Source organism: Adiantum capillus-veneris, chromosome 2, assembly GCF_014529385.1.
Source record: "Adiantum capillus-veneris isolate H3 chromosome 2, ASM1452938v2, whole genome shotgun sequence".
NCBI classification, from domain to species: Eukaryota; Viridiplantae; Streptophyta; class Polypodiopsida; order Polypodiales; family Pteridaceae; genus Adiantum; species Adiantum capillus-veneris.
In genome coordinates, this window is record NC_140932.1 from 71,844,228 (window position 1) to 71,916,316 (window position 72,089).

General features: G+C 42.3%; 1 protein-coding gene across 2 annotated transcripts; it reads right to left on the reverse strand.

Annotated features, from left to right (window-relative positions):
• Positions 1 to 19,346: 19,346 nt before the first annotated feature.
• On the reverse strand, positions 19,347 to 36,998 carry LOC147462963 (uncharacterized). 2 transcript variants are annotated; one of them, XM_086486384.1, is made up of 10 exons: positions 36,733 to 36,998; positions 36,530 to 36,634; positions 23,296 to 23,366; positions 23,148 to 23,216; positions 22,794 to 22,925; positions 20,842 to 20,888; positions 20,532 to 20,696; positions 20,262 to 20,310; positions 19,947 to 20,037; positions 19,347 to 19,876 (listed from the first exon to the last, which is right to left on the reverse strand). In XM_086486384.1, the coding sequence occupies exons 1-10, from the start codon at positions 36,857 to 36,859 to the stop codon at positions 19,698 to 19,700; spliced, it is 1,035 nt and encodes a 344-aa protein (XP_086342510.1). In that variant the 5' UTR covers positions 36,860 to 36,998; the 3' UTR covers positions 19,347 to 19,697. The 2 variants fall into 2 exon arrangements, with proteins under 2 accessions (XP_086342510.1, XP_086342517.1); XM_086486391.1 differs by having other exon boundaries at positions 23,296 to 23,370; positions 36,733 to 36,990.
• Between the last annotated feature and the right edge of the window lie 35,091 nt (positions 36,999 to 72,089).

The following is a 72,089-nucleotide window of genomic DNA, read 5'->3' on the forward strand; positions in this document are numbered from 1 at the left end:
AGGCTCGATGGGCTGCCGAAGTACTGAACCACAATAAAAAGAAGGGGCCAGGTCCAAGCCAAACCGGCGAGGGAAGGGCTAAAAACTGAAAACACTAGGGGTGATCTACGGTGATGCACAGTGCTAGGACTGATCTAATGATGCAGGGCAAAAGCGTTAGGGCTGAATTGTGTTGCTGAAAACGCCAGGCCTATTTGACCAAAAACGCCAAGGGGCTACTCCAAAAAATGCTAGCTAATCTAGAGGAAAACACTAGGGTTGATCTGCTCCTCCACCTGGTGCTACGAATCTTACGAAGATCGATGGATGCTAGGGTCTCCTTTATAGGGCTGAATTTTAACAACGTTGGAGCATGGACGCTATCTGTAATTTGTGGAATAGCTAGGTCGGGGTCTCAATTATAGGCAAGTTTTCCAGTTACAAACCCCTTAAGGCATAGGTAGGGCAAAATTGGAAGACAAAGCTATTAAATAAATCATTAAAATGACTTATTAAATAAACTTCACTTCCGCTAAGTTCCGAGTGAAACTGACGCACATCTATGTACCCGAGAATCCAATCGATGTGGAGAATAGCTTGTTGGATTCTTCTAACCTAAAACTACAAGCACAGGATGCCAGATACCCATCGGAGTGTAACAACATCTATCGAAACGCTTGTACAAACCATTTGTGGAAGAGGGTTCCAAACTAGAAAACTGGCTCTAGAAGTCGATGAAGCATGTCCATGTGGCACATAGAGTCGTGCACATGACATTCCCTCCTATTTAAGGTGAGGTATAGGTACCAAACTCCATGCACTCCATAAGATGGTCTTGGATGAAGTTCCGTCTGGATGATTTCCTCCATGGAGATTGAGAGAGCCTTCCCTAGGTGATGTGGAAATGTTTAAAACTCAAGGATAATGATGATGCATCTACTCATAAACAATAGACTCTCTTGAATCAACGATGCCATTGTTGGTTATCGGCAAACAATAACCTTTTGCCTCAGTTCAGGTGGTGTGAACCAAACTGAAAACCAGATGGATGCACGTAGAGCGCATGGTTGGATATGCAAATGTCGATATTCACGAATTAATAAGATTCACAGAGAGACACCCAAGTCTACTCAACCACCAGTTGGTGATCTACCTGTCAATAAGCCACCTACTTTCAAAGAAGAACCACCCAGTAAACTTCATGTAGAATCTACCAAAAAACCGGCTAGTGATCTTCCAATTAACAAAGCTACTCAACAGCACCTACTTACCAAGAATGAACAAAACAAAGACAATACCGATGTTTCTTTTGACAATGCGGTTGGAGAGCCTTATGCAGAAAACATAACATGAATGTCTAGAAGAGCATCATCACTAAACAGATGATTGGCCTCAGCATTAAAAAAAGTTTAGTTTGGATATTCGGGTTCTAGGAGAGCTATCCGCAATGTTAATTATATGACTCACACCATATCAAAGAATGCTTTCTTTTTCTTGTCGTCCTAATGCCTGAACATCCAAACTGAACTTTTTTGTCATCATTATTGTGCTCACTTCAACTAATTGAAACATTCCACTAAGAAAGTGTTACCATATACATGTGGTAGTGATGTGTGTGAACACACTAGGACCGTCGGGGCATTTTTTACCTCTTTAGGAGGTTTTTTCCCCCGTGCATTGTATATATGCCCATCACTCTAGGGCTATCTATCTTTCCATTGCACACTAAGTAACATACTCTCAATTGTGTGCCTTGAGCTTCCTTCGTCTTCTCCAAGCTGTGTGTGTTTCTCTGCAACCCTAATTCCAAAAATTGGTATCAGAGCAGGTCACGTCCTCCCGGGCTTAGTCGCCAGCTGCTCCAGCACACGCCTGCTCACTTTCTCCGATTTCAGTGAGCTTTGGCGAGCGTTCTCAAGTCGACAAATATTTTGGGTAAGCTCAAAGAGCTTGGTCTGCTCAGAATTTTGATTTGGGCTCATGCCTTCGTTTCCACTACAGGCAGTACTGCACAGGCTATTTCGTCATTTTGTGCAGAATTTCTGTCAGTGCCGTTTTCTGCATAACAGGTGCCTTATAGTCTTCTACAGTTTGTGCTATATAGCACAGGTTGTTCCCGCTCCGTTTCTCCTATTTTCGGGCAGTTTTCACATCAGGTGCAGCATTTACCATGGCTGACAACAACAACACAGATGTGTTCAAGATGTTTGCTGTTGAGGACAGGTTGGATGGGGACAACTACCCTATGTGGGCTTATATGATGCAACATGTTCTTGTGTCAAAGGGTGTCTGGAACATTGTGCAGGGCATTGATGTACGTCCTGGTTCTGAGGATGTAGGCGATGTTGAGGATGTTGCAGGTCTTGCTGCAAGGATTGCAGCTATTAGAGTTGTTTTGCCTACGGCAGAACAAGCTCATTGGGATGTTAAGGATGCGCAGGCTCATGCATTGATTGCGTTGTCTGTGAAGCGCACCATTGTTCCTCATCCGTTCAGCAAAATCTGCAAAACAGGCTTGGGATATTTTAGCAGGTCTTTATGCAAGCCGCAATGAGGCTAAAATTGCTTTGCTGCGTAAAGAGCTGGAGTCAAAGATTATGCATGAGGAAGATGATATGGACACTTTCCTTGCTAGTGTCAAGGATATCAATGAGCAGCTTATTTCTGCAGGTGAAGTCATTTCAGACAGTTCCCTTGTGCAGACTGTTCTTGATGCCTTACCAAATTCCTACCAGACTTTTGCTAGTCCTTGGAGACTGATGACCCAAGGAAATCCTGAAGTTGTCAAGTTTGATGCATTATGCACATTGCTATTGCAAGAGTCACTTTCCAGAAAAAACAGGACTAGGCAGCGTGCAGTTGAACAGGCTTTTATTGCTTCTCAAAGAAAGGGTGGTAACAATAATGTAGCCACTTCTTATGGTTCTGCTGCGAGTGGCAAAAATTTTGTTCCTAATGCTTCTGCTGGCAGTACTTCGTCTGGCAATTCTGGTGACAAGGGCAAAAAGAAGATGCGTTGTCATAATTGTAAAGCTAATGATCACTTGATCAAGTCGTGTCCTAAGTTGAAGGCCAAAGAGCCTAAGAAGAAAGAGAGTGGTTCCACTGCAAATGCTGGTTCCACTACAAATGCAGCCATTGTTGAGTCTTCTGTGAAAGGAGACTATGTTGCTGATGTTGATGCAGAATGGGCTTTTAGCGCAGAGTGCACTTACAATCCTGCTGTCCATGATGCATGCTTGTCAGTTGCTGCAGATTCACATGTGTGGTATTTCGACAGTGGTGCTACAAAGCACATTACCTCGCATCGTGAATTGTTTACCTCTCTTGAGTCTGTCCCTCATGGGAATTCAGTCACTTGTGCCAAGAACGCCTCTTATCCAGTTCAGGGAGTTGGAAGATTGTGCTCACTGCTGCTAATGGCAGTTCCTTCACACTTGTTGATGCACTTTATGTACCTGGGATCAAGAAGAATCTCTTGTCTGTATCCGCACTTACTAGACTTGGACTTGTAGTCAAATTTGTGGATGACAGATGTACAGTTCATGATCTCAGTTTTGGTGATAAAATTGTTGTATCTGGCCTTTTGTGCCGTGGGCTGTATAAGCTCACTTTGTATGACAAGTGTGGACAAAACTTTGCAAATGCTGTTGCAGATTCAAGGTCTATTTCAGATGCAAAACTTTGGCATGCACGTTTTGGTCATCTGAATTTTGCCAGTTTGCTACGTTTGCAGAAATCTGATATGGTTGCTTCTTTGCTGCCTCTTGAAGCACCTGTCAAACATGTTTATGAAGGCTATATTTTGGGTAAGATGCAGCATTCTAAGTTTCCAAAGGATGGTTCAGTTCGGGCCACATGCAGGTTGCAACTTGTGCATAGTGATGTTTGTGGGCCCATGCAAACTCCGTCCTTGGGCAATTACCTGTACTTCGTGACTTTCATTGATGATTACTCCAGGCATGCATGGGTATTTCCGCTTAAAGCGAAGTCCGAAGTTTTTATGTGCTTCAAACAATTTCTGGCTATGGCTGAAAATGTCTCGAAATGTACTATGGGCACCCTCCGTTCCGATTGAGGGGGGGAGTATATGTCTCATGAATTTAATGCATTTCTAGCTAGTCGTGGGATAAAACACCAATGTACAGTGCCTTATACACCTCAGCAAAATGGTGTTGCTGAGAGGAAAAACAGGTCACTGACGGAAATGGCACGATGTATGGTCAAAAGTCAAGCTTTGCCGCATTCTTTTTGGCTTGAGGCCACCATGTGTGCCACTTATGTACTTAACAAGTGTCCTACGAAAGCTTTGCAGTCTATTACTCCATATGAAGCATGGCATGATAGAAAACCTTCTATTGAGCACATGCATGTTTTTGGCTGTTTGGCATATGCTTTGGTGCCACAAGTGCAGCGCAGAAAATTGGATGATAAGGCTGTCAAATGTATTTTTGTTGGTTATAGTTCTGAAAGCAAAGGTTACAGGTTGTATCATCCGCAAACAAAACGTATTCTGGTTTCTCGGGATGTAGTGTTTGTGGAAGATTCTGTTCAGCCCTTGTTGTCATGTACTAGAGACTGTAATGTAAGCTCACATGACATTTATGACACTTTGTTGCCTCTTTTCAGTGGTGGAAATACGAATGTAAGTTCCAATGAGGCAAATGTACAGCCTATGGGGGTTTCTGAAAATGTTCTAGATCAGCCTATTACTGATGTAGATGTACATGATGTACTTGATGAGGAAAGGGCTGAAAATGAGCAAGCTAGAGGTATGCCAAAATGGCTGGTGCACACTTTGCGTGACAGTAAATTGGATGCACCTTTGTCTAGTCGTACTCGTTCAGGCTCTCGCCATGCATCTTATGCATCAGATTGTTATGCTTTGGCTATGTTTAGCTTACATGATGTTGAGGAGCCTCTGACTTTTGATGAAGCACAAAATTCAGAAAATTGGATGGCTGCCATGCAATCAGAATATGATGCACTTATAGAAAATGACACATGGACTTTATGTGATTTGCCTCCTAGCAAAAAGGCCATTGGTACGAAGTGGGTTTACAAGTTGAAACGCAAGCCGGATTGTGAGATCGATCGCCATAAGGCTCGACTTGTTGCAAAGGGTTACGCACAACAAAAAGGCATAGATTATGAAGAGACTTTTGCTGCCACTTGTCGTATGACTACTGTGCGTTTTCTATGTGCATTGGCAGTTCATTTTAGTTGGGATGTACATCAATCAGAAATTGTTACTGCTTTCTTGAATGGTGACATATTTGAGGAAGTTTATGTAACGCAGCCTCGCGGTTTTGTCATAAAAGGACAAGAGGACAAAGTGTGCAAATGTAACAAGGCTTTGTATGGGTTGAAGCAGTCTCCTCGTGCTTGGTATGAGAAAGCTGACACTCATTTGGTCAAACAAGGCTTTCGTAATAGTCCAACAAAAAGCACATTGTATGTAAAGTTTGAGGGTGATGTACTTCTCATTGTGGTTCTTTATGTTGATGATTTGCTGATCACTGGACCAAATGAGAGACATATTGCTGAATTTAAGGCTGATTTGAATGCTACTTTCAAGATGAAAGATTTGGGGCTGTTGCATCATTATTTGGGTATACAGTTTAAGTAGTGTGATGGTGGTATTGCCTTGTGTCAGAAAAGTTACATAGAGACATTGCTATGTAAGTTTGGACTTGAGGATTGTAAACCTATTGCCACTCCCATGGAAATAGGTTTGAAGTTGAGTCTACATGATGCTGGTGATCCTGCTGATGTCACTTTTTACCAAACTACTATTGACTGCCTCATTTATGTATGCAACACGAGGCCGGATATTCAGTTTGCAGTCTCACAGGTCAGCAAATTTATGCATAGCCCAGGGTCTAAGCATTGGCAGGCTAACAAGAGGATTTTCCGCTACCTTAGTGGCACTTTACATCTTGGCTTGTTTTATCCCAAGGGGGGATCATTGCTGCCAGACTTACATGCTTTTTCGGACTCAGATTGGGCTGGTTGTTTTGACACGCGAGTGTCCATGAGTGGTTTTTGTTTCATGCTTGGCAGTTCATGTATATCATGGTTGAGCAAGAAGCAACCTACTGTGGCCACTTCGAGTTGTGAGGTTGAGTACAGGGCAGTCTTCACAGCTACGGTTGAGTGTGTATGGCTCAGACGCCTTATGGCTGATTTGGGTGTTGGACAGGACACTGCCAACACTATCTACACTGACAGTCAGAGCGCATTGGCAGTTGCGAGGAACCCAGTTTTTCATGCTCACACAAAGCACATTGAGGTGCATTACCACTATGTCAGGGAGAGGCTCTCAGCAGGAGAGATAGCTTGGCTTATGTGCCAACACAGGACAACCTTGCAGATCTTTTCACAAAGGCATTGTCTCGTGAGAAGCTTGAAGCTTTCCGCAAAGCTTTGGGCTTACTCCCCTTTGTGGACTGATCCTGTCCTCAGGGCATGGCACTTCCCTTTACTCATGTGCCAGCTCTCGTTCACCGCATCACTCCAGGGGGGATTTGTTACCATATACATGTGGTAGTGATGTGTGTGAACACACTAGGACCGTCGGGGCATTTTTTCCCTCTTTAGGAGGTTTTTTCCCCCGTGCATTGTATATACGCCCATCACTCTAGGGCTATCTATCTTTCCATTGCACACTAAGTAACATACTCTCAATTGTGTGCCTTGAGCTTCCTTCGTCTTCTCCAAGCTGTGTGTGTTTCTCTGCAACCCTAATTCCAACAGAAAGGCAACTCCTGTCAAAAAAGTTCCACCAAAAAGAGCATCTAGGAGAAATCTGTTTTCTTGCATGGGAAATTTATGTGGACGGTCAACCATAATTTTGTACCTAACCTTCAACTACCTTTTTTCATAATATTCAATGGACACAAGACAAATTACTCAGGGAAATATTACAGTAGAACGTGATATATTGTATATTGATGCTCATGAATTATTGATATACCCTTCAAGGGATACTATACGTGCAAAAAAAGCCTTGAATATGAATCAAAAGCTTGGAACCTGCTCAATCGTGATCTTTAGGATTTGGAAGCAAGATGCATTTCGACTCAACTTTACTTGTGAGTCGCAGTATTTATTTTATGAGCATTTTGGAAAAATCATTGCCAATAATCCCTTGGGTTTGAATATAAGATTTTATCATAATTATAAACCAAGATGCGTATGCGACAATGCTCGAATATCAGAAGCAATGGTTGACCAAGATTCTATTTTTTTCATGGACCGTCTCACAAAAAGACAAGCTCACGTCAATAAGATGTACCGCCTTCCACTCTTTAATACTACCAATACTGAAGAATGGTATGAGAAGCATGATAGGCTAACGGATGCACAGTTAAGCGTACGAAAATTAAGTGATTTTGTACGCAAATTTCAGAATATGAAGCCCATAGCTAGCTGCAAAAATTGGGTAGCTTCTCCTTATCCTATATTTCTTCCTTGCTAAAAGTTACCTTTCACGGTCCTCTCAAATATGTATCTATATATATTTTTTTTATTATTATTATTTTATTATTATTTTTTATTATTATTTTTATTTTATTTTATTTTGTTTGTAGTGCTTTGCTTTTTATTGAGTAATAGTGGTATAGTCAACTTTACTTGTGCGTCGCAGTATTTATTTCATGAGCATCATTGCCAATAATCCCTTGGGTTTGAATATAAGATTTGATCATTATTATAAACCAAGATGCGTATGCGACAATGCTAGAATATCAGAAGCAATGGTTGACCAAGATTCTATTTTTTTCATGGACCGTCTCACAAAAAGACAAGCTCACATCAATAAGATGTATCGCCTTCCACTCTTTAATACTACCAATACTGAAGAATGGTATGAGAAGCATGATAGGCTAACGGATGCATAGTTAAGCGTACAAAAATTAAGTGATTTTGTACGCAGATTTCAGAATATGAAGCCCATAGCTAGCTGCAAAAATTGGGGAGCTTCTCCTTATCCTATATTTCTTCCTTGCTAAATGTTTCCTTTCACAATCATCTCAAATATATATATATATATATATATATATATATATATATATATATATATATATATATATATATATATATATATATATATATATATATATATATATATATATATATATATATGTATGTATGTATACATATATATATATACATACATATATATATACATATATATATATATATATATATCTGAAAGGTTTGAAGTGACTTTTAAATTTTTTTGTTTGCAGTGCTTTGCTTTTTATTGAGTAATAGTGGTATAGTTTGTGTAATGCTATATACTTCCAAATTGTATGCATAGAGAGAGAGAGAGAGAGAGAGAGAGAGAGAGAGAGAGAGAGAGAGAAGAAGAAGAAGAGAAGTTCTTAACGTCATAGGAACAATCCCAAAAGACCTTAAAGACCTATCTGAGGCTCTAGACTAATCCGCAATAATAGAACATTTTATAATAGAGGCACACCATCTTGTTTTGATCCAGCCGACACGAGCCTCTTGCTTCACTTGTACTTCAACACTTATAGATTTATTTGTATAGCCGCTTGTCCTTATAAGCCGCAAGATGTCCATATGATGCATCACATGGCAAATGGACAAGAGGACCAACACTTTTATTTTGTATATAAATGTAGCACAACATAGTTGTATTCTAAAACGATAAAAAGAAAATTTATTTGATAGAAAAAAAGATGTTTAGCAAAGTGCACCAATAAAAAAACAAAGCTAGATTATAATAATCCAAGAATTTGTTTTGAACTGTAAGCTAGGAAAGCATGGTGATAGATACATTATCAATGAATTAATCAGTATTACTTCAAATTACTATAAGATAACGAGGTAAATAATACTATGAACCTAATATAGTTAATATATATTTAATGTATTTTATTTAATCTGAGTAATATACGTTTAATAGTATGTATTCTAAATATTACATAAACTATAAAAATAATAAATTTTTCTACAAACAATTACAATTTTCAAAGTAACTTTCTACAATTTGTCTATAGACGTCTTTATTGCATTGTATTTTGTCCAGTGACTTATGTCTATACTACCAATTTCTCCTACATATATATCACATATATAGATTCAACCCATTGCTAACTACAAAAATTGGGAAGCTTTTCCTTACATTGTGTTTCTTCCTTCCTGACGGTTTCCTTTCATAACCATCTTGAATATGTATCTAAACAGTTTGAAGTAAAACTTCCAAATTCTCTTATTTATAGTACTTTACTTTTTATTGAGTAATAGTGGTATAGTTTGCATAATGTTAAATGTCTTCAAAATGTGAGCACAATAGAGAGAGAGAGAGAGAGAGAGAGAGAGGGGGGGGGGGGGGGGGGGGGGGGGGGGGGCATAAGAAGAAGAAAACAAATTCGTAACGTCATAGAAACAATCCAAGAGATCCGAGGTTTAAACTCTAGATTAATCCGTAGCAATAGAACATTATATAGTGGGGTCAAATCAATGCAGGTTCTTTCTTCACTTGTACTTCAATACTCATGGATTTGTTTCTATATCCTCTTAATCTTATAAGCCACAAGATGGACAAGAAACCAACACTTTTATTTTGTATATAAATGTAGCACAACATAGTTGTCTTCTAAACCGGTAAATACAGAATTCACGTGATAGAGAAGAAAATATATAATAGAATACATCAGTAAAAAGATAAAACTAAGTCATAATAATCCAAGAATTCGTTTTGAGCTACAATCTAGAAAAACATAGTCTACTGGCATTTTGATTGCCTTGTATTGTGTCCAATGACTTATGTCTATGCTATCAATTCCTCCCACATATATATCACATATATAGATTCATTATATTGTATTTATGTACATCAAGATGTATATATTTTCCTAGCTTATGAGCTTTATACTTGACCAATATAAATTTACGATAAATTATTAATAATAACCAAATTGTTACATTTTAGAATATATATCTTTTTTTGCAAAAATATCCGTAAAGGCTTAATTTCTTAAATGTTAGTCGTATTTAATTTTCCTACATACTTGGTTCTACTATATATAGCAATTAAATAACTATTCAAAAAAGAAATAATTATTTATATTTTTATGCATGGATTGATACACAATTAACATCCAACTAAAATATTATGCTAACAATACATATAATTGCAATAAGTATAAACGCAGCTCTTATTTTAAACGTATACAAAAAACTCCAAATTATGTTTTGGAACTACTCTTTCAACATATGAGTGGTATAATATGTGCTTTATAGAATTATATGCAAGACATAAGTTATTTGAATATATTGGTTATACTTAACTATTATGTATATTTACAAGAAAAAAAGAAAAAACTTTATTACACAGATACTATGTTCAATACCGTACTTAAGAAAATAATATGGTCCTCTTACACTCTTTATAATCAGCAAAACAGAATGTACTGTGCTATAAAAATATATATGTACGTATATTATTTTTTGATTTAGTTTTTTGCATAGTAAGAATTAATACTTACCTCATTGTTTAATTGCAAATACTTTTACATTGATAATTAGCACTTATGTTGTCTTCTTCCTTTGCTTGACTCGCAAATTTTTCAAAAAAAAGTAGTACTTATTTTTTTCTCTTCTTCTTTCGCTTCGCTCACAGATTTCGTAAAAAAATAGTTCACCATGGACTTAGTCAGTGCCGAGCAAGTATGAATTAACATTAAAAAAAAGTTTTATCTTTTTATACAATAAATTTTGCATTTAATTATTAAATCATTTAAAACAAAGCTCAAATAATAAACATTGTAATTATTTATTTATATATATATATGTGTGTGTGTGTGTGTGTGTGTGTGTGTGTGTGTGTGTGTGTGTGTGTGTGTGTGTGTGTGTGTATACATACATACATATATATGTATGTATATGTATATATATATATTATACTAAGTTAAAAAATAGTATATTACTTAAAGAAAATGCTTAGACTAATTAATAACGTAAAAATAGTATAGAGTATAAATTCATGTAGTGTATACAAATAATTTATTTTGATAAATAAATAGTACCAATTTGAATTTTCCTTTCCCTTTGGACTCATCTGCTCAACCTCCTTCGCAAATAGAACGTTGTTGTTAACACAGTTATAATCAAGGTCAACGATTTCTCTAAATAAATGAGGTCTGGTAAAGTCTTTGAAGGGCTCATTCTTAATAGATATTGAACATACGACCAAGCTTCTTCCACGAATATGACCTTGTTCTTGCAAGTAGATCTTGTCGATGAAGAAGGATTCACAACAGTTACACTGTAAATTAATAAATCTCAGATAAGAAAATTTGAGTCCATTATTCAGAAGCGAACATGGATTAGGATAGAACCTTTTTTTATCCAACTAAAAAAACTTCCATACAACAAAGGCGATGCTCCAGTAATTATCGTCTCTGACAACAATACAGTATTACAGAAACTCCCAGCTAAGAACATAGAAATTATGTTCTTCTTGAATGCAAAAATTGTTGAATTGACTCATATTTCAAAGCATGTTGAGAAGGAAGATACAGGCTCTGCAGTAGTAATCTAAGATGGAGGATCGGAAGTTAATGGCAAGGATAAAACCATCTGCCATATACAATTGGCAGACGCTTACATTCTCTCATGATGCCCAATTATTGAATATGGTATTTTTGTCAATCAATTCGCTATAATGCTTTTTGGCAATGTCTTTTTGTTCATATCATTTGAGAAATAATTATTGGCAAGGTATAGTAATTGATTGTTTAGTTTGTATTTTGAACTCTTTTGATGGAAACTTTATGTAACTAGTATGATGGTCCGATGTTACGATTTGACTATGTCAGAGGCTGTGCACGTCTAATTTCCCACAGTATTGGAGGTACACGTATCTTACGCCACATATTCTACGAAGTACAGCTTTCATACACCAACAGATACCGTGCTTGTAATATACTCAGCCTATAGTTGTCCTCCAATACCTCCTTAGTATTCACAAATATTGGTTCATATCTTTTAATACTTTCTCTCTTGCGCCACACTTTTCAATAAGTTACTAATGTAAATCACATATTTTGTTGAAGAATACCCATCAAATCTTTGTTTTATACCATGCATGAGCTAGCACATTGTGATGATATCTCAAAAGCAATATATGCATCATGCTATAATCGAAGCTCAAAGAATTACATTACTTCTCAAACTTGACAAAATGCAACGATAATATTGGTATGCAATGACAAGCATTTCATGATATCAACAACACTTGTCCAGTGCTGCATGCTATCTCAACATAGGCATTTTACTAACCCCTATTGCAACCATGTATATTCGAGATCAATCAGACCAAAATGTTGCAGTCATTTTGTCTATCAATTCCTGCACTCAAAAGAAGTCAAGAACAAATCAGTATCATTATCAAGAATTCCATTTCATAAAGTCATCCAACAGAATATTGTCAGCTCTCAGTATCCCTAAAGCTCAAAGAGACATCAGTGACTTTAGTATCAAAATCAAGGCATCTGTTGACAAAGGAGCGGAGTAACTCCCCTCTTGTGCATCCCACTGCACCAGATCTTCGGCCAAGCTGAATTTCCAGGTTCCGTTTAGAGTAGACTATGCTAAACCAAAGCATCGAGGTAAAGTTTCACAATCCGAGGAGTATATGCTAGGTCCTCCTACTCCATCCACTTCGCATCAAATGCAGGAAAGTTCTTGAACTTAACCAAGAACTGCCTTCGGACTTTACCTTTCTTTGTATCCCTATGTGCCAAAATTTGTTCAGGAACAAGGGTCTCCTCGTTTTCTTCCACTTTGGGTTGCTCATCAGGCTCCCCATCATCAGGCACATCACCTTTAAAAGGTTTCAAGAGACTCAAATGGAATGCATTGTGAATCCTCCAAGTATCTGGCAGTTCTAATCGAAAGGAGACATCGTCTATCTTTTCAGTGATCTGGAAAGGTCCGAGTATCACATACTAAGCTAAGGAAAAAGCCTCTCCTTTCCCTTTTTCTTTCGTAGGCGTGCCTTCTCAAAACGTAAGAGCACCCAATCATCCTCCTTCAGTTTCAAGTCGCGACAATGGCGATCCACTGCCTTTTTCTGTCATTCTTGAGACTTCTGCAAAGTCCCGCGAACCTTGGCAAAATCCGTATCCAAATCTCGCGAATATTCATCCGCTTCAAATATCTAATCTTTCGTGCATAGGAAGGATGGAACCGCAGCACTTTCAACAATCTCAAATGGCGTCTTTCCCGTCGAAGAGTGTATCTTGTTATTTTAGGCAAATTCCACCAAAGTTAAGTTCTTTTTCCATTGAGTCTTCTGATCCGAGATACAAGACTTCAATAAATCTAAAACCACTGAATTGGCAATCTCAGATTGCCCGTCAGTCTGCAAGTGGAACGATGAAACGAGAACTGCAACCGCGTACCAATGTTCTCCCAAATTGCCTTCCAAAACAAACTCATAAATCTGGGGTCTTTGTCGGAGACAATCGTCTCAAACATGCCATGTAATCGGAAAATCATCGTGATCATTCTGTGTTCTCGGGAAATCAAAAATGAAATCCATTGCAATACTTTCCCAGGGGCGGGTGGGTATGGGTAAAGGCTGTAACAATCTCTGTGCCTTATGCCTGTCAAACTTGACCTTCTGGCATACTAAGCAATTGCGCACAAACTCTTCCACATCCTTTTTGAGTCTCGACCAAAAGAAGTATCTCTTTGTCCCCTTCATGGCGGTAGCAATGCCGCGATAACCCGTAAAAGGTGGACAGTGGCATTCAGTCATAACCTTTTCCCTCAACGGCTATGTAACGCACAACATAGTCTTTTTCATCAAGTAGTCTTCTCGAAGGGAGTATCCAGCTATTGTCTCCCCATCCCGTATCCGTGTGAAAATATCTGCAAAATCTGTATCTGTGGCATACTGATCGACCATATCCTCAAATCTCCTATGATGTATCGCGGAAATAGCCAGAACCAACGGCTTCCGAGACAAATCATCTGCCACCACATTCGTCTGTCCCTGCACATGGACAATCTGGAAGTGAAACTGTGACAAGATGTTCGCCCACCGCATCTGCTTTTTCGAAAGCTACTTCTGTGACAAGAAGTAGCGCAAAATCTGATGGTCTGTAAAGACAATAAAATCCGCTCCGAGTAGGTAATGCCACCACTAAGTAAGAGTATAGATAACCGCCAAAAGCTCTTTTTTATAAATCTGTGTTGTCATCTCCGGCCCAGAGAACAATCGGCTCTCGTAAGCAATGACATGGCCTTCTTGCATCAAGACCGCACCCAGACTACGACCACAAGCATCACAATATACTTCAAATGACTTCTGCAAGTCCGGCAAAGTCAAATCTGGTCTTGTAGTCAAATTCTTGTTCAATGTCTGAAAGGCAATCACCTCTGTGGATCCCCACGAGAAAGGGACTCCTTTCTGTATCAAGATATGCAAAGGGGAAGCAACCTCTGCAAACTTTCGTATGAACCGCCTGTAGTACGAACACGTTCTTCAAATCGGGCCAATCACGTATAGTCTCTATCTTGGCCGAATCCACTTGCACTCCTGCTGCTGAGACAAAGTGTCCCAAAAAGTCTCTGAAGCAAATGATCTCTGTGTTCTGCCTCATTCTTGGAGAAACAATGATATCATCAAAGAAAGTGCCAACAAATAGCCTGTACTTTCAAAAAATCCCGTTCATCATCCGGTTAAATGTCGCAGGAGCATTGGTTAAGCCAAAAGGCATCACCAAAAACTCAAATAATCCAAAAAGTAGTCAGGAAGGCTGTCTTGTAGACGTCTCCCGTCGTGATTCAGATCTAATGATATCCACTCTTCATATCAATCCTGCTAAAGCACGAGGATCCCTGTAACATGTCGATTATATCATCGATCCTAGGAATTGAAAATCTGTTCTTGATGGTGATTTTGTTGAGAGCTTTATAATCGATGCACATTCTCCAAGATCCGTCTTTCTTCAAATCCAACAACAGTGGAGAGAAATACGGTGAAGTACTATGCTGGACAAGACCCTTTTCCAAGAGGTCTTTCACTGGGATCATAATCTTTTCATTCTGTACTCGGCTCACACGGTAAGATGGCCGGTTCGGTGGCGTGCTTCCAGGTATCAAGTCAATGGTCTGATCTTCAGGCCCTCTAAAAAGCAATCGGCATGAGTGTGGAGAAAAATCTTGGCGTTCTTTTGATCAGGTCAAAACATATTCAACCTTTACACTTATCTCCCAAAAGAATGAGTAAAGAAACTGAAGTTCACCAAGTACAATTCTCTAAGCCCTTCATTTATCAAAGTCGCTTTCTCAACCCGGTAGTCAACCACAGCGTAGTTCTTGTGGTACCAAGGGATCCTGAGTAGAACGTCACTCGCGTGCCTTGAACACCCTTGTCATTGCAAACAAGTTTTCCAATGCTCAATGTAATGGCAACATCCCATCCGGGTGCCAGTCGAACTACCTCCGCCTGTGATGTCAATCTGTCGGGCGTACTTCCAAATCGAGCTGCCAATTCCAAGTGAAAAGAAGTTGTCCTTGGCTCCTTCAAAAGAGCTTCCTGATCCTTCACTTTGTCCCAAAAGCAGCAAAGTTTGTACTTTCATTCATTAGATTCGGTGCAGGTCTCACACCATGTGGTACCAGTTCTGCATTTCTATTTGCCTTTTCTGCCACGTTCCTCAGCTGCTCTCGAAGTCTCAGGCATGTCGTCGTCTTTATCATTCTGTTCTTTCTGTGACTTTTTAGGGCACTTCGCGGAGATATGTCCATGTTCCCCGCATCCAAAGCACTTCCCCTCTCTGATGAAGCGAGCTCTCTCCTCAGGAGTAAGCTTGGGTCGTGCATCCTTTTTCTCTGGGTTGCTCTTTTTCTTTCTACTTTTATTCCCAGAAGTCTGTTCAGCTCGTTGTGTCATGGCCTCACCTGTGGGGTAGGTCAGACTGCTAGAGTGAATGGCAAAACCCCGCTTCGCATGACTCATCATCTCTTGAATAGAAGCTGACTTCTGCTCCAAGCAGTGATCTCGGATCTCTGCAGGTAGACCCCAGGTAAACCGCTCAATCTGTTCTTTGAACGCTTGAATGAAGAGGCGGGTAGAAAAGAGCTCCAGAACCTTTCACAGTAAGCATTGATCGTATCGTTCTTGGTCATCCGAAGATGATTCCAAGCAGCTCCTATATCTCGTTCATATTCTTGCGTCAACCATGAAGAAATAAAAAGCTTCTTAAATTTTAGTCATTTAATTGGCGCAGTCTTGTTTAAAAGAAGCGTGGACCACCAAGTACGAGCATTCCCCTTAAAGTAAGAGGCAACTCTCTGAATCTTGGAGTGCTCTTAATAGCGTCCTCCCGCGAAAGCGATAAACTGTTGTATAAAAGACAAAGCCTTCGAAGCATTTGAGTATCCTGAAAAAGTATAAAACTTGATCGAGTGGACACCTTCCTTAAACTCTCGGACTTTCTTGCTTTTATCTTCGAGAAAGTCACACTGGTTAGCTTTGTAAAAAATCTTCTTGTTCGCATAAAAGTTTCCGCAATCGGAATCAGAGCTGTCTGTATAGACGAGTCCTCAGTAGAATTGTTAGTCTCTGTGCAGATTTAGTCTTCTTTGCCTTTTTCTTGCCCTTTCCGAAGCTTTGTTTCTTGCTTCGCTTTTTACCTTTTCTGTCTTCTTCGCTCGAATCTGAAGAGCTAGAAGAACTGTCAGAAGAAGAAGAAGAAGAAGAAGAAGAAGAAGAACTGGGTACTCCTTCAAATCGAACACGCTTCTTCTGTTTCTTTGCCTTGTCAAAAGTCGACTGATGACCCAAATATCCCGGGAAGTCAGTGCTTTTCTTTTGCTTTTTGCTGTGCTTTTTGGCTTTCTTTTGCGCGTCAAAAAGCTAAGCAATCTGTGCATCAACCACCTCTTGTAATTCCTTCTCTGAATAAAGTTTTTGGTCAGAATGTTTGAAGGTTTCTTGAGAGCGAGTTTCAGGGGTGGTGTAGTGGTTTTCTGCCAGTGCGCATGTACTTCTTGAAAAGAAGTCTCGCTCATATATTTGCCAATTTCGGATCCTTCACAAAATTGAGCATCATCTTTGTTGCATCGCCGATCAATTGACGATGCTTCATCTCTCTTTGCTTCGCCTGAGTAGGCCGAGGCGGGCCATACTCTCTGCCGGAATCTTCAATGGGATCCCTGCCCACATCTCCAAATGCAGAGGGAGTTGATTGATCCTTGCGCGAAGCCATAGGTGCCGCGGAAAAAAAATTGGGGATCGGATTTCCCGTAGAAGAGAAATCGGTCGTGCTCTGATACCACTGTAACAGACTTGGACACTCCAAGTCAAGAATCAATCGCAACAGCACCAAATAACCACTTCAAAACAATTCACAGATCGCAATAGATTTACACTGGCCCAGACAGTTCCGTGCCGAGAGATATTGGCCCCAAAGACTGGTGCCCCTTTCAATATTTCTTTATGTATTAATCAATGTCAAAGTACAAGAGCGGTTAGGGTTTCACTCTCAGACTCTGCATCCAGATGCTCTGCAGAGTGAGCCCTAAACTGTGTATATAAATACAAGGGATGCCCAAAAGCAGAGCCCCAAAAGCTTGAAAGCAAAAGCAGATTCTCTCTCTCTCTCTCTCTCTCTCTCTCTCTCTCTCTCTCTCTCTCTCTCTCAATGAGAGCAACAAAAAGAAATTGTCTTTCTCTCTCAAAAAGGCTGAGATTTGCGTTGCTCAAAAAAAACCCCAAAGAAAAAAAAAATCACCTACGCGATTTTCGGAAATTAGGGTTTCTGGCAAAAATTAGGGTTTGCATGAATTTTAGGGTTTTTGGCAGAAATTAGGGTTTTTGCTATCGGTGGCCATGTCATCAATTTGTGACACACATGCATACATACTTGAAGTCATGTGATGCTTGTTGCACTCTTCTTGACATTTTTGGAAAATGCCACATGCATACATATGTGCACATGTGCGATGCTTGCTTGCCTACCTTGATGGTGGTGCACCATCCATCTAGGGAAATACATTATCATTTACAAGCACAGCCCTTAGCATTAGGGCCAATACAACTAGTTCAACTAAAGGGGATGCCAACATATGATAAAACTATTTTAAATGGAGCAATCATTCATAAAGGGGGAGAGCACATCAAGAGCAATTAGCCATCCTTACTTGTCTCTCCCTTTTGTATAGGCATTGATTGCAAAGACAAAAAAACAATTATGTAACATCTCTCTAGCTCTCCACAATTACCTTGTGACCTTGTGCAACCTGTAGAACCACTCTAGGTTTTCAATCATTTTCAAACTTGTTTTCATGAATATCACACATGATTGCAAAGGTTTTGAAAGAAAATGTTAAGAAATGTGAAAGTTGGATTACGTCTATCATCAATGCTAACAATCTAAAAGTCTCGAAAACTTTATATCCCTTATGCACTTCGGCAATTTTACAAGAGAATCAAGGACTTTGACATGATATTTACAAATAATGTATCCATTGCATGAAGTGGTTACTACTTGCACTTAAACAAGTCCTAAAGGATCATTAGATGGCTAATGTATATAAGATCTAACTAATGTATATAACAATTAGATGTATGGTTGATGATTTTACTGTATTGAATTTAATTGATACAACACCCACCTGCCATCGAAACTGCAATGGAGTCCCTATCTTAGAAGACCTCTTCTTGTTTGATATAAGTTAATGGCATAATAATTTTTGTATGTCCCTGGTGGTAGAATGTTTTTAATTCTAGTCTCAGTCGATAAAATTCAACAAATTGCAACATTGAACAAAGCTTTTCACACCATGTCCTCTCTGTCAGTGTAATATATGTTGCAGGAATTTATCCAATAACAACATTTCAGGAGAAAGGCGTACAAATTTTGGATTGGCTTTATTTAGGTTTTTAAATGGGTCTGACCATTTAAAGACCTCATGACTCCTCAACTTTTTGTTTTGATTATGCCAATGTGAGCCTTCACCTTGCTGTTTTAGTGACTTGGCGAAGGCATGTGCATAAAACTTCCTGCAAGGGTTTGTGCATCAAATAGTGAAATCTCAATTGGTAAGGTGCTTGAATAGTCTCCTCAACATCTAGGGTTCAAATACAACACATGCATACTGCCCTGAATAGACCGACAAAAAATCTCTTTCTAGCAAAGTAAATTTATATGTGATGACCTTCTCTATCGTTCTAGTTCTTGATTTGCAACTTGGATTAAATTTCACCTACTTGGCAATTTGATATGCAAGAACAACACTTGTAACATTGATTTATCAGGTGTAGATCTGTTTTGTTCGTTTGCTTGGAAATATATCAAATGCCAAAGGAGTGCAAATCATTTTAATGTGGCCAGGACTCGATATCTCAAATTTTCTGGTGCTTGGTACACAGAAATGTAATTGTTTGTTGCATGATGGCTTCACCAGCCTAACATATTCATTTAACCTAACTCTTTCTTACTTCACCCTACCCTTTGCTTAGGTCCTTCGAGTCTTTTCGTTGGAAAAAGACATTTGCCTGTTGGTACCAAGAAAACTTTTGGAGAATAGGAGCTTTGAAACACAGGTTGATTAAAAGTCTCCTGAACTCGCACCAGCGCACACCACTATCGCAAGGTTCACACAACAGCTTCCTTGATGTCCCCTCTGCATTTTACAATTTTCTTTACACCCAAAAACAAGGGCTTTCATGTGGGCAATAAGGGCTTTGCCACTAGCAAGGGTATAGGAGTCAAGATAGGTGCTGGAGTGAGGATAGGAGCTGGTGTCACAATCGGTGGAGGCGGTACATTGCTCTCCACGCCAACCAAAGAAATCTCACCAGAAAAGAAATGCAAAAATGCCTCCCATGTTACCACCCCTAGACCTGCATTTGCAACAGAAGAAATCAATCAATTTGCATTATGGCTAACTTGCAATAGCATTTGCCAAGGTACCTTGGCTGTCAATTCTGTTGAAAACTGAGTCGAATGACTCTCTGCGACCATCCTTTCCTTTTGCTCTTGAAAGTTGCATGAAGGCAGCAATCTAAACAGATAAATGTAGGCATGAGGTCAGGATAATGTGCACAAACAAATTAAGAAACAAAAGGTTGAAAAGAGCATTTTCGGAGACTTTTTCATACAGGGAAATTCCACGTATTTTCTCAATAAAACAAGCAAAGATTAAGACTTCTGAAAAGGGAACAGAACATGATACAACTAGAAGTCAAAACTTCTCATAATTTGCCTGCTTTGTATGATCATACTCACATCCTTATCGCGCTTCATTGCAGACATCAAGTCCTTTTTGCTAATTGTTCTGCATACAGAACGTTCCAACATGTTTCGATTAACCTTGACACAGACTATCTTTTGATTTGAATTAACAGAACCACATGGAAAATATTTTTATTTTATTTTTTAAAACCCAATAAGTGAGTTTGAAATAATTGAAAGAGCTGAAAATTAAGGTAGAATCCAGCATAATCCCCCCACAGAGATTTAGCAAAAGCCGATAGTCATGTACTTTTGACCACATACCCTGTATTGTCATAATCTATCTTTCTAAACATCTCAAGAAGCCTCTGATATTCTTTAACAGAAATTCCTGCTGCAGCAGCAAGAGTTCGCAAATATGCGTAGTCCCTTGCCACTTTTCGGGCCCTTTGTACTGTCCCAAAGGCAGTACTCAAATGTTCCAAGGCTCTGAAAAGATGCCAGCATTTCAAAATCAAGAATAAAATAAAATTATCTCTGAACAATTATTACTAATCAAAATTGGTCAAGCAATATTCTGCAGTCATTGTTCTAAATTATGAATAAATGATGTCCAAAAACCAGAAACATTTACTTTGTATGATATGTAATTGCACCGTGCAGATACTGCTCAATAAGTTGCTGCATTACCATCAGACAGTTAGTAAGCTGAATGACTTCTCTCTTCTTCCAAAGTTATTGATGTTTGTATCCTGAAATGCTTGTGAGCGACATATTAAGTTTGCTTAAATTGCCGTTACAAAACAGGTGGCAAGATAGAGGAAATAAAGGTTGTCACCAGTGATGATGGGGATATTCTATTTGCCTCTTTTCTGCCCGCATGTTTCTTGACTAGCAAGAATGGCTTATTCCCCAAGATTGGATCTTGAATTTTGGTGCGTCTTGTTGGTGTAGGAGACATACATTTGAGACTTCCCAATGGTTCCCCATTTGTGCTCAAGGATGTGAGTGTTTGAGAGAGAGTGCATGGTCAGTATATGTGCAACCACACCTAATATCGATGAGCATTCAGTACAACAATAACTATCTATAGAAAGGAGGTCTCTCATTAGAATTTTAGGCATTGCATGCAGCATTGCCAAAAAAATGCCTTACATAGCTCCCTCAATGTTCTTCATAATATTTATCGCCTGAAGGCGCCAAAACAGCATCAAGAAATCACTTCGCACTACAGAAAAAGCCCGGCCTAGACAATATCTTTCTTCCTGTCTAGAAGTATGGATCCTCTCACATAAATCAGATAACGTGGGATTGCTTCAAGAAATCTCCAGAATGCCAAAATACGAGTTCTGCACCCGCTACTATAGACCTTTTTCCCAAACGGCTAGACTTCCTCCTTGTAAAGGTACAAACGAGAAATACTAGTAAAAAATTGCAAATTCGTAGGATTTTTGAACCATTGTCATGTATTTTCTACCCTTTTTCTTCCTTTTACCCTAATTTGAAACTGGCTAGTCTGGAATTTCAACTGGCTCTAGGGTAAGCTTAGGCCTGTGAAATGGTCAAAGACCTTACGATGTTTAACCCACGTGCTATGACTCGACATTCCAGTATCAAATATTCCTAGTAATGTCTTGTTACCTCAAATACTGCCACCTTGGTAAATGGTGAGGAAGATTCCTGAATGACCAGTGTTGGTGATGATGGCTACATGACAATTGGCACCAATCTTTCATTCTGCCTACAAGAAGAATTTCATGAGACCAAACATGATGGATCTGCCAGCCCTCCATTCTGAAAACCTACTAAAACTCAATTTTGAAACACGACACCTCTATATAAATTCCTCTCACAGGATGCTATAATCATACAGAGGGAGTATTTTAAATTTTTGTCCCAGGTGGCTTGAGAATTGTTTTTCTTAAGGTTACACTTGCCTTAAAGAGGCACCCCCTCACTGCAACAGCAATACATATGTGAAGTTTCGGTATTTCAATAATTCAGGAAAGTCCAGCTTACTGCAACCCAGATACAGCTGTCGGAATCCAGATACATGCCTGACAATTCAAGAAAAGACTGGAAAAGCAGGCAACAGGGATTTCACTCTTCCCAAGCCCAAGCCAGGGAGAGGAAAAATTTCTAGATTTCCATTTCCTGGACACCCCAGAATATTAGCGATCGTTCACTCCACCCACTTGCATTTGGAAAGATAAGGCTTCCTAAAGGCTATATAAGAAGAAGAGAGGGCACACAAGCCCTTGTAGGCAAGCTCCATTTGAAACACAAAAATTTTGCCATGATCTGGGGCAGGCAGAACCTCAAGGAAACACTTATGTCAAGCCAAATTTGCATAATAGAAGTCATTTTATAACACTCCTCATCTACAAAAAGTTGGAAGGGTAAAACCGTTAAAACATACATGGTTAATCAGCTATCACAGCATCCTCACTAAGTAAAAGTTTAAGAAACGCTTCAAGAACCACACATGCTCGCTCTTGGTAAGATTCAAGAGCTTAACAACCAAGAAAACAAGCATGTGCCTTTATGTGTTACACTATCTAAGAAACAACAGACACGTTGGACAACCTGGTAAGGCTCAAAAGGATCTCCCAGATCACCTTCCCAGCGTGGCTGCCAGCCTTCCGTCCAAGTCTTTACCAGAGGTTTTGCATCAGTTCTTGGTGGTATGCCAGGAGGAGCTATGCCAAGCTGATCAGGCTACACTTACAAAAGCAAAGAACCATCAATCAAAAGCTCACTTAATGCTCCCTGGTATAACACATACTTGAACACACTTATGCAAAAACCCAGCATACAACATCCTATCTGCATGCTTATATAACAAATTTCAACCAATGGAAGCAACTGTCTATTTAAATGGTAGATACGGTCATAACATCTAAAACATTGAATTTTGATAGAATGTTTGACAGAACAAACCCTGGGTATGACTCCTTTAGCCCCAAACAAAAGAAGAGATGCATCAAGAGCTGCCTTGTTCTTCTGCGCCTGTTTATCACAATACAAAGAAATTATTAGGACAAGCCTCGACAAGAAGCGACAATTCAACAGCAGAATCCTAGTTTACCATGAATCCCCGTGTTTCCTCTACTGCCAATACTGCCTCTGCAGCCAGATGCAAGCTTGCAATCTGATCCTCTAGCTTAGAGAAAGATGCAATTATTTGAGTTCTCTCTCTCTCTCTCTCTCTCTCTCTCTCTCTCTCTCTCTCTCTCTCTCTCTCTCGCATTCTCATAGACCGAGCATTGGAGCTAGGGAGATCTAGACGACCCCGATGGAGAAGAGGAGCTACACAGTTTCGAAGGAGGCTACGGCAAAGGATTCAAGCCATACTCTTTCGTCGTCCAGAGTGCAGATGAAGATGGATCTCTACTCCCCTCCCATATTGTCTTCACATTGTACTGCTTAGTTTAGGATCCCGCAGTATTTATATTTTGTTATCCTAGTTTAATTTATTTTGTTAATCTGACTTTGTATCAGATACACTGCATTGTAACTTTGTGGTCTCATAGGTCACTTTGGCCTTTTGAAGACGTTAATATAACATTTCATCTCTCTCTCTCTCTCTCTCTCTCTCTCTCTCTCTCTCTCTCTCTGCAAAACTGGGGCTTGTGATCTTTTGCATTACATAAAATCAGAGTGACATGAAACAATTCGAGGTTTCGGCTGTTTCAAGGTTTTGAGATTTTGAAACGATTCGTTTCAGGCATGGAAAAAGCGAAACAAGTTTTGTAAATATTGCATAGATATGTATATAATTATGGGTAGATAAATAACTAAATAGATAAATATATGCGTGTAGGGAGGGCGTGTGTAATATGTGTGTGTGTGTGTATCTATTTATTTATATGTATATATTTGTGTTTGCTTGTGTGATACATAGTGACCCACAAAATCGACCATAGTGGCCCACCCCTCAAAAATGTCACAAGAAATCTCCATGGACCACATGTCACAAAGTGATGATGTGGCGGACAACAGAAACCCTAATTTCTGCCAAAAACCCTAATTTCCGGAAATCGCGGAGGCTGAAAAAAAAAAAAATTTGGAAAATGATGAGCGACACGAATTTTGGAAAAAGAGAAGACTCTCTAAGAGAGAGAGAACTAATGCTTTTTATTTTAAAAGCTTTTGGGGCTCTACTTTTGGGCATCCCTTGTGGTGATGGCCTCACTTCTCAAAGCATCTGGACGCAGAGTCTGAGAGTGAAACCCTAACCGCTCTCTTGTACTTTGATGATTGATTAATACAAAAAGAAATACCGAAAGGGGCGCCAGAAAAGGGGCGCCAGTCTTTGGGGCCAATATCTCTAGGCACGGAACTCCACCGGGCCAATGCAAATCTATTGTGATCTGTGAATTGTTTTGAAGTGGTTATTTGGTACTGTCGCGGTTGATTCTTGACTTGGAGTGTCCAAGTCTGTTACAGTGGTATCAGAGCATGGCCGATTTCTCTTCTACGGGAAATCCGATCCCCGAATATTTTTTTCCGCGGCACCTATGGCTTCAGGCAATGATCAGTTGACTCCCTCTGCATCTGGAGATGCGGGCTGGGATCACAACGAAGATTCAGACAGAGTATGGCCCGCCTCGGCCTACTCAGGCGGAGCAAAGAGAGATGGAGCGTCGTCAATTGATTGGCGATGCAACAAAGATGATGCTCAATTTTGCCAAGGACCCGAAGATGGCAAAATATATGAACCAGACCTCTTTGAAAGAGGTACAGATGGAGTGGCAAAGAACCACAACACCACTCCCGAAACCCGCTCTCAAGAAATCTTCTGCCTCCAAGAAATATACGGAGAAGGAACTGGAGAACGTGGTTGATGCATGGATTGCTCAGCTTTTCGACGTGCAAAAGAAAGGCAAAAAGCACGGCAAAAAGCAGAAGAAAGGCACTGACTTCCCGGGATATTTGGGTCGTCGGTGGACATTCGACAAGGCAAAGAAATAGAAGAAGCGTGTCAAGTTTGAAGGCTTACCCAGTTCTTCGTCTTCTTCTGACAGTTCTTCTAGCTATTCAGACTCGAGCGAAGAAGACAGAAAAAGCAAAAAGCGAAGCAAGAAACAAAGCTTCGGAAAGGGCAAGAAAAAGACAAAGAAGGCTACATCTCGCCCAGAGACTGACAGTTCTACTGAGGACTTGTCTACAGACAGCTCAGATTCCGAGGACGGAAACTTATATGCGAACAAGAAGAATTTTTTTTACAAAGCTCACCAGTATGACTTTCTCGAAGATAAAAGCAAGAAAGTCCCAGAGTTTAAGGAAGGTGGCCACTCGATCAAGTTTGATACTTTTTCAGGATACTCAAATGCTTCGAAGGCTTTGTCTTTTATACAGCAGGTTGACATCGCTTTCGCGGGAGGACGCTATTCAGAGCACTCCAAGATTCGGAGAGCTGCCTCTTACTTTAAGGGGAATGCTCGTACTTGGTGGTCCACGCTTCTTTTAAACAAGACTGCGCCAGTTAAATGGCTGAAATTTAAGAAGCTTTTTATTCCTTCTTGGTTGACGCAAGAATATGAACGAGATATACAAGCTGCTTGGAACCATCTTCGGATGACCAAGAAAGACACAATCAATGCTTATTGTGAAAGATTCTGGAGCTCTTTTCTACCCGCCTCTTCATTCAAGAAGATCTCGTTCAGAGAACAGATTGAGCGGTTTACCTTGGGTCTACCTACAGAGATCCGAGATCACTGCTTGGAACAAAAGTCAGCTTCTATTCAGGAGTTGATGAGTTATGCGAAGCGAGGCTTTGCCATTCACTCTGGCAGTCTGACCTACCCCACAGATGAGGCCATGACACAACGAGCCGAACAGACTTCTGGGAATGAAGTAGAAAGAAAAAGAGCAACCCAAAGAAAAATGATGCATGACACAAGCTTACTCTTGAGGAGAGAGCTCGCTTCATCAGAGAGGGGAAGTGCTTTGGATGCGGGGAACATGGACATATCTCCATGAAGTGCTCTAAAAAGGCACAGAAAGAACAGAATGATAAGAACGACGACGGGCCTCAGAGTTCGAGAGCAGCTGAGGAACGTGGCAGAAAAGGCAGATAGAAAAGTAGAACTGGTACCACATGGCGTGGGACCTGCACCGAATCTAATGATGAAAGTACAAACTTTGCCGCTTTTGGGGCAAAGTGAAGGATCACGACGCTCTTTTGAAGGAGCCAAGGCCAACTTCTTTTCACTTGGAATTGGCGGCTCGATTTGGAATTACGCCCGACAGACAGACGCCACAGGCGAAGGTAGTTCGACTGGCACCCAGATGGGATGCTTCCATTACACCGAGCATTGGCAAACTTCGTTTGCAATGACAGGGTGATCAGGGCACGAGAGTGACGTTCTACTCAGGATCCCTTGGTACCACAAGAACTACGCCGTGGTTGACTACCGGGCCGAGAAAGCGACTTTGATAAATGAAGGGCTTAGAGATTGTACTTAATGAACTTCAGTTTCTTACTCATTCTTTTGGGAGAGAACTGAACAATGGATAAAGGTTGAATATGTTTTGACCTGATCAAAAGAACGCCAAGATTTTTCTCCACGCTCATGCCGATTGCTTTTTAGAGGGGCTGAAGATCATACCATTGATTTGATATCTGGAAGCACGTCACCGAACCGGCCACCTTACCATGTGAGCCGAGCAAAGAATGAAGAGATTATGAACCAAGTGAAAGACCTCTTGGAAAAGGGTCTTGTCCAACCTAGTACTTAACCGTATTGCTCTCCAATGTTGTTGGTTTTGAAGAAAGATGGATCTTGGAGAATGTGCATCGATTATAGCACTCTCAACGAAATCACCATCAAGAACAGATTTCCGACTCCTAGGATTGATGATATACTCGACAGGTTACAAGGATCCTCGTGCTTTAGCAGGATTGACTTGAAGAGTGGATATCATCACATCAAGATAGCGCCAGGAGATGTCTACAAGACAGCTGTTCGGACGACTTTTGGGTTATTTGAGTTTTTGGTGATGCCTTTTGGCTTAACCAATGCTCCTGCGACATTTAACCGGATGATGGACAGGAATTTTCGAGAGTACAAGCTATTTGTTGGCACTTTCTTTGACGACATCATTGTTTTCTCCAAGAATGAGGCAGAACACAGAGATCATCTGCTTCAAGTCTTTCAGGCATTACGAGATCACACGTTAGTGATTAATGCAAAGAAAAGTGAATTTTTCCTACCAAAGATACACTTTTTGGGACACATTGTGTCAGCAGCAGCACGAGTGCAAATGGACCCGGCCAAGATAGAGACTATCCGTGATTGGCCCGATTTGAGGAATGTCCATGAAGTTAGAAGCTTCTTGGGACTGTGTTCGTACTACAGGCGGTTCATACGAAAGTTTGCAGAGGTTGCTTCCCCTTTGCATATCTTGACACAGAAAGGAGTTCCTTTCTCGTGGGGATCCACAGAGGTGACTGCCTTTCGGACCTTGAAAGAGAAATTGACTACGGGACCAGTTTTGACTTTGCCGGACTTGCAGAAGTCATTTGAAGTATATTGTGATGCTTGTGGTCGTAGTCTGGGTGCGGTCTTGATGCAAGAAGGCCATGTCATTGCTTACGAGAGCCGATTGTTCTCTAGGCACAGATATATGAGAAAGAGCTTTTGGCGTTATCCATGCTCTTACTCAGTGGTGGCGGCATTACCTACTCGGAGCGGATTTTACTGTCTTTACAGACCATCAGAGTTTGCACTACTTCTTGTCACAGAAGCAGCTTTCGGAAAAGCAGATGCGGTGGGCGAACATCTTGTCACAGTTTCACTTCCAGATTGCCCATGTGCAGGGACAGAAGAATGTAGTGGCAGATGCTTTGTCTCGGAAGCCGTTGGTTCTGGCTATTTCCGCGATACATCATAGGAGCTTAGAGGATATGGTCGATCAGTATGCCACAGATACAGATTTTGCAGATATTTTCACACGGATGCGGGATGGGGAGACAGTAGCTGGATACTCCCTTCGGGAAGACTACTTGATGAGAAAGACTATGTTGTGCGTTACACAGCCGTTGAGGGGAAAAGGTTATGACTGAATGCCATTGTCCACCTTTTGCGGGTCACCGCGGCATTGCTACCACCATGAAGGGGGTAGAGAGATACTTCTTTTGGCCGAGACTCAAAAAGGATGTGGCATAGTTTGTGCGCAATTGCTTAGTATGCCAGAAGGTCAAGTTTGACAGGCATAAGGCACAGGGATTGTTACATCTTTACCCATACCCACCCGCCCCTGGGAAAGTATTGCGATGGATTTCATTTTTGATCTCCCGAGAACACAGAGTGGTCACGATGGTATCTGGACTGTTACTGACAGATTTAGCAAACAGGCTCATTTCATTCCAGTGAAGAAAACAGTCAAGCCGGATCACTTAGCGAGATTGTTTGTGGCCCAAATCTTCAGATTACATGGCATGCCTGAGACGATTCTCTCCGATCAGAGACCCCAGATTCACGAGTTTGTTTAGGAAGGCAATTTGGGACAACATTGGCACGTGGTTGCAGTTCTCGTCATCGTTCCACCCACAGACTGATGGGCAATCTGAGATTGCAAATTCAGTGGTTCTATATTTATTGAAGTCTTATATCTCTGATTAGAAGACTCAATGGGAAAAGTACTTACCTTTGGTGGAATTTGCCTACAATAACACGATACACTCTTCGACGAGGAAGGCGCCATTGAGATTGTTGAAGGTGCTACGAAGGTTCCACCCTAGCACAAAAGATAAGATCTTTGAAGCGGATGAATATACGCGAGATTTGGATACGGCTTTTGCCAAGGTTCGTGAGACTTTACAGAAGTCTCAAGAACGACAGAAAAAGGCAGCGGATCCCCATTGTAGCGACATGAAATTGAAGGAGGATGATTGGGTGCTCTTACGTTTTGAGAAGGCACGCCTACGAAAGAAAAAGGGAAAGGAGAGGCTTTTTCCAAAGCTTAGTATGCGATACTACGGCCCTTTCCAGATCACTGAAAAGATAAATGATGTCTCCTTCCTATTGAAACTGCCAGATACTTGGAGATTCACAATGCATTCCATGTGAGTCTCTTGAAACCTTTTAAGGGTGATGTGCCTGATGATGGGGAGCCTGATGAGCAACCCAAAGTGGAAGAAAACGAGGAGATCCTTGTTCCTGAACAGATTTTGGCACATAAGGATATGAAGAATAAAGGTAAAGTCCGAAGGCGGTTCTTGGTTAAGTTCAAGAACTATCCTGCACTAGATGCGAAGTGGATGGAGGAGGAGGACCTAGTAGATACTCCTCAGATTGTGAAACTTTACCTCGATGCTTTTGGTTTAGCATAGTCTATTCCAAACGGAACCCAAAATTCAGCTTGGCCGCAGATCTGGTGCAGTGGGATGCGCAAGAGGGGAGTCGCTCCACTCCTTTGTCAACAGATGCCTTGATTTAGATACTAGAGTCACTGATGTCTCTTTGAGCTTCAGGGATATTGAAAGCTGATAGTATTCTACTGTATGACTTTATGCAATGGAATTCCTGATTATGATACTGATTTGTTTTTCACTTCTTTTGAGTGCAAGAACTGATAGACGAAATGACTGCAGCATTTTGGTCTGATTGATCTCGAATAGACATGGTTGCAATAGGGGTTAGTCAATCGAACATCGATGAGGTCCCGATTGGACCTAGATGCGATTGCTAGCTACATTGCCGATAAATCATGGTCTAAGATCCGAATGAATGTTGAATGTCATGTGATGTCCTGTGATGTCTGGTGATGTCTTGTGATGTGACTGTCGATTTGGTACATGTGCTATATGTATGGTCCTAGTACGTAGGTACTAACAGTCGATGTCTGCTAAGATGGTTTATGGCTTCTGCCAATTTTGCAGGCGTAATCGCGGTCGATTACAATGCTTTCAAGAGGGGGGTATGTCACAAAGTGATGACGTGGCTACCGATAGCAGAAACCCTAATTTCTGCCCAAAAAAAACCCTAATTTCTTGCAAACCCTAAAATCTGCCAAAAACCCTAATTTTCAGCAAACCCTAATTCCTGGAAACCCTACCCTAGGGCAGCAGGAGAGAATTTCGGAAAATGCGCTGGCCTGCTGACGTGGCAGTACGGCAGTCCCGAGATTTGCACTGGCTGCTTTTTGCGGCAGAATTTTCAGTTGATGCTTTTTCTCTACGCTGTTGGCCAAGGAGAGAGAAAAAGAATATTTGCTTTTATTTTTGTTGGCTCTCTTGAGATAGAGAGAGAGAGAGAGAGAGAGAGAGAGAGAATTTGCTTTTGCTTTCAAGATTTTGGGGCTCTGCTTTTGGGCATCCCTTGTAACCTTTAAATTAGTGGTGAGGGCCTCACTTCTCGGGGCATCTGGACGCAGAGTCTGAGAGTGAAACCGGAACCACTCTCTTGTACTTTGAATTGATTAATACAAAAAGAAATACCGAAAGGGGTGCAAGTCTTTGGGGTCAATATCTCTAGGCACGGAACTCCACCGGGCCAGTGCAAATCTAATGTGATCTGTGAATTGTTTGAAGTGGTTATTTGGTGTTGTCGCGATTGATTCTTGACTTGGAGTGTCCAAGTCTGTTACAAAATCCATGGAAATACTCTGCTACTTGGCATCTGGGATTTCCAATGGATGTAGCAAGCCAACTTTCCTAAGGCGCTCTGCCTTATTGACCTAACACTGAGTGCATCTCTTCACATAGCTCTCTATGTAAGAGCGTATCCTTGGCGAAATATCGCTTGACCGAAGCCAAAGTTCTCTAGATGCTTGGATGCCCAGCGCTAGGAACATCATGGCATTTGAACAAAATCCTTTGTCGAAGCTCATCGATTCTCGACACGCGGACCTTTCCATTTCTGAAAAGCCCACCTCTAATGGAATATTGTCGTTGTCTGGTCTCTCCAACACGACTCACTTGGGTCTGACATAGCCGTCGGAGAGAGAGAAATCTGTCGAGATTTCAACCATAGACAAGGCATTAACTTCAAGAATCTGACTGAGTGCATCGACAGCCCGATTGCTGGATTCTTTTATGTAACGGATCTCAAAGTCAAACTCTTGTATAAGTTCAACCCATCTAGCCTTCCGGCCTCTAAGATCACCTTGATCACAGACGTAGCACAAGGAGTGGTGATAAGTCCATGCAACAAACGTAGAGCCATACAAGTAGTGCCGCCATTTCCTCAAGGAGAGGACTACGACGTAAAGCTCTTTCTCATACATTGGATAACGCATCTCAGCATCAGAAAGTTTCTTACTTTCAAACGCAATAGGACGTCCATCCTAGTATCAAGCATAGCTTGGACAACATCTATGACATCCCTACTCACATCGTCAGTGCCCAAGAGTAGTGCAGGTTTGTATAGAGGTCATTCATGCTTTGAACGTACTCTACAAAACCAACAAGCTGAGTTTCTATCACCCTCCGGAGGTGATGGACATACTCAACCATGATAAAGGCTAGCATTTGTTAAGCTAGAGTAAAAATACTAGAAGGGCTAGAGATCAAAACAACAAAATAGTGTATTACTAAGTCAAACAATAAGTTGGCCTTTTTCACATATTTGAAAGCTCGTTGAGACGCTCATTCCAGACAATAGGGGGATTACCTCTACGGTGAGGACCCGAAGTCTTCGATCCTTCACCCCTCCTTTTAGGATTTGCATAAGCAAAGCAGCAACTTTAGAGTAATCCTTGATAAACTTGCGAAAGAATCCAGTAAAGCCTAAAAAGGACACATCTTGGCGCATATTCTTCACCATGGGCCAATTTCGCACTTTATACAATTTTTCAGAATCGACGTGAATTCCATCACGAGTAATAATATGACCGAAGACTTCGGATCCTCACCGTAAAGGTAGTCCCCCTATTGTCTGGAATGAGCATCTCGATAAGAGCTTTCGGACACTAGAGCACTTGGTGACTACCACACCAATATTGCACATTGTGGATCCTAGGGCAGGCCGTTTGTGCGCCGAATGCTCGGGCAAACTTCGATTGTAAATCGAAATATCATCGAGAAATACAACAACGAAGTTGCCTAGGAACGGTCTCAACAGATCATTCATCAATGCTGAAACGTAGCCGTAGCATTGGTCAAACCAAAAGGCAAGACCAAAAATTCATAGTGACCATAACGCATATGGAGACCTCTTTTGGGAACATCTTCCAATTTGATTTGTATTTGATGATAACCTGATCGCAGATCTATCTTCGTAAAATACAACGCCCCATGGAGCCGATCTATCAGATCGTCCATACACAGGAGCGGATACTTATTCTTGACAGTGAGCTTATTCAAGCCCTTGTAATCTATGCAAAAAGCGTATAGTGTTATCCTTCTTTCAAGAAAGTGACACGGACGTTCCCCACGGGGATTCACTTCGCCAAACAAAACCCCTGTCGAAATAATCTTTCAAGTACTGTTGAATCTCATCCTCCTCGGTTTTACTAAACCGATAGGGTTGTTTTGAGAAGGGTCGACTACTAGCCACTAACTCAATGGCATAATCTACTCCTCTCGAGGGCAACAAGCCAGGAGGTAGATCATCAAGAAAAACATCCTTGAAATCAGTCATGATTTCACAGAAAAAGGTGGATTCGTTGAAATCTCAAAGTTCAACAGAAAAACATAAAACAATTTTACGAAATTCAGTGACAAAAGTTCCAAGCACTAATGAATCAAACCAAGCAGATAGTACACACTGATAAAAGTCAACATCAAAAGACTTTGTATCCTTAGCCATTTTCAAGGCAAAAACAATTGGTACTGCAAAACCATTATTTACAGAAATTTGATTACAAAGCAAAACAGATACATGAGACATGTCCTATTTAACAAAAACAAGAGTCATGTACATAGTCTATATACAGTGTCTTGTTTATCATAAAACCATGAAATTCCTAATATAACATCTTCTCTTTCCAGGTGCATGATGTGAAAATCCGGGTTCTCTTTGTAATCAACTAGCTCGAGCGTCAAATCTGGAACCATCTTATTCCATACATCTTTATCCTCATCACGAGCCATCTTCACACGATACTCATAGTCACTGTCCTGCGTCTGCAGACGTAGTTTCTACACCAATTTTGCATCCACAAAATTGTGTGAGCTTCCATTAGAAGTATGGTCACGTCGTGACCATTGATCTTCCCCGAGAAACGGAGAAGATCGTGCTTATCAAACACTTTGGTGCTAAAAGTACAATTAGTGCATGAATTGTGCTCTAAGTGATGGATTTCAACTTGAATAATATCAAGGTTACCTAAGATCTCGTGAATTTGAACCGAAGGACAACCCTACGGTTTCTTAGACTTCTTCTTGGGGTAATCTTTGATTTGGTGGCCACATCCGAAGCAAGCCCCATTCTTCACTACAGCGTTCCTGGTTTTCTTCTTTTCCTCAGAAGGTCTTGTTGGAGATTTGGACCTTTGCTGGAATCGAGGTCGCTTCCTCGAAGTGCCCTCCCTAGATTGGTGGTCTGAGCTTCTTTTCTTCTCATAGTTTGGTCCATTTATTAAATGGAACATCCTGGCCTTTGCCACTGCATCCTCGACGTCAATCGGGGCTTTGTCTTTAATTAAGACCCAACGGTAATCCTCATGTAATCACAGTACATATGCATAGCGTGCGTGGAATCCACCTTACAGAAGGTGAGCGCTTCCTTGAAAGCTGTCGTGTACTTATCAAAAGACAGTCTTCATCGAAAGACTCTGCAATTTTGCATAAGCTGGTCCATCTTGGCCAAATCCTTCTTAAATTTCACACAAAAGTCAACCCACTTCCTAGGCTTCTCTGTCATGTCGCGCCACTAGGTAAGCACCTTATTGCGCAAATAAAGAGAAATTGTTTGAATCCTCCATTCATCATGCTCCCCATGGAGATCGAAATGCATGGTCCACTAGTGAAGCCAATTATTATTTACGGCCGGTTCCGTACATTCTTTCTCTTCTCTTGAGAAATTAGTGGTTTTGTACGGAGTTGTGGCAGTAACACCACCTTGCGAACACTTTGACCCCTTTAGTCTCTATCGTGCTGTCACGCAAGGTCCTCTTGCCAACAGGTTTCTGTTGGGTCTGTTGTGGCTAAGAGGGTCGTCCTCTCCTACATCACCACATGACCCATCACATGACACCTAAGACACTGGTCCAGTTTGCTCGTAACCACAATCCTCTACGAGTGTAACACCCCTTTCCACTCAAAAGTGATAGTATCTGGGAAGTTGGGAACTCTGTGGAAGAGGTGGTAGCCACCTCAATAGATGGCACAGTGTTTGAGTTTGTACTAACTTCTAAGCACATAAAAGGTATGCCAGCGATGGATCCCATCTGCCCCAACATGTCCAACAACCAAAATTGTGTAGGAAGCTTTGGAAGAGCGATCTTTACATGATACTTTGGGACCTGACATCTATCCTCAAAAGTAGCTAATGTAAAGTCTTTATACCATAAAAGTAGAAAAATCAATTTGTCTCCAATAATGAGAGGAGAGCAGATGAGAGCGACTGACTACCCTAGAGGCAAGCTCCTGTGATCCGAAAACAGTGATGAAAGTACCTCTGCCAAACAAAATGATGTCCTCCACTTTCCTTTACCCGCGGACGCTAAATATCTCATGAGCCACTCTCCAATTTTAACCTAAGTGTAGGAATATCCTACTAATTGGCCGACAACACCTGAGAGAGAGAGAACCTCAACACGATCACCAATCTTATGTTGCACATCCTCTGAGATGACAAAAGATGGTGCCATATCACATAAGAGAGAGTATAGTAGAAAGCCTTCACCTCCATAGGTTGCTTGGCACCATGTCTTGCAAAAAGAGCAAGGTTGTATAAAGAGGACGGGCATGTGCTCAAATATGAAGCATTGAGTATATACACTCTCTCTCTCTCTCTCTCTCTCTCTCTCTCTCTCTCTCTCTCTCTCTCTCTCTCTCTCTCTCTCTCTCTCTCTCTCTCTCTCTCTCTGCGCGCGCGCTATTACTTGATAAATCCCTCAGAACGCCCAAATGGTGCCAATTCTAAGGGCAAGTACATCACGGTATATATAACAGGCCCCAAGGTGACAATCTAAAAGCTGTAAAAACTGGATACAACTAGCCACATGGCAAATTGTAGAAAACTCTAAGCCAGGGTTAAAAACATCTCCTAAATAGAGTAAAAGTGCCCTGGCAAAGAGTCGCAACCTCTGAAAGATAGGGACTTCCACCAAAAGCATACTCAGCAATTGTATATCAAAAACCTGAACCACTAAAAGCCACCAATGGTGAAAAGGACAAGGAACATCTGCAATGGAAAGAGCTCGAACATTGGGCATTGCCCACCAACTGATATAATCTACTAGCGAGATACAATGGATAAACAAAAGGGAGAGAGCAATCGATGACAAAGGTGAACCGTGAGGGAGAAGAGGCAACTGACATCACCAAGAAACTGCAGGAGGGTGTCAAAAGATGAGCAACAAAGCCTGCACTGGAGCTAACAAGGAGCTATCGGCCAAGATAGAAACAAGTCTACTTGTTGAAGGTGAAAAAGGAGGTTCCATGATTAAACGGAACCATGTTGAAGGTTCTGGCCATGCAATCTACATGTAATGCAATGGGTGACCAACCCATGAAGACCACTAGCCATACAAGAATGTCAAAAACCATGAAGTGGTGCTGGATGAAACACTAACAAGAAGCATGGCTAATGTGGATGTGTATTTCCACTCAAGGATTGACAGTTTCCTAACCTCCCCTCACAACTGAGCTTACTGGGTGAATATGATATTTTTGTGTGTAAAAGGTCTTTTGGTACCTAGAATTTGCCAAACCTTTTAACTAAGACTGCCATTTTATCACATGTAATAGAGCTCTTTTGTGAAAGCTTCTTCCCTGCTAGATGGAAGGTCCATGTAATAGATGAGCACCTTACCAAAAAGGAGTGGCACGTTTTAAACAATAAAAAGAACACATGCACCGGGCACCTGCAAACTTAAGCTCACAAACTTGACTATGACCAGTACACTAAGAAAGTTAAGGGGCCTCTCCAGATAGCCCAAGCACAAAATTTCTCTCCTCAACCAATCAATGGCCGCTTTTGGGTGGTTTGTGCAGCCAATTATACCTATATCTCAGTTTAACAGGATCCCCTTGTCATACTATCCACGGACAACATGCCCATACATGGAGTTGACAATCCAGCCAAGCGATTTGAATGGACTGGCGTCCTGGCATGACAGGACCAAAGTTTGCTTATGAGAGATAATGACCTGTTAGACTTTTGACAAACAAAGCACACATTCCAAATGAAGAGAAGAATTCTTACGATTGCATTTGTAGGTATCCAAATCAGTCCCACAATTGAGACTCTGTTCAAGGCGGGCACAAGCCTGAACAGAACTAGCGAGCTCTCCATCAACCTTCTTCAACCCTGCATCAGATTGCAGGTCAGGTGAAAAGAGGGCTCTCTCTCTCTCTCTCTCTCTCTCTCTCTCTCTCTCTCTCTCACACACACACACACACACATACTCTTATTCTCGTTAGCCCATTGCCGAATGCAGTTGCGTAGATTTCGCACGTGGCAACTTCTCTGGTAATGAGGATCGTTGCAAATGGCAGCACAATCCGCAACAAGGGCCTTGCCAAGCTCCTCCATGACCAGCACTTGCCCACATTCATGAGCTCAAAGGTTCTGCATAGCTCTCTCGTTTGCGTGTGGAATATGTGTCTGAACGTGTGTGTTTGAATGTATGCGCGAGAGAGAGAGAGAGAGAGAGAGAGAGAGAGAGAGAGCGCTATCACTCTGTGTCAGTTACCAACGATGTAATGTGTTTCCAATTAAAAGTGCCAATTCTGAGTAATAATTTTGAAAAGTATGAGGTGGCCACGATTTTAGAAAATCATGGAAGATTCTCTCTCTTCTCTCTCTCTCTCTCTCTCCAAGGTTGCATGGCAATTGATGTTATCTCTAAGCGACATCTGGAGTTTGTCTGAGGCCCCTGTCACACACGTCCACCCGGACGTGTGTGCAAATGAGTTGGCAAAAGAAGGATGGTGGGTTGCAGTGTCTATCAGAGTGCGAAGGGAACCGGGTGAAACCCTCGCCCATCATGAAAAAGTGGCGGACATGCACGAAAATGCGCACGAAAGGTTTTCAGCTGGACACACGATCGTTAGCAGGGTTTAACTTTCGTCAGTACAATACGTCTGATTGGTGATTGATAATGTGGAAATGTTATATATAATTAAACACCCGCATGTGTGTGGCACTACAAGCACCCACACATGCTCTTTTCGAGCTTGTCCGGTGCCCGTGTGTGACACAAGCCTGAGCCTCTTTCTCTCTTTTTTGCATGAAACCTCTCTCTCTATCTCTCTCTCTCTCTCTCTCTCTATTGCAGAGGGGGAGCCAAAAGGCGTGAGGAGGTAGGAGCAAGAGGGAAGGAGGGCATGCACGAGAGAGGAGGAGGAAGGTATAAGGTAAGACGGCAGAGAAGGGGGAGCCAAAAGGTGTGAGAAGGGAGAAGCAGGAGGTGTAAGGTCTCTCTTCTCTCTATGTCGTAGGAATCTCCTTGCATATGGGGATGAGCAAGAGGGTTTGTTGTTGTGCTTCTTCTTGCAGAGATCGAGCCTAAGGGAGGGAAGTTGTGCTCCATGCTATTGTGTGTGTGGACTGCAAGCGACTTGTTGTTGTTGTGTCAACCTGCTAACCAAGGGGCGAGGGTGTGCAAAATATGTCCCTACGATTCTACATAATGTTATTTAGAGACGAATCCCAAGAGATACCAATGGCAACAAAGGAGAAGGATACCCATGGTAACAAATGAGTAGGATAAGGCTACTCAAAAATGTAGGAAGGCAGCCACGCGAGGAAGGCGTTGGTGCAGCCGAAGTGTGTCGACCATAGCAGAGGACACACGCAATGATATATATGTTAGCAGATGCATGGTAGAAGGTTAAAGCAAGTGGGAAGACCCTGAGCAGCAAGGTGGTAGCGTTTGTGTATGTCTGATGAGGTTTTATAGGTCGAAAGGGCTCCAAAATGGGCCATATGGGATGGCAGGTAAAGAGGTTTGAAGGGCTGGTTTTTTTCTTGGGAATGTTGTGCTTGAAGTGTTCTACGAGCTGGTCCAGACGGCTCATCAAACAGAGTCCAGGTTACCAAGATACAGAGCTTTGAAGATTTGCCAGGGGTCGGGTCCAAGCCAAGTTGACCGCATTGGAAAGCATGTCATTAGATGTCTTTTGGGGCTCGGCAAGGTTTGCAGGGGCATCGTATGGAGTTGACATGAAGAAACGGCACGTTGATTTGAGTTGCAGGTGCAAAGTTATGCCAGATTGAAACTAGGGGCAGTTCCAGCACTATGGTAGCATATGATTTTTTGCCAATTTGGGACGCGTCGTTCGAGGCCATCGGGATGTTAAAATGCAGAGCAAAAGGAGGGAAGCGGAATCTAGTATGCAAGGTTTGAGGAGAATTTGACGGCTCGGGAACTAGAGCCATGACCATCAAATGGCAAAGTGTCAAAGTAGGGGAGGGAAATGATTTGTTTTGCTTTGTGTGGTGACTTTGGAAGCCTTAGGAGGGCCAATGGATGGAGGTGCACCACGTGGCAAAGAAATAGTCCCATATGTGGTTCCATGAGTTGGCGAGCAGGGGTATATCACTTGTTGAAGGCGAACTCCCTATTGGCAACGAGTTGGGGAGAGAGGGTGAGCTCTCATGAGCTTTCTATGGTGCATTGCTCCACGCACTCAAGGGCGTTGCTAGCACTGCTTGCGTGGGGCAGATGGTGCAGTTGTGCCGCCCGCTGTTGTGGCGGTTACCGTTGACGGCCGCTATTATCAGTGGTTTTTTAGCATGATGACATGGCAGTCCACAAGGGCTTGGACCCGCGGCCCCTTGGGCTCTAAAATTTTAGGAAGGCAAATGTGGCCTCCACACTAGCGCTAGCGCTAGTATGGAGGGAGAGGCCTTCCCACAATGGTGCAGAGGCAGTGAGGGAGAGAAAGAGGAAGGTCAACAAGTGCCAATTTTCATGTAGAGCTACAATAAGAAGTCGGACAAGTGTCCGATGCTCGTTCACTTGCTAAAAAATAAACCAAAATCTCTATAAAACGACATTTTACACCCATTTTTGGGATCTTCTCCCATACCAAGGAGGCCTTTTGCACTTTTGAAGTTTGCAAAAGCCAATTGCGAGAGGGATTGTGTTTGGTGGAAGCCCGTTGTCTCAGCGGTGATTGGGTTGTAAAGAGAGCTTGCTAAGCAATATTGTGCCAATTTCCCCTTCCTTGTGTCGGTTTCCCCCTACCCCTCTCTCTTTTTCTCTTGCTCTGAGTGTGTTGGTGTCGACGAAGGTGTGTGCCTGCGGACCATGCAAAAAGTGAAATGTTGTGTGTGTTAAGAGCGGTGAAACAAGTTGCTAGGGTGTTGTGATGCGTGATAGTGTTATCGAGCAAATGTGTAATTGTTTTGTGTGTAAGCGGTGATCTATTAGTGCAAATTGGTTGTTTCAAAGGTGTTTTCTGAGAGGATAGGGGTGTTGTGGATACCCTAGGCTATATAGAGGCATTGTGTGTGTGTGTGTGTGTGTGTGTGTGTGTGTGTGTGTGTGTGTGTGTGTGTGTGTGTGTGTAGTTGTATTAAATCTTACTTAATAAGACATAATTGAACTTTTACATTCAAAAGACAACTGGCCAAGGATCAATGAACTGATTTGTACAAAAATAACTCAATTATATCAGAATTATCTAAGTACAATGATTGTAAGAAAGAGATCCTCTTTCAATGTGGTTGGTAGTAAAAAAAAACTTCCCCGTTCTTCAATGGATATTTCATAACAGGAATGTTGCTTGCCAAAGAAAAGAAACCCTCCAAGATAAGATAGAGTCCTTACCTGCATCCATCCAAACAACACAACAATTCAATTAGCCTTGGATGTGTATTACAAGTATCAATGGACCAAATCAGTTGTTATCCATGTCCATCTTATAGGTTTTAGTTACTTTAGACAAGCTAGGTTATTCATTAGAACTGGTATTTTTAGCAATCTTTTCTTATTACTTCACAAATGAGTGTTATAGTCTACTTTCTTACATGGTGAAGTCCATTAAGAGTCAAACTATTTCGAGAGCCATAGCTCATAAACCATATACTTACCTTCAAAATTAGTAAACCCATGGTATCAACGGTACCCCTTTAACTAAGGGGATCTGAAATCCGACTTACTTTTTGTCAACCAAAGGTATCAAATGAGGATGATAACTACCTCGCTTCCTTTTTTTTAACAACCAATAAGATATCAGTATAACCGGTTAGCAAGAATGTTAGGTACACTCCTTCCGAGCTACTGTTGAAGCCAAAAACTGCCATATACTTACCTTCTCAAACAGTTTGAATAGAGGACCATTTCATAAACCATAAGCAAACCCAAAATGTTGGGTTATAACCAGCTTTATTTTCAAATATAGATGATGATCCTTTCTTCATAATGCGAGCATGCACAGTGATATAGAGTACCTAGTGCCTCAGTTGCTACACAGGCTAAGGGTACCCCCATTTTTTGAAAGAACCAGTTATGCCGAGACTAGAAAATGTGAGAATCGTACAGTAATGCAAAATTAAACAACGCCTCAGTTATTAAGAATAACCCCAATTTTTCTGAAAAAGACCAGTTATGCCGAGATTAGGTAAAGCATGCAGACGGTAATTCCCTGCAGCAGTTTTACAAGAAACCCATTTACAAGATCATATCGTATACTGCACACAGTTCCTCTCAAAAAACAACAAAAAAACCATATCTACCAATGTATGCCAAAACACACACAGTATGAAGAGCCGACAGACCCTAACAGTTTACCAAAGACGCGGCAAAACCAGTCCAAGGTCAGGAGCACCTCCCATTTGCATTACCATGATGTTATATCATACCATGTCAGCCCATAGCATATGGGGGTGAAGCATGCCCATAGTTACCATACTAAGAAAACACCATTCCCTCAGGTGTTTATCTCCATTGGTACAGTCATAAGAAAAGCCAAAAAGAAAAATCAGTTGTTTTCTATGCACAAGCAGTCCCAAGGCCCACAATAATGTCCCATTCTATGCATATGAAGTCTTAAGGAAATGCTAAAACATGCCCCGGCCCAGTAGTTTCATTAAAAAAAAAGCAGTTAATTAGTGTTTATACCAACAAGCTCTCAATTGAAGCCAACCATGCCATAATCCATAACTAGGTACCTTACCACAAAACCCATAACCAAAAACTCATTCCTAGGTACCTTTCCACGCAAAAAAACCAGGTAAGGTCCAACCCCATTTGAGGGCTAAGAGTAGGTAGTAGCATCACCCATATGTTATGCTACTACAATCTATCTCTAGGAACCATAGTATGCGTTTATAAAATCCGTTTAAGCAGAATACTCCAAAAAGACCAAAAACCAGTGTAAGTTTGCAGTCAGTTCAGCAATTGCTAAAGCATTTGAGAGCTTATGTAGTAATTAGCAACCATATTCCATGCTAAAACATCTTAAGAACCACAGTGGTCGATTGTCAGAGATAACTCGTTAATCAAAACCATCAAAACCCATCCTTTCCTACTACGTTCAACAAGATGTCAAAGCAAGAAGCACATAGTGCTATACAGGGAGCATTTAGTGCTATCCAAGGCGGGGGTATAATACCCTTAAGTATAACCATATCAGGTTTTGTAAATGCTTACCAACAGAAAAAAATATAGCATTTGTACACAGTCGACAGCAGATCCTTCAAAACTTTGCCTAAGTCTTCATCAGGTGCCCATTTAGTGAGAGAATACTTTGCTACCTTATTTAAGGGTTTACGACAGTTTATGCAAAAGAAACAAAAACCCACATTGCAGATGGTATTTCTTTTTATTGCCTGGCTCAAGAGGAGCCTTTTATTCCCAAAAAAACAACAATCGGTCTCTGATAATGAAGGCAAAAGAAAGTTTAGGTCCTACGGAGTTTGAGCAGCAAGCTCCATTGCTTTCGGAAATTCAAGTAGAAATAACACAGAGCGGGTTTACCCAAAAAAACATTGAATCTCAAGCTAAGTGAGGGCTAAGGAGTGCCCTCACCTTAGAATTTATAGGTTGGTTTGCACGCTTCTTGAGTGTCTGAAGTAAAAGAGCAGAGCCGCCCCTTGCTGTGAGAGCCCCTCACTCGTCAGAAGCCATTACTGCCTGGGGAGAGAGCGCCATTACACGGTCTGAGGGTGGAAGGAGCCGCCTTCCCATTGTAATGATAGTTTGAGGATTTTTTAAGAGCCCTTTGTCCAATACCCAAGTCGGTGGCACAATGTAGCAATGAAGGCCCTATTTTGTCAATAGGGGGAGGGTGTTTTTTTCCTTATGAAGAAACCCTATGAGGGAAAAATATATATATGACTCCATAGTGTTAACCATAGTGTGTGTGTGTGTGTGTGTGTGTGTTGGGTGTGTTCCCCATTCCCCCTCTCCATCTTCTGGCGCCCCACGGAGGAGCGCCTTGATGCTCTTGTTTGAAGTCGAAGTGGTGGATTTGGCGATGCCAAAAGTTCGAGTTTGAAGAGCAGGTCCTGATAGAGATGGCGTGGTTCGGTTTTTTCATTTTCATTGGGGTGGAAGATGTGAAAACCTTGCTAGAAGATTATGGTATGTTCATGCTAGAGAGCAGGCTAACAAGAGAAGAAGGCGCAGTTCAAGTTTTTCCGCTCCTGGTTCGTGGCAAAGCTAAAAGATGGTACGACAGTTTGCAAGATGAAAGAAAAGGCAGACTTGGTGACTTTAGAAGCGGCTTTTCGACACCAGTAAGGGCTAGATATGCAGCTACATGAGGTAAAGCGAGAAAGTTGGATGGTCTAAAGCAAAGCTTGGAAGGGGATTTTCAAGCTTTCAAATGAGAATTTGAAGCCTTTTGGAGACAGCTAATGGAGCTAATTGTTGTCGATAGTGTTGATTATTTGAAATTGACCAAATTTATGGATTGCTTGCATGAGGATGTACGGGATAAGGTCGAGGTGGATGGGAATGTGACATATGCGAAAGTGGTTAATTTGGCAAGAGGCCGAACCAAGAAGATTTTGAAGAAGCGGCAAGCTAGGCAAAGTTTGTCAAATGTTGTGGTGCCCATGCCAATCAAAGTAGTGGAAGTGAAACCAAAGGTGATGCAAAGAGATGTGCCAGTGCAAGAGAAACCGAGGGTTTTGTGGTTGCAGAGAGATGGAGTGGTTTCGACGCCAAAGATGCATGTTAGGGAGGCTCCAAATGTGGAAGAAGTGCAAGTGGTTCCACGGATAGAAGATGCACATGCAAACTCAGGTATGGTTGTTCAAGCTCCATTGATGCTTGCTAGAGATCAAAGGTGTAGTTTGCCGATGAGGTCGAAGCAGTAAATCTTGATGAGGAGATTCCAAAGCTTGAGACAAAGGACAAGATTGAGCCTAGTGATAGCAGCTCTATGGATGTGGATACCAACTAGGAAATGGAGTCATCTCTGTCAAGGTATGAGGAGTTTGATCTCTTGCATGTGATTGGAGATGCAATGGATGTGTGTTAGGAGCAAGGTGAAATGCAATCCGATATGCTTGGTAGAGACCAAGTGGAGGAACCCAAGCCTATAGATGATGACATGTAAGTAAAAATGGTGTGCGGTGCCATGCTAACGGCCTTGCTTGTGATGATTGTAGTGAAGTGTGCTATTGTGGTGCAGCAAGTGCAGAGTTTTTCCAAAAGGGACGAGGTGGCCTTACCTATGGTAGAAGCCCAAGATGATGCAGTAGAGAATGAGTTTCTCTTTTCCTTGGAAGAGCATGATGCAGTGGTAGAAGAGGTGGTTGAAGAGCCAGCAAACTAAAGCTGACAAAGCAAGAGGTGATGATCGACCTTGAAGGGCCAAGAGACAAAGAAGGGCTTGATGATGTTGTAATTGAGTGCAATGTTGGTGAGGAGGGCCTTGTCCCCAAGATAGAGAAGCTACCAATACTATAAGTGCGCTCTATGGTAGATTAATAAAAATCATAGGTTGGGGCCAAGCTTTCAATGGAGGTTTATGTGTGGTGGTCGAAAGGAATGTTGATTGAAGCAGCTGTGCAGTGGGTTGTCAAGCAGGCATAGAGTTCGCTTGAGGAGAGCTTTGCTTTACATGGTTAGGAGGGTGGCTCAGGTATAAGTTTTTTTTTTTGTGAGTGATGATGTGCTTGGTGATGTTTGGCATGAAGTGGACTATATGTCGAGGGATGCTTGGAGTGATGATGGTATGCCATGGGCAGTTTATATGGATGATAGGCTATGTGCTAGGGTGCAGCGCTATGGACAACTGTTGTAGGTGGATGGACGGAATCAATGCTAGGTGTTTGATCCAAGTGGAGACTATGTTGTGATGCAAGGTGTCATAAAATATAATATCTAACTTTATCAAATGATTTTCTCATATTAAACTGATCATTTAATGCGGGAGAATAAACGGGAACAAGAGTTAGAATAGAGACATGTGCTTCTAGACCTATCTCAACACGGGACCAAAAGGACAGATGGTTGCATCTCATTAGGGGTCCAAAAGAAGATGGTCTATCAAAGAGAAATGTGCAATAAGTGCTTCTAGACTTACCTCAGCAGGGGACCAAGAGGAGAGATGGTTACATCTCAATAGCGGTCCAAAAGGAGGTAGTCTATCAAAGAGCAATGTGAAACTAATAAAGCTTAAAAGACCTTAGGGTTAGCTTCATTAAAGACCTCCAATGGTTAGTGTTAAAAGTCCTTTGATCTTAAGCAAGCTAGGGCTGAGCTTGAGGTGGAAACCCAACCTAAACTTAAGCAAGATAGGGTTGTGCTTGAGGTGAGAACCTTAAGCAAGCTAGGGTTGTGCTTGAGGTGGGAACCTTAAGCAAGCTAGGGTTGTGCTTGAGGCGGGAACTCGACCTAAACTTAAGCAAGCTAGGGCTGTGCTTGAGATGGGAACCCGACCTAAACTTAAACAAGCTAAGGCTGTGCTTGAGGTGGGAATCCCACCTAAGGTGCTTGTCATGCTTGATGACTAAAGTACTTGAGGTACTTGTCACATTTAATGAGGAAGTTGCTTGAGAAGCTTCCTATGCATGGGGGTAAGATGCTTGAGTCAAAAAGAGAACTTACTCACTTAATGAGGAAGTTGCTTGAGAAACTTTCTATGCATAAAAATCTCAAAGTTAGGGGAATTCTAAAAGAGCACATGGGACACATATCAAACTCTCACTAAGCTTAACCACATGGTGTGCTTGAATGCTATTGGTTGGGCTAAAGAGGGGTCCAATGAGCTTCTACTTCCATCTAACAAATATCTAGATATTTTCAAGCTCTCTCTCTTTCTAAGGGGTAAGGAGGACACTTGTCAAAAGACTACCCATGTACTTGACTGCATGCTACATGTGATTGGCTAGGGGGAAAGGGGTCCAATGAGATTGCAACATGCAGAAAGCTCACAACTCGCCCAAAGCAAGGAGGGGGGGTGCTAGGGGGATATACTCCACACACACACTCATTTGGAAGGCCATTCTCACTTGGTGAAAGTTGAGGAACACCACCTCCTTCTCCAAGCTTGTGAGAATGAAAGCCTACACCAACACTCTTGGCTATGGAATGCAAATCCACCCAACCAAGAGTCATGCTTCAATGCTTAAGCTTGACATCTTCTCCATCTTCATTACTATGCTACTATGTATGCTAGCAAGAAGAGTAATGATAAGTGAGGAACTATTTCTTTCTCCTATGGAATGTTTCTTCTTCCTCTTCCCTATCCTCATTCCCCGCTAGCTCTCTCCACCTTCGAAGGTGTTTGAGGCCTTGGGACTGAGGCTTGGGATAGTTAATGCTTTCTTCAAGTTCATGTTATGTTATGTTTGTGATGCATGAAGCTTTCCATCTTCATTGCATCACCAAGGTCACAAGGAACACAAAGATTGTATTGTACCAAGTCTCTCTTGATGGGAGAAACTATAATACAAATGCCTATTGGAGGGGGGACCGGCTCCATATGAATCCGGTCCTCAACTATTGTCATGTTCTCTAAACTCTCTCTCTCTTGCAAAAGTATTGTTCATGCCAAGTTAACTAAGTACCATGTTTATCTTGCTACCATCAATTAAGTTCACCCGCTATGCTTACAAAGTAATCTCTCAAAAGTGCTTCACCTAATTTCCTAATTCCGCTACTCTCAAAGTTCCTAGGCCATTTCCATTACATTGGTGTCAGAGCATTAGGTTTCTCTTTTCTTGCTTAAGAAGAGAGGTCCTTAAGTAGCCTATTAATGGTTGATTTTGTTAATTATATTAGGGTAAGTGGGACTGGGATCTATTTTCGGTTTTGTTGAGCCCACTATGTGGGATATGGTGCACACCTCGGGAGCTTTGGTTTTATAATGGAGTCTTTTTAGACTTGCTTACAGCTTTACCATTATTGAGTCATAAGAAGTCCAAAAGGAGCTATCCCTCGGTAACTTCGCTATCTTAGACTCACTCCACTACTCTTTATAATTAACCAATTCGAGCCGTGGGTGTAGATACTTAAGTGTCTATTTTCGAAGGCTAAGAGGAGTAGCAACTAAGGTTTTGAATTGCCAAAGCATACACTAAGTAAACACATAAGTTTAATTAACATGGCTGACAATAACCAAGAGAGTAGAATGAACATTGATAATTTGATTTTGCACATGAAGGTGTTAATGATGATGCCCCCATGTTTGTTAATTATCTTGTTACTAGGTTGCAACAAGCTATGGGCAACCCCTCTTTGCAAGCCGAAGTTACTCAAAAACTTCGTGCTTATGGGATTACCTTTTTTCTCAAAGAGGTGAGAAAGCTTAGGAGGCCTCTTGGTGAGACCCCCAAAAGAAGACTCTCTCCCATACGAGAGGAGGAATCCAAAGAACGAGAAAGTAATGACTCCCTACGTTCCTCAAAAGATGTGGCTCCATGAAGATGGCGGTCTAGACGATCACCAACTCCTCCTAAGAGGAAACGGTTAACCCATAGTCCTTCTCCTCGTCACTCCAAAAGGGAAGAGAGGAAACAAAGGAAGAAAAGGGCAAGAAAGAGGTCACCCTCTTCTCCTTCTTCTTCACCTTCCTCCTCTACCGATGAAAGCTATGGCTATTCTCCTAAAGAATACAAGAGGGGAGGACATCGCAAATCTTACCCTGCATGGCGAAGGTCACAAAAGTTAAAGGAGTTCAAAGAGGGAAGAAAGAGTATCTCTTTTCTCACCTATGATGGCACCTTTGGTGCTACCGACAAAGTATTGGCTTTCATCCAACAATTTGATGCGGCCTTTGGGAGACGAGGCTTCACGGAGTCCCCGGGGATTCACCATGGAAAACTTACCGCACCACGTAAGTGCAGGGGAGGGGGGTTTTTTTAGAAGCTATATAAGAGTATAAGTTAGGGGTAGGCCCCCAATAATTTATCTCCCAAGCTTAAAAATAAGGGAGGGGGTCATATTTAGGGGGGGGGGGGGAGGGAACCTAGCCCGGGTTTATCAATTGTAACGATTGGTCACCGATGTGCACTAGAACTAGGATGAAGTTAGGGGAAGTTTTTTGTCAGGTCACACGTCAAATTTTGCATCAAGACGATCATAAATAAGGGATGATTTGGAGGAGGTGAAGGGTTGATTTACATCAAATGTGGATGAGTCAAAATTGGACAAGTAGCTAGAGTGCAGTCTGATGATTGGGCACATAGTTTGAAAGTCAAACTAAGACACATTAAGGGTCCATGTAGTTATCAACAAAAGTGGTTTCTCAGTACATTGACAGTCAATATACTACACACTTTTTGACTAGTTTTAATAAATTAAATCATGTGAGACCTAAATTTGTATGTAAGATAGGGGTATGATAGTTTCTTCATTGATTGTTGTATAAGCGTAGAAAGGGGGGTCATATTTCCTAATATGAGTCGTATATAGGGGGTTTATCAAAGTTGTCCGCTCGCAGGTGGCATCCCGTTTTGTATATAGAGTGAATCCTTCGGGCACGGAGTCCTCCAAGCTACGCCATGTAGCTATACACTTCCAAAAATCGGCTCGTCATCACTGGTGGGCTAGCCTTCGTGGCAACGGCGAAGCCCCAAAGACATGGAAAACTCTACAAGTTTCCATCATGAAGCAATTCCTTGCAAGTGATACAAAGGACAAAGTGCTTACCAAATGGTGAAGTTTAAATCTTCTCTCTCATGAGTCTATCCACAAATACGTGGACAAGTTTTGGGATTTACATCTCAAGACTACTATCCTTCAAAAGATAGACTTTGCCGTGCAAAAGAAACAATTCTGTGTGGGATTACCCAAAGAGATGGCCGAGTATGCCAACTCTGAACGGCCTGGTACTATTACCAAGGTAATCCACCACACCATGTTTGCTTCGCGCATCAATTTCCAACAAGGGGCTAGATGGAATGTCAAGCCCATAGAAAATAAAGACAAAAGTGATGCCAAGGGAAAATCCAATGCCCAAAATTCTTCCCAAGGCCATTCCAACAACAACAACAACCGCCGGTCCAAGGAGAACGGAGTTTACAAAGGTAAAAATAAACTCTCTCATAAAGAGCTTGAAACTTTTCGTAAGGACCACAAATGTTTTAAGTGTGGGGAGCAAGGCCATGGTTATCGTCCTTGCCCCAAGAGAATTGCCCGCAATGAGACTCCTAGAGCCTCTATGTTTGAAGCTCCAAAAGAGGATGCTCGTTGCCAAGGATTTCTCCTTTTCTAAGCTTGGGGAAAGATGCAAGAGTATGATTCCTTTATTTTGTTTGACCCTGGTTCAACTCACAACTTCATATCCACGGAGTTGACCACTAAGCTAGGCATACAAGCCCACGAGATGGCAGATACATTGAAAACCAATGGAGCTAGATCAAGGGACAAGACGTCTCAATTACTTCCTTAATTGGAAAATTAAGGCTTCATGTCCAAAGCTATGTGGACAAAAAGGATTTCTTCATCTTCCCTCTCAAACATGAGAATGTTATCGTTGGGGCACCATGGTTTATCCACATGGCTTCCAACATGAAGTTTCCTGAAAGGAGAATCTACTTCACCTACAGGGAAAAGAGCATGTACATAGATGCTAATGAGTTGGGGAACACCATATCCTTGCAATAAAGGGAATCAAAAGGAATTAGAGTTGTCTAATTTCCTAAATGGATCCCAAGATGTTTTCATTGATGAAATCCCTAGTGAGCTACCTCTAAAATGAGGGATGATGACCATGCAATTGAGCTCCTACCAGGAAGCTCACTGCCTAACAAGCCTCCTTATCGAGTTTCACAAGCTCCACAAGATGAGATCATGAGGCAAGTGCATGAATTGGTGGAAAAAGGGATGGTGAGGTCTAGCTCCTCTCCATTTTGTTCACCATTGCTTTTAGTGCAAAAGAAAGACAACACATAACGCATGTGTGTCGACTATAGAGCACTAAATAAGATTACTATGAAAAATAGATTTCCCATGCCGTGCAGAGAAGATCTATTTGATAATTTACAAAGTTTTGGCCTGATAAATGCTCCAGACGCATTCAAACTCATGATGGACAAAAATCTTCAGGCCACTCGAATTCTCTTGAGGAGGAGTACAAGCGACACCTCCGGATAATCTTTCAAGTTGTGAGAGAGAATAAGCTTTTAATTAATCAAAAGAAAAGTGAATTTTCCTATAAGAGATTCAATAGTTAGGTCACATTATCTCTAAGGATGGCATCCATATGGATCCAACAAAGTTAGAGATAATAAGAGGATGGCCTAATCCAAGGAATCTACAGGAGGTACAAAGCTTTATAGGTATGTGTGCATACTATAGATGCTTCAAAAAAAAAAAAATCTCACTAATAGCAGGTTTATTACACGACTTAACATAAAAAGAACGTTAAGTATTCATGGACTGCAAAAGTGCAAGAAGCTTTTGAAGAAGCTTCAGGAGAATTTTATCTCTCAACGTGTGTTCACATTACTAGATCTCTCAAAGCCATTTGAGGTCCAATGTGATGCTAGTGGTAATTGCCTTGGAGCATTTTGCTTCAAGAAGGGTATGCCATAGCATATGAGAGTCAAAGACTCAACTTCGATAAGTGAGTATTGGGAAAATACGAACAAGAGCTACTAGCTACTCTATATGCCCTAAACATGTGGAAACACTATTTCCTGGGGACTCCGTTCATCCTACGAATGGATCACAAAGCCTCAAGAACTTCATGACGCAAACCAAGCTCTTCGACAAACAAATGAGGTGGGCAAATTTTCTTTTTCAATTTAAATTGCATATTGCTCACATTGCTCACAAGCACAATCAAGTGGTCGATGCACTATCACAACCAACGACCAAAAGTTAATGTTGTGTCAATAGCAACTCAGAATGATCTATCTTCTATGATAGATGAGTATGCTACTCACCCTGATTTTAAAGACATAATGTCAGCCCTTGCTTTGGGGAAGAAAGAGGAACCATTCACTTGCAGGATGGTTATCTGATCTGGGTTGGATTTGCATTCCATAGCCAAGAGTGTTGATGTAGGCTCTCTCTTCTCACAATCTTTTAGAAGGAGGTGGTGTTCCTCAACTTTCACCAAGTGAAAATGCCCTTGCAAATGAGTGTGTGTGTGGAGTATATCCCCCTAGCACCCCCCCTCCTTGCTTTGGGTAAGTGGTAGATTTTCCACATGCTTCCCTCTCATTGGACCCCTCTCCCCCTAGCCAATCACATGCAGCATGCAATCAAGTACATGGGTAATCTTTTGACAAGTGTCCTCCTTACCCCTTAGAGAGAGAGAGAGCTTGAAAATATCTAGATAATTGTTGGATGGAAGTAGAAGCTCATTGGACCCCTTTTTAGCCCAACCAATGGCATTCAAGCACCCCATGTGGTTAAGCTTAGTGAGAGTTTGACATGTGTCCCATGTGCCCTTTTAGAAAAGGGGTGCCCCTTGGGTGAGTGGAAGGTTAGGTCAAAGATTCCCCGAACTTTAGGACTTTTATGCATAGGGAGCTTCTCAAGCAACTTCCTCATTAGGTGTGTAGGGTCTCTTTTTGACTCAAGCATCTTACCCCCCATGCATAGGAAGCTTCTCAAGCAACTTCCTCATTAAGTGTGTAGGGTCTCTTTTTGACTCGAGCATCTTACCCCCCATGCATAGGAAGCTTCTCAAGCAACTTCCTCATTAAGTGTGTAGGGTCTCTTTTTGACTCGAGCATCTTACCCCCCATGCATAGGAAGCTTCTCAAGCAACTTCCTCATTAAGTGTGTAGGTTCTCTTTTTGACTCAAGCATCTTACCCCCCATGCGTAAGAAGCTTCTCAAGCACCTTAGGTGGAGTTCCCAGCTCAAGCTCACTCCTAGCTTGCCTAAGGTCAAAGGAAAGTTTAGGTCGGGTTCCCACCTCAAGCACAACCCTAGCTTGCTTAAGGTCAAAGGAAAGTTTAGGTCGGGTTCCCACCTCAAGATCAGCTCTAGCTTGCTTAAGGTCAAAGGACTTTTAACACTAACCATTGGAGGTCTTTAATGAAGCTAACCCTAAGGTCTTTTAAGCTCCATTAGTTAACCTTGCACTTTGACAGACCATCTCTCGTTTGGGCCCCTTTACCATTGGCCCGGTGTTGAGATAGATCCAAGCACATGTCTATATTCTAACCCTTGTTCTCGTTTATTATCCCACATTAAATGATCAGTTTAATATGAGAAAATCATTTGGGTTGGTTAGATATTAGATATTTAATGACATCATCACAGTGAACAAGAGGCTAAGACATTAGCAAGCTCCTATTACTAGGATGTATCTAGAGGATGATGCTCTTCTTTCTGATTTGGAATGTTTTCAAAGACTATATGTCGGCGCCAAAGAAATGATTCTGCATTGGAAATCAACCGCTTTCCATGATCAGGAGTTGTGCCAATGACCTAAGCATCCCAGCAGAATTCAGCTGCTAGACAGGGTACTTGAATGGGCACTAGCCTCTGATAATAAGCTGGTCAATCCACACTAGCAGCGGGAGTCTACTGTAGACTGTCATTCCCTAGCCATTGAATTAGAGCTCCTGCTTGGGAACATGCCTACATATAGATGTATGAAGGAGGTCAGGAATCAACTGAAAGAAGTTCTACTTCAAATGCAAATTGCCAGAGGAGTTTTGGACCAGAGGGTACAAGCTATTATTGAAGATCAGACTTCCAGCAGTAAAGGGCCGTAGACTCAAATGATAGTAGGGGAACATGCAACTGCTCTCCGAAGACTTTTTCAGCTGGTTCGAGTCACTAGAAAGATGATGCAGCAAGAGAACCAGACTGCTCTCAATTTTCTAGAGTTTGTACTTGATTCCCCAGTTCTTCTGTATGCATTGCCTGCTAGAGAGACTGAGCTGCCTAGGTTTTTCCCAGCTTTGTATCCTCAACATCCAGAACCAGTGGATCGGCTCACATACTATAACATCATTGATGATCTTCAGGATTGGTATGAGCGAGCCACTGTAGAATGGAAATCCTGGCAAACACTGATCAATGATGCTCTCCAACTAAATGATGTTTTGGAACTGAAAGGAGAAATGCAGAGGGTCAAGCTCCGTGTGGGACAATGGAAGATCCAACTCAAAGGTCTCAACAAGATCACAAATCAGCTGCTTCAACTTACTGTGGAGTCCTCTAAGATTCCTGAAAAGAATATAATGGTTAAACCAGGTCTGGGGCCACAGTACAGAGAAATGGCAGAGATCCTCTTTGAAGCTAGGATTAAAACAAATCAGCCTCTCCCGAAAGGATGGATCCACACAGCTTCGCATTGTCATAAATTGGCTAGATGCCGTCTGACAAAGGGTAGATGCACGATGTATGATCCCAACACCAAAACCTATAATCCGCTCACGCCTTATGAATTGGAGATGTCTACTGCAAGGTGGAATCAGCTTGAGCAGGAGGCCATTTATCGACTTATCTAGAAGGACAATGTTGGCACTGGAACTTCTGAAGCACCAGCACAGAAGAAGGGCAAGAAAAAGCGGGTTCAATGGAAGGATACTGGGTAGTTCCATCTCAGAATCAGACGGAGGGATTTTCCCAGTGAGGTGCTGGAATTTCTTTGGCTGGGCACCCTTGGAATTACAACTATAGGGTTGTCAAGCACTCAACAAGCATGAAATATGGCATAAAGCTAGCAATACCAGAAGAGCTAGTGACTCCAGAGGAGTACTATCATGAGGAACATAGTCCAACTCATGAGGAACATCGGCCAACTCAGGAGGAACATAGGCCAACTCATGAGGAACATCGGCCAACTCAGCAAACAAATAGATGGTTTTAGGGTTTAGGGTTTGGGCCTCAACCAGAAACCTAGATGGGTTCCTCAACACCAATTTAGAATCAGGCGGTGGATTTTTCAAAAAATTTGGAGTTATACCAAAATTCAAGAAAGGAGGGAAGGATGTAGAAGGCGAAGACAGTCCCAGCGGGCAGGAACTGTCTCTTGTAAAGCCGAATAGTGGATCAGCCACATGTCCGTAATTACCACGGCAGTTACTATAGTAACTTTTGGAAGGCTATAAATAGGATCCATTACATTGTAATGAAGGCTATAAATAGGATCCATTACATTGTAATCGGACTTCTTGCTTCTGAGTTCTCTTGGCTTAAGCTCTCAAGTATTTTCAAGCTACAATCTCTTCGCTTTAACTTCACCTTGTAATCATTACTGTTGTAATCATTTGAGCTTCAATCCTTTACACCTTGTACTGGTTGTTTCTGAACTATGAATTTGAAACTGCAAACACTTTTCCAGTTGTCCAGTCTATCTCTCTTTTCAGTATACTATTTCAGTTTAGATAACTATTTCGGTCTAGTTTCCACTCTCTATTCCAGTTTCACTGACTAAACTGACGACTTACTAGTAGCTTAAATTCTAACACTGGAATCAGCTATGTGAAGAGATTAGCATACGAACTTGGGGAAACTTGCCAAGATGTTTGCAGTTTTTTACATCCCACGAGGGTGTATATGATACATATGGCTATGAGCTGGATTCAAGCAAACTACCAGAAACCTCGCCACAAGATGTGGCTTATGGTACCCCTCTCTATGAGAGCGTGGTACAAGTACACTGTTGTACGCTTATAGGATAAGCTACCACACAGCCATTTTTTGCACCAAGGCATACATAAGGGGGCATTCAATACAATAGAATAAGGGCTTTTCCTCAGCCCAACATTCTCTCTCTCTCTCTCTCTCTCTCTCTCTCTCTCTCTCTCTCTCTCTCTCTCTCTCTCTCTCTCTCTCCCCCCCCCCCCCCCCCCCCCTCCTCTAATTCTCTGCGGGAAAGGTGAAACTAGGCATAAAATCTTTCTATGGTGATATGGTAACAGGAAGGGCTAAGAGCCCTTTGTTTTCGAAGGGTTGAGAGCCACTTATTTTGGAATGGCTGCGAGCCATATGTTTGTAATCCATTAGTGATTGCTTTCAAGATTGAACAATCCTATTCAGTTGAGTACCCATCAATTCTAATGGACAAGCAAGAGTCCTGCCATTAGCGATTTTTTTAGCACTACACACTTTAATTGTGAAGATTAAGTTGAGATTATGGATTTTTGGGTCTGAAAAAGATCCAATTGTGAATATGCTTTCGACTTCCGTGGATCTCCTATTTTACCTAAAGCACTAAGAGTGTCTATATAAGTACAGTTTTGGGGTAAGACCCAGGTCATGATTACTAAATAACTTATTAAGTGTTGATGGTCAATTCTTCGAACCTTCACACTTGTGCTTTCAAGGAAAAAAGTCCACCAACTGTCAAGGGGTAGTGGACAATTTTAAGCTTCCGAAGTCATAAGGGCAAACCCAAGCGGGGTCACGGACAAAGGACAAGGGGGGCCGACTGCTCGTTGAGCAGTTTTCTTGTAAATTTTAACCAAGGGGTTTAACAATGTCAATTTTAACCAAGGGGTTTGGATTGCAAAGGCAACACCCAGGGTTACATGTGCAATACTACTTACATTTTACTATTTTTCAATTAGTGTTCCTAGGTCTTTACAGGCAGGAAATTCAGGCAGAGTGCCTTTGAGTACAGGTAAGTGAACACTATGTTCAACCTCCAAGTACGCATCTGGTTTGGTTATGATCACTTTTTTGGATATGTTTTTGTTTACTTTTCCAAGTGGAATGCCTAAACTTCTATGGCTTCATCCATTTTTTATCTTATCATAGATGATAAGGTTAGGTAACAGCCAAGAAATTTAGGTTGTAGTGTCCAACAGAAGTTTCTGCATTATGCAATTATTGACCCACTTGTAGGGTTTATTTGGCACATGTTGTCACATGGGATACAACATGGTCTAGGAACTCAAGGAGTTCAGTTTAGCCAGTGTGGAGCAAGGCTAATGAGGGTCCCTCTCACTCCAGTCATAGAGTGTTTGCAGTTACCTCCACGCAGAAGTACATCTTGTACTTGAAGAATGTTCTTGTTTCAGACACCCTTACATGAGACATATTCCACATGTGGAGAATATGAGTCTCTAGGACTAACTCTAGCGCCCACTATTTCAAGTATGTGTCACGACAAAGTCCCTAGGTGCTGGTCGAATTTGTTTTATAGACCGTTTTTCAGCACGACGTGTCAGGCCAGAAATTGTTGGATACTCAGAATGACTTGTTAAGATACAAGTGCTACAAAGCAACATTAACGTGTGGTTGTTTGTGCATATAACAAGGCTATGAGTTGTTAATAAAAAGGTTTCATTATTTGTACCTAGAAGTGATTAATGTTTCACCTTCTATTATGGTTCAAATGTTTCAGTAAGGCTTGCAAATGATTGCAACAGAAAGTATTTAGTTTCTTTTTAGAACCATTTTCATTCCATTTTAATGTGTGCTAGGAGCATCACATTCGTCATCAATATTGGCAAGGATGATCATGGATATACACGTTTGGATCTGTTTTTTGCTAAATGCATGTACACTAGGTGTTATGGGTCCTAGTGTTTAGCAAAGGCTGATTTGGAGCGGCATGCATATTCATCACATTAGTACTATGAATCATCTTTCATTCTATGTGCAGTATCTCTATGAGATTATGTTTAGATCTACCAATCACCAAAAGAGGTCATGGCTCGGTCTTTCAAGTTAACCAAGATGGTTATGCATGTCATTGTTGATTCCTATTGTACAACATTGTGATCCTCGTTTACCAGTCGTTTTGGAAGACTGTCTGTAAACCGTGGGGAAACACACCTCAACACTGTTAGTTATCCAAAGAGGATAGGCAGATTAGAATAGTTATGCTACTATCAGTATCCAAGGGGATAGGCAGATTACAACAGTTATGCTACTGCCAATATCCAAGTGGATAGGCAGATTACAACAGTTATGCTACTGTCAGTATCCACGGGGATAGGCAGATTAGGTAGATTACAAAGCGTAATCTTTATGCAAAGTGCGTACGTTAGCACCAAGCAATCCAATTAGTAAGCATGTATTGATTTAGTTTGAGTTTGCTTACTATAAATTAAGCAAAGTTTGCAACCTTGACCACTGGTTATGGGATGAGGCTGTTTACTAATATGAGAAGAGAACAAGTCAAGGACTTAAACTTGGCTAATGAGTTACGTCAGCAAGTTACTTTCATGGAAACGTTGTGGAAAATCAGAATGTTATTCATGATTTTGTTGAACCTCCCACAGAACCATGTTCTAGTCACATGCACAGCTGGATCCATGAAAGATGCCAATGTGTAACACATTAGTATATCACCACTCTTGTTTCGAGGACGAAAACACTTCTCCAAGGGGGGAGTAATGTCATGCCAAGGGCATACCCAGGGGGGTCATGGACCCGAGCCAAGAGGCCAACTGCCAGTGTGGATTGGGGATTCAGGCCAAGGGCTATATATATGGGAGGTTGGGCGGTGAATCCTAGAAGGAAGTTCCCTAGGATTGACACTCTTACCTGGCAATCAAAAATGATTAGCTTTATCTCTCTAGGCCTATATTAGTGTAGGTGCTCGCTCTCTCTCTCTCTCTCTCTCTCTCTCTCTCTCTCTCTCTCTCTCTCTCTCTCTCTCTCTCTCTCTCTCTCTCTCTCTCTCTCTCTCTCTCTCACACACACACACACACACACACACACACACACACACACACACACACAAATTGTCGCTTCAACTCCCAGCTACCGAGCCCTCGCCTTCATGCCCTTCTTACTGGCACCTTTTCTAGTAGCTTAAGTAGCACCGCACAACTTCTCAGGTTTTTGCTTCTTCTTGTTGACGCTTCAACACCCGCTTCTTGTCCGTACCTTTTCTGGGAAATTTTGCACTATGTGAGGGATAGAATGGGAGCTGCCATCTGGTAGCCTGAATCTCCTCCCCTATATTAAAATACATAGATACATATATAGATAGATATTAGGTGATTAGTTGGGGAAACTCTTCAATACTAATAGCCTCCCACAATCCCTTGACTGTAAGTAAACAATGGAATTCTAGAAAGAGTTCAGAATCTAATGAGCATTAAACAGAGAGACTCTCTTAGATGGAAAAAGTGAGGAAGGAGTTTGCCAAGTTTTTGTAGGCATCCTAGTGGAGATGAGCATCTCAGTAGAGCTCCAAACATCTCTCTCTCTCTCTCTCTCTCTCTCTCTCTCTCTCTCTCTCTCTCTCTCTCTCTCTCTCTCTCTCTCTCTCTCTCTCTCTCTCTCAACCATACATAAGGGAAAAGAGAGCATGCAAAATGATAAGCTTGAAACCAATCACTTGATCTGTGTGTCGGGCCTTGGAATTCAAGCTCATTGTGGTCATGTTGGCCACAAACTACAAAACACTATTGTGGTGTTGCTCAACAATCATAGAAATAGGAGTCAAACATAAGAGTCGGCCATGCTTCCCCCCCCCCCTCCCTGCTTTGATCTCCTAGTGCTTGAGAGAGAGAGAGAGAGAGAGAGAGAGAGAGAGAGAGAGAGAGAGAGAGAGAGAGAGAGAGAGATTTGTTGAGTCCAACAAATCAAGCATGAGATTGTACTTTCTTCTAAAATCTCCCCTAGACTTCCAATCCCCCATGAATTTCTATCATCTTGATCGCTCCTACTGATCCGATCTCTACATTCATCATCCTTGCCATTGCAAGCATATCATGCTCACTACGAGTTCTTCCACTATCAACTCTGGCTCAGCCTTTTCGTCTCCACTTTGGCAGCGCACCACCTTCATCAGTCTATATGTGCACATGAAAGTGCAAGGGCAGGTGCAAGAGCAGGGCAGATGAGGAAAAAGAAGTGTAGGTGAAGGTTAGAGCAAATGCAAGTGGATGCAATCCCTTCTATATTTATCCTCTCTGTCATGGTCTCCTCCTACTATATCACCGAGGGGGGTCATCTGGTCCTTGCATGATGACTGACCCACAACTGAGAGAGAGAGAGAGAGAGAGAGAGAGAGAGAGAGAGAGATGGATCACCTGGAAACTATCATCTTTTTTGTCCTCACACCATCTTTAAGAGTGCGTGTGCACGGATGCATGCGTGTGCGGTGAGATGTGCATGCGGGAAGAGGAGAAGAAGAGAGTAGACAATGTGTAGGTGGAGTCAACCTCACCGATGAGGGGCTCCTTATTCTTGATATATGTACAAGAATAAGTGGTGTCATTGGGCGAGCACCCATTGTCTGGGCGATCGGGCAAGGCACATGTGCCTGTACCCCAATAATCTCCCACTTAAAGGCGAATGTGTCGATAAGTGGGTCCTACTAGCTAAACTACTAGTATGTACAAGAAAATAGGTGAGCGACTCTCTCAACTTGCGTCCATTAGGTTGCTCAGTCGATCTACATGCAGTCGTATCGGCTCTCATGGTAGGCGAGCGTGCGTACCCACGCTAGAGCCTGCATGTAAATCCTGCAGACTACTCTCTATGGTCTGCAAAACTCCATTATGCATCATGCTAGTGTCAGTCATCGCACGACCAACAATCCCTGCTTGCAAATGCTCCCACTACAGTTGTTAGGTCGGGCCTTGACACTAACATGTCGTACATGAGACGCTCGAACACTGACAAAACCGGGGACGAAACCTGCACAATCCTGGCTATCCCAACCACCTCACTGCTATGTGCATACTCTGCATCATTAGGACTAGCTTTCACAAATGGATGTGTCGACTCTGACTCCTGGAGGATCAACTCCCCCTCATCCATAGGGACTCGATGTGTGTGTCTTGATATCACCTCATTAGCCTCTAGCATGAGCATATAAAAAAAACTCAATATCTGTCATCTCGGCATGTGCCTCTAGGAAGCAAACCCGCTCTACCTCTATCTACACAGAGTTGGACGACGCTTGTTGTGTCTCATTGGAGCAATCCCGCTCCACCTCTACCGTTGCAGAGTCCATTGACATGTCCTGCATAGCTAAATGCTTTGTCTCCTAAGCATATTGGAGCTCACTCGCGAAGGAGATGCGTATGGTCTCTCGCTCCTCACATGTCATGGTAGTAATGGAGACTATATTGTCTTGCACCTGAGAAACCTGTAGTGGGTATACAATGTATGACCTAGCACCTCGCACAATGACTAGGTGACCCAACTGCATCTGGGAAGACTGCTCTCGAAGCAGTACCTGACATCCACTATCTCTCGGGCATCTCACTGAGATCAAGCTTTGCACGATCCCAGGAACATAACACACATGTGTAAGCGTATAAGATGCACCAATGGGTAGTAATATACATATATCTCCTGCACCCTCTATGCGATACGCTGAACCATGAGACAGATGAACAAGACCATAACTCCCACTAGCAAATATGTTGAACCAATCACTGTATGGTGTGACATGAAATGTTACAAACTCATCGAGCATCCATCGGGAGCAAGTGCCATCTTTTTCAGGTATGTATCGTGGGTGGACGCTAGAGGTAAGTGTGACATCATTATCATTGGTATATGTAGCTATCTCTTTAGTCTGTGTCATAACTATATGTGCATCACGCATCTGTCTTCGCTGCTATCTATCTTCGCTGCTATCTCATGCGTCTAAAACAACAGCGCCTTATGTGCCATGTGTGACCACAATACCAACACTGCATATGTCTGGAAGATCGAGACCTCCGTCTCTCATGATGCATCACTGTAGACTCAATTGTGTCACACATCATGTCAATGCATATGCATCAAGAGTGGGAGATCACTCGACCACTGCGCTAATCAAGCATAAACCAACCAATAGCTCAATAGTGAAAACTTGTAACCTGCATACTGTAGTCTCACGCTCGAAATAGGTGTTGATGTGAGAACATGAGGCAAAATCAAAGGAAACATGTAACCACTATGAGCATACCAGCGAGAGTGGGTACAAGAACATTAAACTTGTGTCTAAGCGTCAAAGTGAGAGTAAACACTCGATCACTGTCAAAGTGGGAATAAATTGACCACTATACAATCATGCAACTATGATCAAACTGCATCAAACCCAATGCTCATAAATGCATAAAACCAACTCCATAATCTGCAAACTTTGCAAGCACGCAATCTGGGACAAACTCCTCAACCGAGTGTAAAGTGCATAACCATACACGCAAGTAGAGAGAAAACTAGCTCAAACACATCCCACAATAGAAAGTGCCTGTGAAAGTCTGCAAAAAAACCTGTGAAACCTGTGACTGTCTGTCTGTAACCACACAAGCATACATGATCCTCACTCTTGCAAGAGTGGGTATAAGAACACTAAACTGTGTCCAAACTGACAAAACCTGTCAAAGTGAGAGTAAACACTCGATCATTGTCAAACTGGGAGTCAAACTCGACCACTAAACCATCAGAAAGTAGGTTGCAAATACGTGTGAAACATGGTGAGAATCGGAGGACAAACGGACAACGTTTCCCCTGTATTTTGAGCAAAATCTCACCAAAAACTACACCAAAACAAACACTCGGTGTCTTAGTAAATAGATCCACAAATGGCATACATGCACTGCCAAAACCCTAGCAAATTGGCTCATTCCTGAACGAGTGGCTCTATGGACCTGTACATGTCCAAAAATGTTGTAAACCTGTGAACCTAGTACCTGCGAGCTATACCCAGCTCAAGCTATATCCGCAAATGCATACATAGCATGAAACTGCACAAACCCTGTGTTAGAAACTACTCCCTGAAATGCCCCACACAATCATACATAATCTGCACTACAGACAATTGCAAATTGCGAGCAAAACGTTGAGAAACCGCCACACTACGTAGTCGATTGGTAAGTACGTCGACCTAAAACCAAGCGCAAAGCACAACCAGTTACCTGTGGTCGCAATCACCGTCCAAGAGCCACGCTCGTGGGAAAACCGCTACGGTATGGTTCGTTGGAGCCGCTATGCGTCGGGTGTGTGTCGCCAAAACTGGAAACTGGAAATTATCAAAGCCGAAATGGCCGAGTCGAAGTTGGAATGCTGGGGGGGGGACCGTCGGAGCAAATCCGCTCCAAAATGGGCGTGGGAGGGAGTCGTTGGCAAAGCTAGAGCGGAGCCGAATCGCTCTCGCTACGTCAAAGATGAGAGAAATTGGTCGATGTTACCTTCCGTCATCGGACGAAAGTATGCTAGCCGAATAGCCGCCAAGTCGGTTGCGGCCAATGCGAGAAGAACGCCAAGGTTGTAGCCGCCAAAATCGGTGTCAAAACCGATGTCGAGCCGTCGAAAGCCGAAGTTGAGAAGAATGCCGAAGCCGAAAATCAGGCCGATGCCGAGAAACGCCCGAGCTTACTCGCCCGGTTCGCAGTACACGGCATCTGTATGTATGTGTGCACCCACACTGAGAACGTATGCGTCCGCTCTCGTGGCGGCGACCAAGAGAGCTGTCTCACTTGCTCTCTCGTTCTCTTTCTATCTAGCTTACCACTCTTCCAATGCTGGCTTCCTCTCTCTCTTGCTCTTTCCCTCTATCTTGGGAGGGTGTGTGAATGCGCTCTTGGAGAGAAATGGGAAAAAAAAAAATCCAGCTTTTCTTTCGGTCTGGATCTCTCTCGACTCACTGTGGGAATAACACCTTACACACACACGCACGCACACTGGATTTCCAAAGAGCTCGATTTTTTATGCTCTATCAAAATTGCCAGGCTCTGGCGACTCTTCTGCAATTTTCCCCAATTGCCGAGTTGCTGCCCGTGACCTCCAAATGTTCCTGAGCTATCGATTTCCTTGCTTGACAGCTTCTGCAGAGACTGCCCTCAAGCTGCTCGATTGCACCTCCTCATTCCTCTTGCAATGTCAACAAAACTCGATTCTAAAATCCAAGCTCGGTGCCCACCAGGCTGCTCAATTGCATCAGATCTGACCCTGTGCTCAATTTGATCATGGCCTCGACCCCTTCAAGCTCACAATCCTATGCTCGGTGCCCCGATTCTGCAAGTCCGGCTCACTCCATGTATTGTTGCTCTATTGCTACCGCTTAATTTGTGCATATTCCCTGCAATTTTATTTGCTTGCTGGCTAATGTGTGTGTGTGTGTGTGTGTTACACAACACCACACTCTCAAGCTCCTGCTCGAGTTCTCAATCTTTGCTAAGCTTTGTGCAATGAGCCGCCAAACTCAATTCTACACAAGCTTTCCAAAAGGCTCTACAATCTCTGCAGAATACCTGCTTTGTAGAGATCCTAGATCCTTCACCTGCTCTATCCCTGCAGATTCATTGTTTTTTGCAAAGATGTCAAGCTACCCCCTTGAGCTCATGAGGAGCTGCACATGTCTTGGGAGCTCCAAGCTTGGAGATCCGCCTGATCTAGTCCGGGCGTAACCGATCCTTCTCGAATCTCTCCAATCAAGCTCGGATCCGTGCCGGATCTGCTGCCGCCAAGCTCAAGCTACCATAGCCAAGCTTCGTGCTTCCGCGTCTCTTTAGGAAGTCTTCGCGTGCGATGATCGCTGTCGTCGCACTCTGATACCAGTTGAAGAGTGCATGTGCACGGATGCGTGCGTGCGCGGTGTGCATGCGGGGAGGGGAGAAGAAGAGAGTAGAGAGTGTATAGGTGGAGTCAACTTCGCCAATGAGGAGCTCCTTATTCTTGATGTACGTAAAAGAATAAGTGGTCCATCATCTAGGCGGCCGGGCAAGGCACATGCGCTTGTACCCCAACATGTCTCAGGTTGTTCGAGCAAGGAGTTTGCACTGAGTCGGCTAGCCGCATACTCGGGAGGGTCACTATGTATAAATTGCGTGCGTTCAAGTGCTATTTATTAAAATCCTTATCTGTGAAATTTTTAGAATAAAATATACCATTTTCTATTCAACATGTAAATGTTTTTTCGAATTCCATTTTATGGTATCCTTCTGTATGCAAAAATGTAAGAAAAAATAAATTTAATAACCCCTTTTGCTGCACTCACGTGATAGTCACGTAATTATCTTGAGGTCGCATATCTCTTAGCTCTATCAAGAAGCTCTGTGTGTGTGTGTGTGTTGCCTCTTCGATTGTTGGCCGTTTGCCTCCGGTCCTTGTCTCTTCACCTTTCACCCCTTCCAAGCTTTGGTAGGACATCCTTGGCTATTTGCCTTCCATGGATTCCTCTCCAAGCTTCTCGGTCCTGGAATGCTTCTTGGTACCTTAGGTCATGTCCATGCTCAACACCTCCCACCACATGGAGTGCCTGAATACAAGGTGAGGGATCACGAGGGCCTGCCAATGGAAGGATTTGTGGAGGTGCTTTTAGGAAGTAGGAAGAGGGGAGCATTGGAATGTGTTTTTGGGGTTTAGTGGGAGCAGTAAGTAAATAATGGAGTGGTCTGACCAGAATGAGAAGTTAGTGCCTATTGTTATGTTGGTGAAGGAATTTGTAGTCCAAATGTGATCCAAAGTTGAATCGTAGTAATTGTTGTGGTTTGGGTTATATGTTGTGTCATGTTGTGTGTAGAGAGAAGGTTAGAAAGTGCAAGGTATTCAAGTGTTTGGTATTTAGCATTGATGTTGAAGTCACCGAGTAAAATGGTAGGGGTGTGTTGGAGGTGAGGTGTGAGTAGTGTGGTCAATGTTTGCAGGAGCAAGGGAAGTGGAGTTGAGGGTCTCCGGTACAATGTTATCAGGGTTATTGGTGTAAAGAATGAGGATGCAAGATAGCTACACAAGACAAGCACAAAGCACACAGAGATGGAAAGCTTCTTCTTCTTCTTTACAGAAAAGAGAGTACAAAATGACTAAGTGCTAAAGCTGAAAAGTAGCACATATGTACATGCGGTCACTAAGTGTGAACTCGCTAGAAGCGTACTAGGCTGGCACTATAAGTGTAGTCCAGCTGTAGAATCACTGGCAGAGATCCTCCGTGTCGGTCACCTAACGCGCCAGTGAGTAAATGCCGTAAGCGGCCAAGACCCGTAGTGGATGCCAGCTCAAGGTGTAGAGCTCGACATCTCAACACTCCCCCTCGAGCTCTGCATGTCGCAGAGTCCAAGCATAGTCCGAAAACGTCGAAGCTTCTCAGCTCCGAGGGCCTTGGTAAAGATATCCGCTATCTGCTCCTCTGTGCTGACGTAGACCAAGTCGATGTCGCCCGCCAACACTCTCTCTCGAACGTAGTGGTAATGGACCTCTATGTGTTTGGTCCTAGCATGGAACACTGGGTTCCTAGCCAACTGCATGCTGCTGAGGTTGTCACAATGAATGACAATCTGCTGGTCCACCTGCACTCCCAAGTCCTCAAGTAATGTGCGTAGCCAAGCTACCTCGCACGCCGCAACTGCTGCACCTCTGTACTCGGCCTCTGTGCTCAATAAAGCAACCGTAGGCTGCTTTTTGTTGCTCCAAGTAACAGCAGCACTCCCAAAAGAGAACATGAAGCCACTCGTAGATCTCCTATCAACAATGCTACCTGCCCAATCTGCATCTGTATACCCATACAATGCTAATGGTGCATCTGCTGCATAGAACAATGCGTAGTCAAGAGTCCCTTGCACATACCTAAGTGTGCGTCGTACTCCATCCAAATGTGGCTTCCTCGGAAGCTGCATGAATTGACTCTCCAAGCCTACTGTGTAGCTCAAGTCTGGCCTTGTGATAGTCAAGTAGATTAGACTACCCACCATCTTCCTGTACATATTGACATCCTCAACAACATCACCCTTCTCTGCACTCAGCTTTGCATTCACATCCAAGGGAATGGAAATCGGCTTACAATCAGCCATACCATACTTTGACAACATGTCCAAAGCATATTGTCTCTGTGACAGCCATACACCCTCTGGAGTCCTGATCACCTCAATGCCAAGAAAGTAGCGCAACTCGCCCAAATCTTTCATTTCAAACTCCTGTTTGAGAAGACCCTTCACATGGTCAATCTCCATAGCATTGTCACCAACAATAATAAGGTCATCTACATATATGGTAATGACCACAATCCCCACATCACTCTCACGTACATAGAGTGAATGATCAGCATGAGCTCTCCTAAAACCAATACTGACAAGATACTTGGCAATCCTGTCATACCATGCTCTAGAGCCCTGCTTCAAACCATACAAAGCTTTGAGAAGTCTGCATACATAATCTGAGTAACCTGGATCGACATAACCAGGTGGCTGATCCATATACACTTCCTCTTGCAACTCACCATTCAAGAAGGCATTCTTTACATCCATTTGATGCATAATCCATCCTCTAGATGCAGCCACTGCTATGACAGCTCTCACAGTCGTCATCTTTGCCACTGGAGCAAAGGTCTCCTCATAGTCTATGCCATACGTCTGTGCATAACCCTTTGCGACCAGCCTTGCCTTGTGACGCTCAATGTTACCATCAACCTTATGCTTGGTTTTATACACCCATTTACAGCCAATAGCTTTCTTGCCACTTGGCAATGGCACCAACTCCCATGTGTCATTTGCTTCCAATGCAGCCATCTCTTCATTCATTGCATCATCCCAATGCACATTTCCAACTGCATCCTCAAAACATGTGGGCTCCACATCCTGTATCACCTTAGCCATGTAGGCTTGGTGATGCGCTAGATACCCATCATAAGTCAATTTCTGAACTGGATTTCTGACTCTATTAGATCTGCGCGGTCCTTGGTCACTCCTTTGCCCTCTAGCATCTTCTTGTACTTTACTTACACCAGGTGTCCTGACAGCCGGAATTCCAAATTCCTCATCAAGACTTTGTTCAGAACCATCTGAATCCATGTCTACATGTGAAAAACCTGATGATGCATCAACCATAAAGGGAGGTTCATCAACCTTTTCCTTTCCTTTTCGTGATACATTCCCTGTACCTGTTGGTGGAGTAACCTGCGTACGTAGTCTACCATTCCATGGTTTCTCAACAGAGCCACGAGAAGAGGACTCTTGTGGTCCACTCAAAACCTGTGACTGTGGCCTCACATTTTGTACAACCACATCATCTTTTACATCAGCCCCAATAGTGCCATGTGCATTACTGTACCAGCTGCTCATCTCATCAAAGACTACATCTCTGCTCACTCGTAATTCTCGTGTAGTAGGATTGTAGCACCTGTACCCCTTTTGTTCAAGGGAATATCCCACAAGAATACATTTCTCTGCTTTAGGATCCAATTTCCTACGCAACTCATCTGGTACATGCACGTAAGCTATGTAGCCAAACACTTTCAAGTGTGCCAAATCAGGCTTTGTACCTGTAAACTTTTCCTCAGGTGTTACATCATGTACCGCAGCTGTAGGTGTCCTGTTCATAACGTACACAGCTGTATTTACAGCTTCAGCCCAGAAATGATGAGGCATGTTCTTCTCATTCATCAATGCACGTGCAACCTCTGCAATGTGCCTGTTTTTCCTTTCTGCGACCCCATTCTGCTGTGGAGTATATCTGCATGTAAACTGCCTGTGTATACCATGCATTCGCAGAAAATCTGAAAAATCATTGGAGAAGTACTCTCCCCCTCCATCTGACCTCAATGTCTTGATTTGCATATCTGTCTCCTTCTCAATCATGACTTTGAAGTCTTGAAAGTGACCAAACACTTCAGTTTTGTTACGCATGAAGTAGACCCATACTTTCCTTGTATGGTCATCAATGAAAGAGACATAATACCTGCAACCATGTATACTTGCAGTATCGGTTGGACCCCAAACATCTGTGTGCACCACCTCAAGTGGCTTTTTACATACATTGCGCTCATGTGGAAATGAGCCCTTTGACTGTTTTCCAAACTGGCATGCTGCACACACTTTATGCATACCATCCACCTTGAATTTGGGCAAACCTTTTACAATCTGTTTTGATTGCATGCTGCGCAATCTCTGCTCATTGACATGGCCAATGCGTTTGTGCCAAATGTCAACATTAGCCACAACACCTGTGCCCTGTGCAAATAATGCAGCTTTTACCTCAGGCATGTCTACATTCAGTGTAAACATTCTGCCCACACATTTGCCCTCTGTGATCAGCTTACAGCCATTCTGGTAATCTTCTACATAACAACCATTTGGATTGAAGCGAACCTGCAAACCCTGCTCAACCATTTGTCCAACAGAAACAAGATTCTTTGTAATGTTTGGGACATGAAGTACATCTGCTAAGTACTTTGATTTCCCACTCTTCGTATTTAGAGGTATGTCCCCTACATGAGCAATGGGGTGAGCTGTGTCATCTCCTGTCTGCACATAGCCTGACACATCTGGTTTGCGCATATCTCTAAACCACTCTCCACGAGACGTCATGTGATTAGAGGCACCTGAATCCACATACCAAACATCATCTTGGGTGGAATTCTCTGCAGTCATTGTATTCATTACATGTTGCATAACAAACATGCGCTCGTTTTTGCTGTCATCTGCATCTCTGCTAGTAGATGCATAGTTGCCCTGTTCTCTCTTTCTACTTGCTTTTCCCTTTGGACAGTCACGTGACATGTGACCTCTTTCACCACAAGTCCAACATTCTCTACTATCTGGAGTATGTTGCTGCCTGCTTGATCCTGCACCACGACCTCTTTGACTCCCCCTGCCTTGAGACCGGTTTCCCCTGCCACCTGTATTGTTTTGATTTGATTGACCTTCCAGAAATTGGCCCCTGCAACCCCTTGGACCTCGACCACGACCTCTACCTCTACCTCTGTTGAAGTTAGAATAGAAGGCCTGTTCAGAATTATTTCTGCCATGAGAAGAAGATGTGTCAAGGTTCTTCTCCTCAAGAATAAGCATAGAAATCAAATCTTGGAACACGGGGATGTCGTCTCTTGTATTCATGGAAGACCTAAAATGTACATACTCATCTCCTAGACCATCCAAGCATGCACGGACAATGTCATCGTCTTCTACTGAGACTTTAATAGATCCAAGAGCCTCAATGATACTCTTGATCTTCAAGGCATAATCATTGATTGAGAGGTTGTTCCTCTTAACCTGATTTAGCTCCGACTTTAGTTGAAGCTTCCTGGCCTTGGTGTTCACCTCGAACACTCTGCCTAAGTTTCTCCATGCAATGGCGGGGGTTTCAGCATCCTGTAGATAGCCCATCATGCCATCTGTGATGCTCATAGACAGCCAATACATCACTTTGCTCTGGCCTTGTTGCCAGTCCCTCAAAGCTTTCCTTTGTTCTGCTGTAGCATTTGCCTCGGGAATCTCTGGTTCCTTTTCATTGTCTCCTTCTACATAGTCCCAATAACCTTTTCCTTTTAGAAAATTTGTTATTCTGAACTTCCATGCAGGGTAGTTATTTTTCTCAAGCTTCTCAGTAACAATCTGACTGAAACCGTCAGACATCTTGAAGCACTAAGACAAAATAGCTGCAATCTGCAAAAACTTGCAAATCTGCTGAACCTGCTATCGTGGTTCCTGTAACGCTTTCTACGCTCAACGAGTGTCCACAATCAAGCGTTTCACAACCACTGTACTTGTACAGTAAATCTCTGTATACTGCACTTTGGAGACCTGTTCAGAAACTTGTGCGAAAAACCCCTAAAATTTTTTTCGTTTCGCGAGGCGCCTTCGGCATCTGGTCGTGGATTGCGAACGAAGGGATTGTGATGCTCTTGCTCTCTTAGCCTCTCTTGCCTGCACCAGGCTCTGATACCATGTAAAGAATGAGGATGCAAGATAGCTACACAAGACAAGCACAAAGCACACAGAGATGGAAAGCTTCTTCTTCTTCTTTACAGAAAAGAGAGTACAAAATGACTAAGTGCTAAAGCTGAAAAGTAGCACATATGTACATGCGGTCACTAAGTGTGAACTCGCTAGAAGCGTACTAGGCTGGCACTATAAGTGTAGTCCAGCTGTAGAATCACTGGCAGAGATCCTCCGTGTCGGTCACCTAACGCGCCAGTGAGTAAATGCCGTAAGCGGCCAAGACCCGTAGTGGATGCCAGCTCAAGGTGTAGAGCTCGACATCTCAACAATTGGTGGATTATGTGGCGTGCTGAGGAGCCCTGTAATGCATTCTATTTCATTCGTGGAAATGATGTTGTGGTGTTGTAGATGTATGTTTTTTCTTTGATGTGAAGAGGGATACTCCCATGGGGCCAGTTGTTTGAGTGTGTGTGTGTGACCGTTTATGGCCACTGTGTTAGGATGTCGTAGTTTTGTTTCTTGGAGACAAAGAATGTGGGAGGCCATTAAGCTATTATCATGAATAAGGTTGTTGTGGTGTTTCTTTAGGGACACAATGTTAAGAGATTGTATTATCAAGTGATTGTCGGGCAAAGAGTGGAGGTCAAGCTGTGTAGGTTGCCAAGTGGCATGTGTTTTGAGGCGGTGTAACTCAGTTAGAATTGTTTGGTCTACTTTAATATGGTTGGAAGTTAATTCTGCCAGGAGAGGGCAGTGTACACAAGGCCGTGACTTCGAATGCTGGTTGGATCGAAAGCCAAGGTGTCCAATGTCAAGCCTTGTGCACGGTGTATGGTTCTAGCAGCCGCAAGTTGAATTGGGAATTGTGTTCTAGTAATAATGTTCAGGAAGTTCTTTCCTATTTGAAACTCACGTGTTATTTTTTTGATTGGTGTCCATTGCCTATCTATTGATGCAATGTATAGTTGTTGGTTTTCATACCTAGTTTTTTTGCCTACTTTAGTGGTTTGAAAGTGAATCCAGATGGTTTGTGTCATGGAGTTTTGTGTTATCGCTTTAAATATACCGTCGGCTCCATTGACTAGGCCATCTAGAATGTCAATATTTCCAGCACAAAGTTCTACAATTAGGCCTGGTTTCAAGTGAAGTTTTTTGTGAAGACCTGCTGTCAATTTTGGATCTATTGGTATTTGAATAGTTTTGCTGCAATTTTTTGCCCTTGTGTCTTGTGCTTCAATAGATAGTGGTGTTCCTATGGTAGTGTTGAAAATATGTTGATTGTGTAGGTTTTTATCTTTGTTTGCATAATAAAGGTGGGAGACGATGGCTGGATGAGGTATTGTGCGCATGTAATGTGTATTGAGGTACAAAATGTCTTCGTTGGTGTGTTTTGAAACGCGTATCCTGTTGAGTATGTTGATGAATGTCTTGTTAGTTTGTCTCATGGTGCTTGTTAACTCATAAGACTTTATGTGGTCATGCCAGAAAGAGGATGAGATAGCTTCGAGCAACTGATGTTTCCTGAAGAAAATCCAAGAGTCGCGCACAAGACTCGTTTGACAAAGATCGCCGCACAAGGAAACATCAACACCACCAAATGGAAGGTCGTAGTTGTTTTTTATTGCACGCAGGCGAGAGTCTGCCACAACGAAGACGCTCGTTCCAATCAAGGAGACTTCATCGAAAACAGCTAGCTGCAGGTTGCGATAAAGCAATCGTAGCTCATTCAGTCTCTCAAGTGATAGGGAAGTGTTAGATGATGTGAGCAGTGGCAAGTGGAGGGCTGAGTGGATAGTGGTTCCACCAATGTTAAAGGCAACCTTGCCTGTGTATGCCATTAGCAAAGCTTTTGTCGTTGTTGGGCTGGAATGTGATCTGTGGTTATAGAAACATAAAAGTCCTTGGACAATCAAAAGGAGGGTAAAAATTTTTCCTATGCCTGTGCCTCCAGTCAGGAAAATATGGATTGGTTCTGTAGGAAATATACGTTTTCTTAGCATAATATCATCGAATATTAGTCTTTGTTGTGTGTTAAGTAGTAGAATGCTCTTGTAATACATATCGTTTGGCTGCAGTAGTATTTTTATGGTTGGTATAGTGTGTGTATGCAGCTGGTGGTGTTGGATATTTAGGTCTTGTGTGATGTCAACACGAATATGGGGGAAAATATTAGATAGTGTTGTAGATGTCGAAGGTGAATTGGTGGCTAGTGAGTTGGTGTTAAGGTTGTCCTTTAGTATTGTGGTTTTGTTATATTTGGATTCGTTTGTATCGATGGTAGGTTTATTTTGATTGTATACATCTTTCCATGTGAGTCCATCTGTTAGATGTTGAGTTTAATTATTTATCCATGGTAGAAATAAAAGGCATTGTTCTCTATAATAATTATTTGGATTTTTTACGGCATTATATTTGACATATCGTATAATCTTTGGTTTGGTACGTTTTTTTGTATGTGTTGCTTGTTGTATTGTATGTGAAGGCAAATTCTGCCAATGATATGACATTGAGCTGGGCAGGACGTGTACAATATTTGTCTATGCTTGTTTCGTAAAAGATTTCTGTGCTAGTCGGGTCTATGTTTTGTAGGAGGTGTTTTCGCTTGAGAAGCATTGTTCTCTCGTGGGGAGGGTTTGTGTTTATGAACATAAATTCTCGAGTTGCACTGTAGAGAGGTAGGGAAAGTGCAATATATACTGCTTGCTGTGAGCTTATTTGTTGTGTGTTTAGTATTGTGTTTCCTATTTTTCGAAGTCTATCGTATGTAGTTGCATTGTTTTCAATGCAAGAGTCAAATTGTTCTTTGATTGCTTTGATGAGTGTGTTATCAAATTTTGTTATATATGAGGTGCAATAGGTAGCTGCTCCGTGTGCATTTAAAATG

What these genes read in the sequence shown, in the direction of transcription:
- LOC147462963 (XM_086486384.1), bottom strand. Translation starts at nt 36,859, where the DNA reads ATGGAGGAGCTTGGCAAGGCCCTTGTTGCGGATTGTGCTGCCATTTGC. An exon ending in CTAAAGGAGTCATACCCAGG is followed by an intron (nt 22,926 to 23,147) that starts GTTTGTTCTGTC and finishes TTGTAAGTGTAG; the next exon opens with CCTGATCAGCTTGGCATAGC. An exon ending in CAATGAAGCGCGATAAGGAT is followed by an intron (nt 20,038 to 20,261) that starts GTGAGTATGATC and finishes TTATCTGTTTAG; the next exon opens with ATTGCTGCCTTCATGCAACT.